Raw genomic sequence first — 72,089 nt, forward strand, 5'->3', positions numbered from 1 at the left:
CCGAAGTTACCCCAGTCAAACATAGGCTAGTTAGACCAAAATTTAGTATTAAGTTTTTTGAGTGGGAACAGTTTAGAAAGTCTTCAGCAAGTGGTCCACCGTTGATACACAAGAAGGCTATATGCCTCACCACTGAATTGAAAACTTATCCTTAGGAAGCTTGCTTGATTAACCCAAAGTTAAATTTGAATCTAACATGGGTTTAATAACCTTTTTCAAATTTAACTAAAAACTTAATTAAAAAAACTCTAATAAATTTAATTCAAATATTAAACCTAATTATAATAACCTAATAAAATTTAAATGTAAAATTAAAAACACCTAAAATTCATTAAAATCCAAAATTAATTACAACTTTAAATTAATCAAAATTTAATTCAAACATCATTAACACTTGAATTAAATTAATAAAAAATAAAATTAAAATAAGCTTAATTTAAAGTAAACTTAAACTTGAATTAACTCAAGTGTATTTTAAAAAGCAAACCAAAACAACTTTAAAATTAAACTAAATTAATTAATCAATAACTATTTACCTTAATAGACATAATTAATCTTTAATGATTTCAATAAATAAATTAATCAATAACTTTAACTTAATTAATCATTAACTTAACTTAATACACTTAATTAATTCTTAATGAATTTCAACTTGTAATCTTAACATTATCATCAAATAAAGTACTTTAATCTTAAACAAAATTAATTAAAACTAATTCTAAAATTTTACCTAATTAATTCCTAAGAAACTAATTAATAATTCATAATCAATTAATCCATAACTATTAATTATGAAACTTATAATCAACCTTAATAGAAATGAGCAATAATCAATCTAACAATTATAAATCAAAATTTTAATCCTTAATTAAACTCAATTGAAACTAACTTTGAATTATTACAAATTAAATTTAACTGGATCATTAATCTAGAAATACTATAACCATAATGATTACAATTAATTTTTAATCTAATTAATAATCATTAAATTATAAATCAACTTAATTGACCCTAAATTAAATCTTTTATTAATTAGCTAATTATCTATAACAAATAACTTTACAATTTCTTAACTAAAATTAATTTATAAATTCAATGTTATCATCAAATTAATTAAACAATCTATTTTAACCCAAAATTAATTTAACATAATTGATGTTCAAATAAAACTCAATTTTACCTTAATTAAAATGAAAGTCACAATCAATAAGGTCATCTCACACAATTATAGGATTACCATACTTGAAAATTTAGAATGGGTGAGATGCTAAAAAAATTAAAATTTAAAATATTTTTTAAAATGTTTTGAAAACTTATAAATCTATTTTCTTAAGAAATATTTTCAAATTTTGATTGATAATTGATTGGGTGTATTACATATATATATATATATATATATATATATATATATATATATATATAAATTATTGTAATTCACCACCTAAGTTTTTAGATCTTTAAGTGAACCATGATCCTTAGACACATCTAGGAATATCTTCCTTGTGGGTAACAAGGATATCTAAAAAGAGTGTATGGTTAAGGGGAAGCGGCTTTGTAAAATGTTTCAAAACACTCTTTGAAAAATGCTTGTTAAAACTTCTTTACAAATCTTTTGAAAAATTATCTTAAAATCTCTTAATCAAATATTTTTAAAAAAAAAATTACTTCTACAAAATTATTCTTCAAGCATTATCTTTTCAAAATCATATTTTTCAAACTCATACTTTTTGAAAAATCATAGTTTTAAAAAAAAAACTTTGAAAATTCCTTTAAAACTTTATGTTTCATACTTTGAAAAATTCTTTGCAAATCTTTTTGAAAATTATTTTTATGACATTCTTATTCCTTGATAAATATTTTTAAAAGCATCGTATCTTGGTTGGTATAAAACTTTGCAAATATATATATATATATATATATATATATATATATATATATATATATATATATATATATATATATATATATATATATATATATATATATTAAGCCTTGGAATATCTTAGTAAAATTCTTGAAAATATTTTTCAAATTAGCCTTGAAATATTTTTTCTTTATTTTAAAAACTTCTTCAAAAGAATTTTTGATACTAAGAATCAATATTTTTTAAAATATAATTGATGCATGTTCAATTTTAAAACCTATTATACATCTTATTATTGTCTTCCGAAAGAGTGAAGGAATACCTTAAGGACTATCCTGAGAATGTTGAAGGTACTACATCATTGTTGGTGCAAAACTTAGGAAATATCATAGACATAAAATATATTTATGAAGGGTTTTTTTTGTTGTATGACAAAAGGGGGAGAAGAAGGGTTTAAGTTAGAAATATAAATATTTTGAATTGACCTAACTTAAACATATTTGTCAAACATCAAAAAGGGGGAGATTGTTGGTGCAATCGACCTCCAAGGTTTTAATGTCAGACAAATATATTTAAGTATGTTTAAGTATGGAGCTTAATCTAGGGAAGTCCTAGTTGTAGGCTAGGCAAGGAAAATCTTGGTATATCGTGAAAGCCAGGTGGATAGGTCTGGAGGACCTGATCTCTGGGTAGTCGAATACTGAGGCAAGGGAAATCTTGGTATATCATGGAAGCCAGGTGGATAGGTTTGGAGGACCTGATCCCTGGGTAGCCGAATACTGAGTTTGGTGAGTGAAACCAGGTGGGGAAAATCCTAGGGGTGGTAACCTTAGGTAACGAGAAGTCTTGGAAGAGTGAACTCCAAGCAAGGTTGATCGGATGGTTTCTGTCGACCGGACCAGCGAATCTCGGTAAATCTAGGAGTAGGTTTACCATTATATTCTATATTACTAGTATTGCTGCTGCTAATATAGTATTGCAGGAAATGTCTTAGTGGATCAGGTGATCAGACACTGAGCAGGCAAAGTGCAAACATGTCTAGAAGACCATGTTTGGTAGGTAAGTTGAGGTAAGCAACTGGAGGAGCGACAGTGAGATCAGGTTCCTGAAAGGAACAACCTTAGGTTGCTGATCTAACTGAAGAAACCAGGAATGTTTCAAAGTTGAGATCAAGACAGTTCTACTATCTTTTATATTACTCATGCATTATAATATTATTGTGCTAACATTTGTTTTGCAGGATGTTTTGCTTAACACTGTTTTGCAGGTTCGGCCCAATCGATCGACCGAGTAGGAGGATCGGTCAACCTAACCAGGTCAACTCAAAGCAATTATTAGTTCGGAACAGATCAGATCAGAGTCCGGTCAAAACTTGATCAGTCAATCTAACCGGACTATCGGTCGACCGAACCATGATAACTCAGCACAGAACAGATCATCGGTGGCAATCAGAAGGAAAAGGAAACTTGGGCTGATCGGTCGATCGAACCCGTGGATCGGTCGACCGATCCAATCAACATTAAAGGAGCATTAAATAAAGATCTCGTTAGATTTCGACGAACAGGGAAAGAGCTTATTCGGTAGATCGAAAAGATGGATCAGTCGACCGAACCATTAAAGACTAGTTAATGCAGAATATTGAGCCAGCGTCAGACTCTAGCCAGGAAGGAGGGGAGCGTGTTCAGTCGACCGAACAGGTGGATCGGTCGACCGAACGTCCAGTATACCTATAAAAGGAGGCTCAAAGTCTGAGGCTTTGTGACACTTTCTGATCAACTCAAGTTCTCTTCTGCAAGCTACTCGTACTAGAAACCTTCATCAACTCTGCAAGTCATTTCGTCCGTGCCGATCGAGCTTCGACTTTCAAATCCTACTATTGATATATTTATTTTGTACTGCACTTAATTTCATATAAGATAGTAGGAGTGTTACTATCTTACATCCTTGTATCTGTACGATCCACTTCTTTCCGAGGATTTCGGAAAGAAGAGTTATAGTGCTTTGCCCTTCGAGTAGGAGTCGAGCTAGACTCTGAACGAAGTAAACAAATGTGTCTATTCTTTTACTTTCCACTGTGCATGACTCTGCTTTCAAAGTTAAAAAAAAAGTTTTTAAAGCACGATATTCACCCCCCCTCTATCGCTCTTATTCGATCTATCACATGCATACATACATGCATTTGTATTTAAAAAGTTAGCAAGTTCTTATTTTTGCATCGATGTTTAATTTGCTTGATTTAAGTTCAATATCATATTTCTCATATTGTCACTAGGGGGTACCATCCAATTTGCTGAACAAGTATACCCTTGGGGCGTGACAGTATGATTCTGAGTGAAACCATAAAAGCTGCCTCATGGCTGGAAGGACTTCGAGAACTACATAAAGATAAGCAGAAAGAGAGGAATGTGGAAGAACTCATTATTAGACTTTGAATTGAAGAAGACAACAAGAGTTCAAAAAAGAAAACTATTCTCACAGGCTATAATGAAAGCTAATGTCATCGAGCACGGTCAAAACTCAAAATGGAAGAACCACAAAACTTTCAAGATGGGACCCAGAGGAGGAATAAGCAAGAAATTATCTGGGAAGTGCTTCAATTATAGCTGAGTCAATTATAAATCTTCGGAGTGTAAAAAGTCAAAGAAGAAGTAGGAGGTCAACCTAAATGAGGGACTAGATATTGATGACCTCTGCGTTATGGTCTTCAAACTGAACCTAGCGAGTTCAATCCTACGGTAATGATTAATCGATATTGGAGCCACCAAACATATCAACTAGGAGTGCCCTACAACTTTTAAGAAATCAAAATGGAAAGAAACTGTTCATGGAAAACTATGCAATCTCAAACATCATAGGCCAAAGAAAAGTAATACTGAACCTGACCTCATGTAAAGAGTTAACTCTTAATAATGTGTTGTATGCTCCAGAGATCTAGAAGAATCTAGTGTCTGGATCATTTTTAAGCAAGTATGGATTCTACATTATTTTTGAGTCAAACAGAGTTATTCTATCCAAAAATGGAATCTTTTAAGGAAAGAGTTATATAATAGATAGGTTGTTTAAGCTCAGTTTAATGGTGATTACGCTTAAGGTTAATAAAACTATAAATGCTTCCGTTTATATGCTTGAGTCTTCATGTTTGTAGTATGGTAGACTAGGACATGTTAACTACGATGTGTTTCTTAGATTAATTAACATGCAAAGCATACTAACATTCCACCTTGACCTAAAACACAAGTATGAAATTTGTGTTGAAGCAAAAATGAGAAGGTCATCCTTTTAATATGGGAAAGGAGTAACGAACCACTTGACTTAATTCACACTGACGTGCATAACCTCAAATGTATGTTGACATATAGTGGAAATAAATACCTCATCACTTTTTAAATGATAATACAAAATATTGTTATGTGTATTTTCTCAAAAGTAAGGACGCAGTTATAGAGAAATTTGTTCTATATAAGAATGAGGTTGAAAACCAACTCAATAAAAAGATTAAGGTGGTTCGAAGTGATCGAGGTAGTGAATATGTTTCACCATTCGCTGAGTTGGGTGTTGAACATGGGATGAGACATGAAACAATAGCTCTTATGTTGGTGCAGTTAACACCAATGGTCAAACTCAGGTTTTGATGAATGAAAAATGATTTAAAGTTAATTATTATGTTTATTTGATACTTTTACTGATAGAGTTTATAAGATTTGACTGGTCTAGAAGATCTAACACCAGGCTGAAGCCCAGTTCGGTCCGAGGACTTGATAACTAGCAAAAAGTCTAGATAGGTCAAGGTGTGACTTGATATCTGGCAAGAAGTTTAGATAGGTTTGCTGGACCTAACAGTTGGCTGAAGTCTAGTTGGGTGTGCGGACCTAACAATTGGCAAGAAGACCTGGTGGGTAAAGAGGAAAGTCAAGTGACTACAAATGATAAGTGAAGGTAAGTCACTGGAGGAGAATGACCCAATGAGGACGAGTCCCGGTGGGACTATAGGCGCGGTCCAGCTTAGAGCCATTTCGGATGTCTAAGCTAAGACCATGACTAGATCCTGCCTCATCTTGGGAAGATAGAATCTAATTAATAATCATTTTATGTTAGTTTTGCTAACTCTATTTTATAGGTTATTTATTGTTATTTGCATTAATGTGTCTTATATGAGTTAGTTGACAAAAGTTCACTTCGGATGAATAATGCCCGAGGCACCTCAGAACTGTAGGGAGGTGCCTTGGAGCTTAATGGATGTGCCTTGGATATGACGGAGGCACCCTCGCACGGATAAACTTTGAGGAGAGAAGTTCACTCAGGGAAGGCACTTCAGAGGCTATTAGAGGCACCTCGGAGTGCATTGGAGGTGCCTCGGAGTGCTTAGAGGCACCCTCATGTGGATAAAAACCATAAGCTTTTGAGATGATTGAGGCTGAAGTTTACACGATCAGATTTGAGGTTGGAGACTCCTCAGATGAGGTTGGAGACACCCTATACACTTTTAAATATCCTTTTTGACTAGCAACTGAATTATAACTCACACACAAGCTCTTGAGACAATTTTGCTGTTGCGACTTCGCCCTGCTGTGCTACTACTCGACGATTTCCAACTGCTGATCGAAGACCAATACCAACACATGAGCACTTCAACTTCAATATCATACAAGTCATTTACTTTACTACTTTAAAAGGAAGTATAGGGTGTTACACTGTCCTATTATTATTCTTTGTACTCGATTACTCTACCAAGATATCGGTAGAGGATTTTAGTGGATTTTCCATTGATAGGTCTAAGTGGCCTGGGTCTTGGAGTAGGAGTCGCTGAACGCTTCAAACCAAGTAAAACGTTTGTGTCCTCTTTTCTTTCTAGGTCTTGTTTATTGTTTTTAATTTCACTGCACACTTGCTTTTATACAACCAACAAAGAAAGATTTTAATTACACGTGATTCACCACCCCTCTCCTCTCATGTGCTCATCGATCCTACATCTTATACTCCTCAGTAAAATGGAGTTACTGAGGGAAAGAATGACACTCTAAAGAAGATGATGAATGCTCTTCTATTGAGCTTTGACTGCCAAAGTTTATATAAGGGAAGCTGTGTTAACAGACAATTACCTTTTAAATAAGATATTCCGAAAAAAATAGATAAGAGCTCTTATTAGTTGTGGAATAGAAAACAACCACCCTATAAATATTTTGAAATGTGGGAATGTCTCGTCAAAGTTTTGGTGCCCAATGAAGGCACTGGAATTCTGTTCTATTTCAATTTTCCTATACAAAAAAATTGTACAAGAGCAGAACTTTTCCTAACAACCCGCATGTTGGATCAAACATGTGTTTGATCAATCAAGTAAGTTCATAAATGATCAAAGCACACCTTGATCAAAGTACAAGATCGCTGACCTCTTGTTTTGGTATTCCAAAAATGATACAAAGAAAACTAACTAATTATGTAGTGGAATTAAAGAACTAGTTGTACCTTTTCTTTGTAGCTAAAGACCTCTTGATTTTCTGCCGTATTCCTCTCCTCTTCTTGGATGTCGTGTGGGCGACGATCTACTAAGACAACACCACTCTTCCTCTCTTTAGATCCAAACCACCAGCCACAAAAGGAGGCTCTAGGATGGGGCACCTTCTAATCTTCTTCCTTCTCTTCCAATCCACCGGCCACCAAGTAGGAGGGAGCGTTGACCACCAAGGAGGAGGGGGTGCCGACCACCAAGGAGGAGGGGGGCCGACCACCAAGGATAAAGGGGGCACCGACCCTAATAAAGGAGAAGGCGAGGGGTGCCGTCCCTAGGTGAGGAGGAAAAGGAGGGGCGCTTGCCACAAGGAGGAGAAGAGAGAAAAATTAGGTTTTAGGGGCCACCATCTACTCCTTTTTATAGGCTTGTCGTCGGTTACAAAGAAAGAAAAATAACAGAATTATATTAAGAAAAAATCTCCCTTTCTATTAACTTTTTCGCCGACCCAAACCAAGTTAAGTTAAACCAAACCAAGTTACGTTAAATCAAACTAAGTTGTGGATGGGTGGATGCGAGGCTTTATATAGAGGCTACAACAGGGACCTAGAGGAGGAATTGGTTTAGGCCTTCTGGTGGTCTTTGGCTTCCTGTGTTCGGCCCGAACACCCAACCCAAGTCCATCAATAATAACTCATACCACTAAAGGATTATTATTGAACTACCGCACCAATCCTATATTACAATATGGGCTCCTTCTTATCATGAGTGCATTAATCTCCCCGTGTTTAAGATATCATATGTCCATTAATTAATTGAATTACTGGTAACCCAATTAATTAATATCTGATTCCAAGAGTAGTTCCACTTAACTTTATTATCATGTCGGACTAAGTCCACCTGCAGGATTTACATAATAATCCTTATGAGCTCCTCAAGGGGACATCATCAGCCTAAATAATTAAGACGCAATTTCTTTCTATAATCAACAACACACCATATAAATAATACTATCTCCCAACTCATTGGGTCTATTGATTTAACGAATAAATCTAACTCATTGATAAGTTAAAGAAATAAATACTAAGTATACGTGCTTGTTATTATATAGGGATTAAGAGGGCGCACAACCATAATAATAGAGGTTATGTTTTTTATGTAGTCTGTATAAATCGAACAACCTCAGATGGTCCTGCTCAATACATACATAGTGTACTAGTGTAATTTTATAGTCAAGACAGACTAATACCAAATTACACTACAATTATTCCAATGGTTTGCCCCTATTCATCTTGGTTGTGAGGTACTATTGATAATTTATAAGGAACCAATAATATGATCTTCTGTGTGACACCACACACCATGTTGTCTACAATATAAATTAAATGGGCAACTGCATCAACATATATATAAATATAAAATGCAAACATTTGACCGAAGTGATTCTTATTTCAAAATATTTCAAAACAGATGTTCATACAAAAGCTAGGCTTATAGTATACATCCCAACACCCAATTCAAAAAGGATTAAGATAGGACTAAAATACATTAATTACATATTTATTAGATATGCACATAATAGTAGTGTGTATCAATTTTATATGTATTAGTCACAAATACTGAATATACATAAGAACTCAATAATAGAATCGAGAAATATCTTATTTTTCCAGCATGTGTTTCCATATAAGACTCGAGAGGAAGATAAATTTTCAAAATGAGCATATGAAACACAAGAATATGAAGATGATGATGAACCAGTTGAGGTTAATCTTAGACAAAGTAAAAGAACTCGGGTGGAAAAATCCTATAGAAATCACTTTCATGTTGAAAAGTGAGCCCCATAGTTACTCAGAAGCAGTAAACTCTTCTGATGGACCTCATTGGAAAGGGATATTTGCATCTGAGATAGACTCTATCTTGCAAAATCACACCTAGGAACTTATGGATCATCCTCGAGGAAGCAAACCACTAGGTTTTAAGTGGATTTTCAAGAAAAAATGAAATTAGATGACAGATTGATAAGTGCAAGGCCAAATTGGTAATCAAAGGATATCGACAATGAAAAAACCTTAATTATTTGATACATATTCTTTGATGTTAAAAATAACTTTCATTAGAGTGTTGTTAACTATTACTTTTCTACAGAATCTGGAAATATATCAGATAGATGTAAAGACATCTTTTCTAAATGGAGATTTAAAAGAGAAAATATACATGGAACAACCTCAAGAGTTTTCTGTGAGAGGACAAAAAAAATTAGGTTTGTAGATTTGTGAAGTTATTATATGGGTTGAAATAAGTATCAAAGCAGTGACATGAGAAATTTGACAATGCCATGAAGGAATGTGGATTCAATGAATGTGATAAATGTGTTTACATAAAAGGCATAGAGAATGACTTTATCATCTTGTGCATATATGTAGATGACATACTTATCATTGGGAGTAATGGTAAGATAATCAAATACACTAAAGATATGTTGAACTCAAGATTTGACATGAAAGACATAGGTCTAGCTGATGTAATTCTGGGAATCAAAATTCTTAGAATAGCAAAATGATTTGTTCTTAATCAGTCATATTACATAGATAATATTCTTAAGAAATTTGCCAAGGGATATACTGCATTGGCACAAACACCGATAGATATGAATCAACATCTATCAAAGAATCGAGGGGAGAGTATCTCTCAGATAGAGTACTCTCAAGTGATAAGAAGTTTGATATATCTGATAAATTATATACGACTAGACTTAGCCTACGCAGTAAGTAAACTGAATAGATACACGAGTAGTCCTAGTGTTGACCATTGGAAAGGGATAATAAAAGTACTGAGGTACTTAAAGTATACTCATGAATATGGACTATATTATACAAGATATCCTGTTGTGATCAATGAATAAAATGATGAAAATTGGATATCTGACATAAAATACTCTAAGTCTACGAGTGGATATGTATTCACTCTGGGAGGTGTAACCATTTCTTGGAAATCTTCTAAGCAAATCATAATAACTAGATCCACAATAGAATCTGAGTTTGTAGCTCTTAATAAATGTGGTACAGAGGCTGAATGACTATGATAATTCTTAGAAGATGTTCCTAGATAGCTGAAACTAATATCGACAATTTATATATATTGTGATAGTCAATCAACAATTAGCAAGGCATAGAATCATCTGCATAATGGTAAGTCTAGATATATATTCCATAGACATAATACCATTAGATAACTACTCTCAATGGAAGCTATCACTATTGACTATGCAAAGTCAAAGAATAACCTAGCAGATCTATTAACCAAAGGGTTAAATAAAGAGTTATTTGTAAGTTTATCATGAGGGATGGGCTTGATGCCGATGAGAAATGTTGGTGTAAAGGAAATCCAACCTATGCAAACTATAGATCCCAAGAACTAGATTCAAAGGGATAATCTAAATGCACCGACCAAGTTACTCATTATGGGGGAATGACCCAATAGATAAATGAAGAATGGAAGTTAGGCACACGACTTTTAATGATTTGATAGAGTAATGTGGAATACTCTTAAGAGATTACCTATGTGGGAAAGAAGTGGGACCGCTTCAAAGAGAATTGTAGACATAATTCTTAGAGTTTTTCACAGAACCAGATGTGTTCATAGCTAATGATCCCTGTCTAAAACCAGTGGAGATGGCATGCTGGTTAGGTAGTTGTATTGTTAACCGGAAGAAGACATTCAATCATAAAAAGAAGCTATGAATTGGAGCAAAAATCCTCTCTACAAACACTCAAGAGAGCAAACAATGTTAGCATCAAAAACTAGGAGGGGGGGGGGGGTCCTTCGCGAATGCTCTTTGACGCTCAAGTTAATATAGTAGCTGAGCAGAAAAATGAAGCGATGAATAGTAAGGCTCACACATAAATAAAGCTGCTGTAAAAGCGTACCTTGCCAACGGAGAGGTCCCCCCTTTATATATCACTTCTTATAATCTCTGTAATCATGAGGTGGTAAAGAATGTCGAGTGTCAAAAACTATTGAGAAAGGAAATACATACAACCTAGGAGGTGTATAGTCACCGTCCGAGGAATCTTCCGTTACCCGTGTGCACCCTTTTTCGTAACTTACACCATTAATGCGGCGATTGAAGGAATATGCTGTCACAATATGTCAGCTGATAGAAAGTGTAGAGTCACCTTCTAGGAAGGTTCCATTGAATGCTCATATAACAACAAAAGAATATTCTTTAATAAATGATTGTTATTCTCTGACAAACTGTTGTGATTTTCTGACCATATAGTCCTCGAAGATGTCCCGACCGGATATTTAGCCGATCGGATGTATATATAAAAGTAGAGTACCGAGTTTGGTAGGGTGTTAGGCCCCTAGGACAATTCAGATATATGTCGTGTGATGTTGGAGATCTGATTATAAAGTAATAGAGAACTAAGTCCCCTAGGTTCGGATGGCTTTATGACCGATAGACCATATGTAGGGATACTCGCTTTTGAAGAATGGGGAACTGAACCTCGAGAGGCCCAATCAGTACTTTTAGTTAATCGTTCTTGTACTTATAGGCTTGTCCCTGAAGTGAGAGCTTGAGTTTTAGAAATCTGGTCGAGTTTCTTCTGAGGTTTGCCTTGTATGTTGACTCTTCAGAGATAAAGCTACTGAGCACAGGAGTAAAATGCTAGGTCCTTCAGATCCGGCCAGAGCTAGGGTCGGTTGTCAGTCATCCTTGGATTGGGACCTTAGCGTTGGGTGAGGAGCAAAAGAGGTATATGCTAGCTACCACCTCTCCTTGACTTTGATTGTTATGTCACCTTGACTTTGACCTCCACATCACCCCGAGGGTCCACGTTTAATGTCCTGTATCACTAGCCTTCTCTTAAAGTCTAGTCGAAGGAGACTCATAGTCGACTGACTAGACCCAAGTCCTGTATCTGCTCAACCGACTCGCTTATTGGTTCGATCTAGTGAATTTGCTTTCACTCACCCATTATTGCTACACTTTTGTACTTTTTTAAAGAATGCATGTTAGAGGATCAATATGCCTAGTGGTATACCACTGATATGTGAGAAGATATTTTTTGGTATGATGATTCTGCTATCTTATTCATCATAAATACCCATTTATGGGTGAATGCCATGTGTCTCACTAACACATTTTTTGAAATGACAACTAACGCATGCCATTTCGTACGAACTAACAACACTCCCATCCTTGTAAATCAATGGTCATTAATGGGCATGTTATTTTAATTAGACGATTGTGTGGGGCCTTGTCTTGTGGCATGTGTTTAAAAACCCTAAGTTGTGCAAAAATGAACCATTTTGCTCTTCGTCTTCTTCGACCTTCTATCCAGTGATTTCTGTTGACAAACTTTTATTTCTTGTGACTTGTGCTAGTAAGTCTTTCCGTTGACCTTCCTATGCGTTTTCTTCCTCTATCCATGGCCCAAGAATTGTTTTCTCCCTGGTACACTTTCATCTGCTCAGATTTTGATATCACTAATTGAAAAACAATTTGTTTGCAATATGAAATCCCCAAAAATTACTGTATCCGCCTTCCTCTCCCCCAAGATCATCCTTATCACCCGCCTGAGGGCCATGTTACATTTATTAAGGACTAAATGGTAGCTGGTTGGTGTTTCCCAATCCCCTCTTTCCTCTCTAAAATAAGTCACTATTGTCAGCGCTACTCGGAATTCCGTTCTGTTTCCCCTGTACAAAAATTTCTACAAGCACAGAACTTTTCCTAGCAACCCATGTGCTTTTTAGAAGTTAAACTTAGATTGAAAACGAAACTTAACATTATTAATCCAAGTTCAACCCATGTGTTCATTAGAAGTTAAATCATATTACAGAAGTTGATTAAATATCTATTTCAAGGATTGGCTTCCAGGTCATTGGCGAGGCACTCGACCTTCTTGGGTATAGGATCATCCACCACTTCCTAGTCAAAGCCTTTCAAAGAAATTGAATATTTAAACTCCTTACAGTAAACCCTAGGTTAAACTACATAGACCTCAATCAAAGCATAAGATTGCTGGCCTTTCGTGTTGGTACTTCAGGATCCATACAAAGGAAAAATAAACAAGTACACAGCGGAAACAATTAACTAGTTATACCTTTCTTTGTAGCTTAAAGACCTCTTGATCTTCTACTGTATTCCTCTCTTCCTCTTAGACGTCATGTGGGCAATGATCTACCAAGACACAAAAACCACCCAAGACCTTTCTTACAAGAATTTTGGCCACCAAGGGATCAAAGCTAGGAACACCACCTCTTGTTCTTCTTTCTTCCTTGAAACCCGCCGACCACAAGATGGTTGAAGCCTATTGATGTCGTCGACCTTAGGTGAGAAAGCAAAGGGGAATAAGAATATGAAGGGGGTCGACTACAAGGAGAATAGAAGAGGAATAGAAATAGTGTAGATGATTATTATTTCTAAGGCACCATCTATCCTCTTTTATAATCCTTGGTAATGGCTAAAAAGGAAAGCTTTTAACAATAATTAAAATCTCTCTTTTAAATTTCCTATTGTGGATGGCTACAAAAGGAAAGTTTTAAAATTAAAAATCCCTCTTTTAAACATTGTAGATGGCTACAAAAACAAAGATTTTTAAAATTAAAACCTCTCTTTTAAATCATGGTTACAAAAAAGGAAAGTTTTAACAAAAATAAAATCTATCTTTTAAACCATTGTAGATGGCTATAAAAGGAAAGATTTTTTAAATTTAAAACTCTCTTTTAAAACCATGTGGATGACTTCAAAAAAAGAAAGTTTTTAAAATTAAAAATCTCTCTTTTAAAACATTGTAGATGGCTACAAAAAGAAAGATTTAAAAAATTAAAAACTCACTTTTAAACCCATCTTGGTCGGCCCCTTGCTTGGGCACCAAGTAAGGGGTGGCCGACCCCTTGCTTGGGCACCAAGCAAGGATGTGGCCGGCCATAAGGATGACTTGGGTGGATGCGAGACTTTATACATAGAGCTATAACAGGGATCTAGAGGAGGAATTGGTTTTGGCCTCCTGATGAGCTTGAGCTTCCTGTGTTCGACCCGAACACCCAACTCAAGTTCATCAATAATAACTCATACCACTAAAGAGTTATTATTGAACTACCGCACTAAACTCATATTACATTATGAGCTCATTCTTATCATGAGTGCGTTAATCTCCCTGTATTTAAGATATCGAATGCCCATTAATTAAATGAGTTACTGACAACTTACTTAATTAACATCTAGCTCTAAGAGTAGTACCACTCAATTTCATTGTCATGTCGGAACTAAGTCCACCTGCAGGGTTTACATGACAATCCTTATGAGCTCCTCAAGGGGACATCACCATCCTAATAAATATGACACAATTTTCTTCTATAATCAACAACACATCATATAAATAATATTATTTTCCAACTTATCGGGCCTATTGATTTAACGAATAAATCTCACCCTTTGATAAATTAAAGAAATAAATACTAAGTGCATGTGCTTGTTATTATATCGGGATTAAGAGTACGTGCATCCATAATAACAGAGGTTCTGTTCTTTTATGCAATCAGTATAAAAGGAACAACCTCAAATGGTCTTGCTCTATACACACATAGTGTACTAGTATAATTTTATAGTCAAGATAAATTAGTACCAAATTACACTATAATCATTCCAATGGTTTGTCCCAATCCATCTTGGTTGTGAGCTTCTATTTATAATTTATAAGGAACTGATAACATGATCTTTTGTGTGACACCACACACCATGTTATCTACAATATAAATTAAATGGATAACTACATTTAACTAAATGCAGATATTTGACTAATGTAATTCTCATTTCAAAATAAATGTTTATACAAAAGCTAGGCTTTTAGTATACATTCTAACAATCTCCCACTTATACTAAAAGACTATGCTGCCATATATGCTGCCATATATCTGATCTCCATACCCTCAACATGTCCATCAAAAGCTCTCTCCGGAAGGGCCTTAGTGAAAGGATCTGCCAGGTTATCTTCTGATGCAATCTTGGTGACAACAACTTCTCCTCGCTTTACGATGTCTCGTATCAGGTGGTACTTGCGCTCAATGTGTTTACTTGCCTTATGGGCTCGTGGTTCATTCGAGTTTGCTACTGCACCACTATTATCACAATAAATTGTGATAATTTTGGGCAAACCAAGAATCACATCTAAGTCCATCAAGAAGTTTCTAAGACATACAGCTTCTTTGGCTTCCTTAGAGGCTGCCACATACTCAGTTTCCATGGTAGAGTCCGAAACGTATTTATCTTAACACTCCTCCATGCTATGGCTCCACCTCCCAAAGTAAACACATATCCTGAGGTCGACTTACTATTGTCCCTATCTGCTTGGAAGTCCGAATTCGTGTAACCCACAGGGAGCAAATCATCTGTCTAGTAAACTAGCTTCTAATCTCTAGTCCTTTTCAGGTACTTCAATATATGCTTTATGGCAGTCCAATGTCCTTGTCCTGGGTTACTTTGATATCTGCTAACCATGCCTACGGTAAAACAGATATTCGGTCTCGTACATAGCATCGCATACATTAGGCTTCCTACAGCCAGAGCATAAGGAACTGCCTTCACGTCCTCTATTTCCTTTGATGTTTTAGGAGACATCTCTTTAGATAAAGGTACTCTATGCCGAAAAAGTAGAAAACCTTTCTTGGAGTTTTGCATGCTAAAATGAGCTAGAATAGTATCGATGTATGAAGCTTAGGATAAGCACAACATTCTTTTCTTGCGATCTCTTATTACTTTGATCCCAAGAATATGTCCACATTCTTCCAAATCCTTCATATCAAACTGCTTGGATAACCATACCCTTACGTCTGACAACATTTTGACATTGTTGCCAATGAGCAAAATATCATCTACGTATAGTACAAGAAATACCACCACGTTTTTGTCAGTCTTCCTGTATACACAAGACTCATCCGGACACTGAATAAATCCATAAGACTTGATCACTTCATTAAACCTGATGTTCCAAGATCTCGAAGCTTGCTTTAGTCCATAGATAGACTGATTGATCTTACATACAAGATGTTCTTTCCCCTTCGTAATGAATCCCTTTGGTTGCTTCATATGGATATTTTCTTCAAGACTTCCATTAAGGAAAGCTGTCTTGACATCCATTTACCAAATCTCATAATCCATATGAGCAGCAATAGATAAAAGAATCCGGATAGACTTAAACATGGCTACCTGCAAAAAGGTTTTCTTATAATCGATTAACTCTTTTTGAGTATACCCTTTTGCAACAAGCCTTGCTTTGAAGGTTTCCACCTTCCCATATGCCCCTCTTTTTTTTTGTAGACATATCCAATGGCTTTTACATCATTTGGTGATTCTACAAGCTCTCATACCTGATTAGAATACATAAATTCTATTTCAGAGTTCATTGCACTTTGCCAAGATGCTGCATCTTTATCTTGGAGTGCTTTATCATATGTCCAGGGTTCAGGTTCATGTTCACCAAGGATCAAGTCCGAAGATTCTCCCAAAAACATGAATCTATTAGGTTTCTTAACAACCCTCCTACTACGATGATACACTACTTGTAATTGTGCATCATTTGTGATACGTGTTGCAGTTTCTTGTGGTATCTCATCTTGTACCATTTGTACTAAAGTAGACGTGTCTTCTCTTATTTCCTCAAGAATAATTTTACTCACGGGCTTATGGTTCATTACATAGTCCTCTTCTAAAAATCGGGCATTGGTGCTAATAATGACCTTCTGATCTTTAGGACTATAAAATAAACCACCTTTCGTTTCTTTAGGATAACCCACAAACAAGCGAACTTCTGTACGTGATTTCAACTTATCAGCGTCTCCCTTCAGCACATGTGTTGGACTACCCCAAATCCCAATATGTTTTAGACTAGGCTTACGACCATTCCACAATTCTGCGGGAGTAGAGGTTACTGACTTAGAAGATACCAAGTTCAGAATGTACACTGCCGTTTCCAGGGCATATCCCTAAAACGAATTTGGTAATTCTGAATAACTCATCATTGATCTAGCCATTTCCATAAGAGTCCTATTCCTTCGTTCTGCCACACCATTCTGTTGGGGTGTACCAGGTGCAGACAGTTGAGATTGAATCCCAACCTCTGATAAGTAACTCCTAAACTCTCCTAAGAGGTACTCACCACCACGATCAGATCATAGTGTCTTGATACCTTTACCATGACATTTCTCCACATCAGCCTTGTATTCTTTGAATTTATCAAAGCACTTAGACTTGCGGCGCATCAAATAAATGCACCTGTATCTCGAATAGTCATCTATAAAAGAGATAAAATATTCGAAACCACCTCTTGCCTGGATAGTCATAGGTACACACAAATCAGAATGAACCAATTCCAACACATCTTTGGCTCTATACCCCTTGACCTTAAAAGGTCTCTTGGTCATTTTTCCTTCCAACAAGATTCGCAGGTTGGGAAATTTTCCACCACTAATGAACCCAAAGGTCCATCGGCTATTAGCCTATGAATCCTACTCAAGTTAATATGACCAAGCCTTAGATGCCAAAGATATGTTTGATTTATTTCCGAAGGTTGCTTTCTTTTATTAGAATTATAGATGTGTTATTAATTTCCATTTGTTGTATCGTGGGAGTTATTGGATTTAGAGTATACAAATTACCAACCAACGTACTAGAACAGATAACTACCCTATTTTTCTTGACAACTACTTTGTCATCAAAAGAAACAGAATATCCATCCATAAATAGTTTAGAAACTGAAATCAAGTTATTTCTAAAACATGGTACATAAAGATAATTTCTCAAAATCAATGTTTTATTTCTATCAAAAGATAAATAAACATCTCCCTCTGCAACAGCCACTACTTTTGTAGCATTGCCCATATAGACGGTAATCTCCCCTACATGTAGTCGTCGAGTTTCCTAGAAACCCTGCAATGAATTGCAGACATAATCAGTGACTCCAGTATCTACACATCAGGTACCGGTAGATAACGCCATTAAGCATGTTTCAACAACTAGAGAATAAGATATACCTTTATTGTTCTCCTTTCTACGAGGACAGTCCACTTTCCAATGTCCAGACTGCTTGCATGTGAAGCATTTGCCTATCGGCTTCTTCACACTTGCATGCGGCCCAATCCCTAGAGATCGATTCACTTTCTTTGCTGAACCAACTTGTTTCTTTTTCTTCTTTTTGCCTTTCGGCTTAGAAGCAGAAATATTTTCAGCAATGTGAATTTGAGAACTTTGATGAAATAGCCCTTCTGCTGCTTGAAGTTCTATCAGAAGTTCCGCCAATGAATAAATCCTTTTGTTCATGTTGTAGTTCGGAACTGCTCAAAACTTTTAGGCGGCGTTTGGAGAATGATATCGACCTGGGTTTCCCCATCATTTTTTGCTCCAAGGACTTCCATCTCATTCAAAAGAGCCATCATTTTGAGGATATGATCCCTTACGGGTGTCCCCTCAGTCATGGTGGTCGTCATCAAGTTTCTCATAGCCTTCTGTCTAACAGTCCGATTCTAGTGACTAAAGAGTTCCTTGAGATTGCGCATCATGTCATAAGCGGTAGGCATGGCCTGATGTTGATGTTGCAGCACATTTGACATAGAAGCCAAAATGTAACACCGCGCAATCTCATCTGCCCTGACCCATTTCTTATGATACTCAATCTCCTCTTCACTATAATCGCTATTAGGCAGGCTTAGACAGATCTAAAAAAGTATGAACTTGTAACCTTCAGCAGTTAAGACAATGTCCAAGTTTCATTTCCAATCAATGTAATTATGATCAGTAAGTTTGTTTTCTTTCAATATAACAGTAAGAGGATTGAAAGCCATTTGAAATCCTAAGAATCACAAAATATTTTATCAAAACTTTAGAATTTAAAATAATATTGATTCCTCAAACAATATCATTTAAATTCACCAATACCTCAAAATACCATGAATTTTGTATGCCACGATAGTGTGGACGTATACAAATTCAAACATTTGTAAGAGGGGGTTTTACCCATTAATTTTATTATCGTGTCAACCTAACTTTATGATAAATAAAATTAATAGTTGATTTTTCTTTGGTCACACAAATAATAGCAGTGACTCCGATGGGGAGGATACTATTAAATGCGCCTAAGTGTATACCATTACTTGATACTTAGTCCATTAAATAGGATTGTTCCCCTTCAGATGAAGAAGATCACACAAACCTAAATAATTTCCTATAATCATCCATAAAGGGAGTTTGATCTAGTGATTCGCAAACAAACTCATCTGATGTGGAGGAAGACACTCAAAGCCAAGCACAAGTTTGAATGTATTACTTACAAATCAGTAATGGAGACCGTGGAATTTAAATAATTCATCTCCCACTTAGTTATTTAAAATGAGGAATTTTAACATGCACACATACACAACACATATAAACAGCATAAAAGGCAATAAATATGAAAAATAATTTTCCAACTATTATGGCCTCATCCATAGTTGTCCTCCGTGTGCTACTAACCCTAACCGCTGCCAAGGGGTCATGCCATCACATTTATCTTGCTTACTTTTCTACTGCGCCTCTGGTCCTCAAATAGCACCACACCTCGCAATGATACGATCCGCGAAAAATAAAATTTTACATTTATCGATCCTATATTCCACAAGGAAATGTACATGTAATCTAGATCGAACAGAATGTAAAATCCTAAAACTAATACATCTCCTGCTGTATTTAATAATTATAATCATGCACACACATAAAATGCCCTCGACATGCCCGAGGGTCCAAATCACACACAAACACAATAGGGTTATAATAGTTGGAACTAGGATGCCTGCAACCACAGAGTTAATCTATTTGCACATCCTATTATTATCTTGCCTAAATTTATGTATGAAAAGTGCATAATTTAACTGAAAACCAAATACACAGAGGTAGAAAATTAGCTATGATACCAATTGTTGATGCTACTCGAAATTCCGTTCTGTTTCCTTTGTATAAAAATTTGTACAAGCACAGAACTTTTCCTAGCAACCCATGTGCTTTTCAGAAGTTAAACTTGGATTGCAAACAAAACTTAACATTATTAATCCAAGTTCAACCCATGTGTTCATTAGAAGTTAAACCATATTACAGAAGTTGATTAAATAACTATTTCAAGGATTGACTTCCAGGTCATTGGCGAGGCACTTGACCTTCTTGGGTATGAGATCATCTACCACTTCCTAGTCAAAGCCTTTCAAATAAATTGAATATTTAAACTCCTTATAGTAAATCTTAGGTTAAACTACAGAGATCTCAATCAAAACACAAGATCGCTGGCCTCTTGTGTTGGTACTTCAGGATCCATACATAGGAAAAATAAACTAGTACACAGCGGAAACAATTAACTAGTTATACCTTTCTTTGTAGCTTAAAGACCTCTTGATCTTCTGCTGTATTCCTCTCCTCCTCTTGGACATCGTGTGGGTGATGATCTACCAAGACGTAAAAACCACCCAAGTCCTTCTTTCTTCCAAGACTTTCGGTCACCAAGGGATCAAAGCTAGGAACACCACCTCTTGTTGTTCTTTCTTCCTTGCAACCCTCCGGCCATAAGATGGTTGAAGCCTCTTGATGTCGCCGATCTTAGGTGAGAAAGCAAAGGGAGAATAAGAATATGAGGGGGCCGACCACAAGGAGAATAGAAGAGAAATAGAAATAGTGTAGATGATTATTATTTCTAGGGCACCATCTATCCTCTTTTATAATCCTTGGTAATGGCTAAAAAGGAAAGATTTTAACAACAATTAAATCTCTCTTTTAAATTTTCTATTGTGGATGGCTACAAAAGGAAAGTTTTAAAATTAAAAATACCTCTTTTAAACATTGTAGATGACTACAAAAAAGAAAGATTTTTAAAATTAAAACCTCTCTTTTAAATCATAATTACAAAAAAGGAAAGTTTTAACAAAAATAAAATCTCTCTTTTAAACTATTGTAGATGGTTATAAAAGGAAATATTTTTTAAATTTAAAACTCTCCTTTAAAACTATGTGGATGACTTCAAAAAAGGAAAGTTTTTAAAATTTAAAATCTTTCTTTTAAAATATTATAGATGGCTACAAAAATAAAAATTTGAAAAATTAAAACTCATTTTTAAACCCATCTTGGTCGACCCCTTGCTTGGGCACCAAGCAAGGGGTGGTCGGCCCCTTGCTTGGGCACCAAGCAAGGATGTGGTCGGCCATAAGGATGACTTGGGTGGATGTGAGACTTTATACATAAAGGCTACAACAGGGACCTAGAGGGGAAATTGGTTTTGGCCTCCTGATGAGCTTGAGCTTCCTGTGTTCGACCCGAACACCCAACTCAAGTTCATCAATAATAACTCATACCACTAAAGAGTTATTATTGAACTACTGCACCAATCCCATATTACATTATGAGCTCCTTCTTATCATGAGTGCGTTAATTTCCCTGTGTTTAAGATATCGAATGCCCATTAATTAAATGTGTTACTGACAACTCACTTAATTAACATCTAGCTTCAAGAGTAGTACCACTCAACTTCATTGTCATGTCGGAACTAAGTTCACCTGCAGGATTTACATGACAATTTTTATGAGCTCCTCAAGGGGACATCATTATCCTAATAAATAGGACACAATTTTCTTCTATAATCAACAACACACCATATAAATAATATTATTTCCCAATTTGTCAGGTCTATTGATTTAAAGAATAAATCTCACCCTTTGATAAATTAAAAAAATAAATACTAAGTGCATGTGCTTGTTATTATATCGGGATTAAGAGTACACACATCCATAATAATAGAGGTTCTGTTCTTTTATGCTGTCATTATAAAAGGAACAACCTCGAATAGTTCTGCTCTATACACATATAGTGTATTAGTGTAATTTTATAATCAAGATAAATTAGTACCAAATTACACTACAACCATTCCAATGGTTTGTCACAATCCATCTTGGTTGTGAGCTTCTATTTATAATTTATAAGGAATTGATATAACGCCCTGGCCCGGGCGGGCCCCACCCAGACCGAACTAGGAACGCCATTAGAATTACCCATCAGGTTGACGACTAGCTCCACAAACCACCGGAGATCCTTTCAGCGTGCTTTGTTCTCACTCGCACGTACCCTGGAAAACTTCCCAGGAAGTCACCCATCCTCAGATTTCTCCAAGCCAAGTACGCTTAACTTTGGAGTTCTTAAGTTTGGGCTTCCGAAAAGGAAGGTGCACCTTGGTGATATGGATAGTACCATCTAACCTTTTAAGCCATACTTAACCAGAATCTCAGAACCGGGGTATTACAATCACCCCCACTTAAAGACACAACGTCCTCGTTGTGTAATCATGAATCACACCACAAACAAATCCCAAAATTTCCCTCGCTAGGTGGTGCCCTAGGTGCTCCTGCCACAGGCGCACTCACGGTCACAAGGTTGCTCTGATACCATCTATAACGCCCCGGCCTGGGCGGGCCCCACCCGGACCGAACCGGGAACGCCACTAGAATTGTTCATCGGGTTGACGAATAGGTCCACAGACCACCAGAGATCCTTTCAGCGTGCTTTGTCCTCACTCGCACGCACCCTGGAAAACTTCCCAGGAGGTCACCCATCCTTAGATTTCTCCAAGCCAAACACGCTTAACTTTGAAGTTCTTAAGTTTGGGCTTTCGAAAAGAAGGTGCACCTTGGTGATATGGATAGTACCATCTAACCTTTTAAGTCATACTTAACCAGAATCTCAGAACCGAGGTATTACAAATGTCACGCCCTGAGAGTAAGGTTGTCCGACAAAAAATCGGACAGCACCTCCCTTGTAGCAGTGACAAATGAACCAGTATACATAGCTAACAGATATACATATATAAAATACAACCAACTCGGTTAGAACTAAACACATCCATGCAGATAATAAGCAGCCCACTCAGCTGGTAAATCAAACATAGCGGAAAACAAAATAACAAGAACAAAATAGCAAAACTACTCACCGCGGGCCGGCCCAGCTTGACTCCTCAACAAAACAAAACCAAATACAAGTTAACACAAAGTCAACAATTGATTATTACAATACCATGTTCACAAGTTCAAATCATAACAAAACGATAAACCAAAACCAGAAATCCATCCTCGGAAGCAACGTGGGGCCAGCATTCAGGATTCTCCTCCAAGTGTACTGGCATCACTATCGGCTACCTGGTGAAATTATCGGTTTACCGGGTTGTGAGTATAAAGACTCAACGGGTAAATAATAGATAGTGCATGAGTAATATAAAGAGTCAGGAGTACAACAGGATACAGTCTGGAGAAGATAAATAGCAGATACTACTGTGTAAACAAAATATATATCCATACCTGATACCATATCCTAGGCTAGTAATATAATGTCTGAGATAACATAAACTGCTACAGTACTACTCATAACTACCAAGATCATAGGTAAAGTATACTGTTACAGTAATCAGTTTCCAAGCATATATAACAGGTATAAGATAACAGAACTGAATAAGTAAGCATATAACAGCATAATCAAAGATAACAGAAAAATAACGTATGCTCGGATGGTCACTCCCACCCACCCCTCTAGTGCCATGACCCCAATATGGTCGAGAGGCTGGGACAATGACAGACTGTGCACCACTCCAGTTACCACTACTTTCGAGTGGTCAAGGGGACAGTTGCATAGTAGCTGAATAGCTACGTTTGTGACGGGGGTCCTTGCTGCCCGCGACTCTAGCTGTCACTACCCATGAGTGCGCGAGTGGGGGGCATGACAGGACATGCGGCACACTCCAGCTACCACAACCCATGAGTGGTTGAGCATGTGGCCCAGGCCAACGACCGTCTCAACCACAAGGGAGCCAAGGTCATCGGCGATGCATGCAATGACATGATGCGAACAATGCAACAGTCATCATATGTGTGTGTGTGTGTGTCTATATATATATAACAGAAATCAGGTATGCTATATGAAGTCGCATGCTCAATAAGAAGCATAAATAAACAGTAGTCCAAACAGATAACATGGTGACTAGTATCTGCTAATTATTAGGGATAACAACGAGAGATTGTATAGATACGAATTTGAGCATCTCGAAGATTGAGTGGATAAAGTATCAAGCACAAGAAATAATACGAGTGGAGTCAAGATATATTCTACATTATCTGGTCTACTCATGCACTAAGAACAATAACTAAAGAAACAAGTCAAGAAGTACCCGCCTCGAAATGTAGGCTGAAACCGATGCCACTTCATCACGACACCCGCCTTGATCAATGTCCTGCATCAACGTATCAATTTTAACCACATACTTAATTAACTGAATAACTAAGCTAACACACAAGACAGGTAAATAAATCCGAGCTCGTTCATTACCCTCAACTAATCCCCATTACCGATCTACCCAATCACAAGTAACATCCCTAATTCACACTACACAATTAGGGGTACTAAATCACGAGTTAATCCCCTAAATTCAACATGACTTAAGTACTGATACAATCCACACTAAGAGTTCTTAATTCAACACTTTACTTCTACCATAACCTCACCTCGGGTTGATCCACAGTCCGGAGATGTTATTTCTGACACAAGCACAGTGCTCCTTACTGCCACAGATTCACGAAACAAAGCTCCTACAAAGCTACAAATAAACACAATCCCCCAATCAACACATGATCCATACAGGAATCCAATAACTTGAACTGCAGCTCTACATCTGAAGCTGAAGATGACTTACCCAATGACTCACGGCTAGAAATCGTCTGCTGGGGAGGTCTATCGGTGTTAATTTGCTGCTAGAGATCCTGCCCGAGCTCCTCTCAGTGTGTCACTTCCAAGCAACAACCCTCAGGTGCCCTAATCCTCCCCTTCTGACATCAAGTCACATATCCATAGATCCAAGGTAATCGAACCCTACTGGAATCAATCCACATCTCACTTACCTCGGTGACAGTCTCCTCTCAAGCGGCGAAGAGCATCCGACTATGGTAGCTTGGCGTTAGGGCTAGGGAACGACGTGACCACCGTTTGGAAATGCACCCTCAGCTGTGATCGAGTTTAGGGTCCGGCGATTCACTCCCTAGTGTCGCCGGAACTCCGATCTGTTCCTCTTGGCCGTAGACTTCTCGCGCGATGCTGCCCTCCGGAGAAAAGTTCACCGTCGCGACCTCTGTTAAGGTGTATAGAAGATAGGAGACTAGATCTGTGACAAAGCGCCGGTGCGATCGGGCATTGAACGTCCGTCGAGCTCTCAGCGGTGATCAACAAGGTTGAGGGAGGATGCCGGCGTTTCTAGGGCACTGTAGCCCCTTTTTGCGAGGTATTTATAAGCGTCGGGTTTTGTTTAACCTTAGGTCCTCTCTTAACCTCCTCAAATGATGATTTCCTCTACCACCTTATGCCTAAGGATTTATCCCCTTAAATTCTACCATACAATCTCCAAATGACTCCAGAAAAATGTCTAAAAATTTCTATAAATTATTGTAGGTTATTCTCCTATAACCCGTGGTTATTTATTTTTGTTATACCTCACATTCTCCCCCTCTAACAAAAATTTGATTCCCAAATTTACGACATAACTGCATTAAACAACATATGGCATGTGTAATTATTACCACTAATAAAATAACTTACATACCTTCATTAAACAAATGTGGGTACTGCGCTCGGATCTCATCCTCCAGCTCCCAGGTCACCTCATCATCTGAATGATGCTCCCATCCAACCTTGACCAATCGGCTGGTCTTATTCCACAACTGGCGTTCCTTGCGATCCAATATCCGTACTGGAACCTCCTCATATGTTACATCTGGCTGAAGGGTGATCGATACATCTGTCAAAATATGCGTAGGGTGTGGCACGTACTTCCTCAACATAGATACGTTAAATACATCATGCACCCCGGCAAGTGATGGTGGCAGCGCTAATTGATAAGCTACCTCACCAATCCTCTCAAGTATCTGAAAGGGTTCGATGTAACAAGGAGCTAACTTCCCTTTCAACCCAAACCTCCTAACCCCCTTGGTAGGAGACACTCGCAGGAAAACATGATCGCCCACAGAAAACTCTAAAGGTCTCCGTCTCTGATCTGCATAACTTTTCTATCGGTTCTGGGCTTCTGACATTATGCGTCTAATGGTGCCAACCAACTCTGCATCTCTCTGAATATGCTGTGAGCCCAAGATTGACGATTCTCCGACTTTGTCCCACAAAGTAGGAGATCTACATGCTCTGCCATACAATGCCTCGAATGGTGCCATCTGAATCGTTGAGTGGTAACCGTTGTTATATGCAAACTCCACCAAGTGCAAATGATCCTCCCAGCTACCACCGAAGTCCATAACACAAGATCTCAATAGATCCTCCAATGTCTGGATAGTGCACTCCGACTGCCCATCTGTTTGAGGGTGAAATGCAGTACTAAAACGGAGTTCCGTACCCATAGCCTGCTGGAGACTCCGCCAAAATCGAGAAGTAAATCGTGGATATCTATCTGATATGATACTCAGAGGTATACCATGTAGTCTGTTGATCTTTTTGCAGTATAACTCTGCCAATCGATCCAATGAATCTATCCTGCGGATCGATAAAAAGTGTGCAGATTTAGTTAATCGATCAACGATTACCTAAATCGCATCATGTCCCTTCCGGGTCCGGGGTAGCCCTACCACAAAGTCCATCGTGATATGCTCCCATTTCCATTTCGGTATTTCTATTTTCTGCAATAACCCAGCTGGCCTCTGATGCTCCGCCTTTATCTGCTGACAAACCAAACATTGTGCCACAAATGTCGCAATGCCCTTCTTCATGCCATTCCACTAGTAAGATCGTTTCAGATCCCTGTGCATACGAGTACCTCTTGGATGAATCGCAAATCTAGATCGATGTGCTTCCTGTAACAAATCCTCCAGAACAGGGTGCGACTCGGGAACACATAACCTTCCATGGAAATATAGAATTCCACTATCGTCACAGGTAAACTCTGGCTGTTGTCCTGAGATAACCCTGCTACGTAAAAACTGTGTATGCTGATCTGTAGCCTGAGCCTCTTTGATACGCTCCACTATAGGTGACTGAGCAACCATGGTGACTAGCAAGCCTCGCTCAGTCTGTGCTTGCTCCATCAACCCCAACTCAGAGAAGCTCTATATCAATTCTGTAACCATCACTCGATGGCAAGCCAACACTCCTCGAGATTTCCTGCTCAAAGCATCGGCTACTACGTTGGCTTTTCTCGGGTGATAATTAATTGTGTAGTCATAATCTTTCAAGAACTCCATCCATCTTCTCTGTCATAGGTTCAGTTCCTTCTGGGTAAGCAAATACTTGAGGCTCTTATGATCTGTATAAATCTCAATGGTGATCCCATATAAATGATGTCGCCAAATTTTCAGTGCAAAGATGATAGCTGCCAACTCCAAATCATGGACTGAATAGTTCCTCTCATGATCTTTCAACTGACATGAGGCATACGACACCACACAGTCATGCTGCATAAGTACAACACCCAATCCATGGTATGACGCATCTGTGAAAAGTACAAATCCATCCATGCCAGAGGGAAGTACTAACACTAGTGCTGTGCTGAGCCTCGGCTTGAGCTCCTGGAAGCTCTGCTCACATGATTCTGTCCAGCTAAACTTCTCTCCCTTTCGTGTTAATCGTGTCAAAGGCAAGGCTATACTAGAAAAACCTTCGATGATAAACCTCCGATAATACCCAGCTGATCCCAAGAAGCTACATATCTCTTGTACTGTTCTTGGTTGTTCCTAGTTAGTGATGGCCTCAATCTTCTGTGGATCGACTGATATACCTCTGCTGGAAATAATGTGTCCAAGAAAACCCACCGAAGGTAACCAGAATGCGCATTTGCTAAACTTGCATAGAGATGTTCTCACCATAGCATCTCCAAAACTATACGAAGATGTTGCTTGTGTTCCTCCTCAGATCGGGAATATATCAGAATATCGTCAATGAACACGATGACGAACTGGTCTAGATACTCAAGGAACACTCTGTTCATTAAATCAATGAACACGACCAGAGCATTGGTAAGTCCAAATGGCATTACTAAGAACTTATAGTGACCATAACGAGTGCGAAATACTATCTTCAGAATATCTGCATCTCTAACCCTGAGCTGATGATAGCCTGAGCGCAAATCAATCTTAGAATATACACAGGTATCCTTCAGCTGATCAAATAAATCCTCTATACGTGGCAATGGATATTTGTTCTTAATAGTCATCACGTTCAGCTGTTGGTAATCAATACATAATCTCAGTGATCCATCCTTCTTCTTAACGAAGAGTACTGGGGCTCCCCATGGAGAAACACTGGGACAGATGAAACCTCTGTCCAACAGCTCCTACAACTGAACCTTCAACTCCTCTAATTCTTTTGGTGCCATGCAATAGGGGGTCTTGGATACTGGTGCGGTTCCCAGAATCAACTCAATCGTAAACTCGACTTGCCTTTTATGAGGCAAACCAGGAAGTTCATCAGGGAACACATCTGGAAATTCTCGAACAATAGAAACGTCCGAGAGCCGTGGTAATGCATCTGAACCAGCCTTAACCATGGACAGCAAATATCCCTGACAACCCTGTGACAATAATCTCCTCACTTGCATTGCCGATATGACTGATATCCCATCACCCTCGCTTCCAACGAATACCCATGATGGAAGACCAGGAGGTCGGAATGTGACTAACCTCGCTCTGCAGTCGACTGTGGCGTGGTTCATGGCCAGCCAATCCATGCCCAATATAATGTCAAATTCTACCATTTCTAATACTTGCAGATCCACCATAAGTGTCTGACCATTGAAGTCTAAAGGACATCCCTTACCTTCCAGACTAATACTTAGTAACTCACCCGATGGTAGAGATACTGTCAATCCATGAGTCCGACGTATAGGTAGTCTCCCGATTTTACCCAGAAACACCCAAGATATGAATGAATGGGAACTACCAGTATCTATCAATAATTCTGCAGTAAATGCATAAACTGAAATAGTACCTCAGAAAACCGATCCTTCAGCCCGCTGTGCCTCCTCCCGTGTGATAGCATAAACGCGACCCACCTCTGAGCTCGGCTATGGCATGCATGGAATGGTCTGTGCTGGGATCGGAGGTGCGGAAACTGGCTGCTGATACTGAGACTGAGGCTGCTACTGATATGCCGAATAAAGCTGAGGTGGATGAGAATCCTACTGTACTGGAAATGCCTAATGAGAAGATGCTGCGACAGAATACTATGTAGTCGCTAGTTCCTGACCCTAAATATGATATATCTATCCCTAAGAAGGTGGCGGTCGCTCCTGACATGGGGCACTCTGAGTCTTCTGAGATCTTCTTTATGGTCATGACTGTGAGGGTTGTTCCCCCTGAGATGTACCTTTAAGAGCCTCCAACTGTTCTTTCAGAGTATAATTCTGACTCTCATGCCCTGGGAGTTTACAGTAGAAGCATATAGAATGATCCAACAGATAGTTGTTCAAGATGTGACTCTTTGAAACACACTGAAAACATATGGTTCCATGAAAGTCCTTCTTCCGGTCATGATGAGGGGGACGAGAACCTCCATCTGATGTTCGCCTCGTCTTCAGAGGCCGAGAAGATCCTCCGGAAGGAGCCCAAGAACCCTGGCTCCTACTTCCTCTCTTCTGAGACAACTGTTTTGTTGGTTAGTCCTAGGAAAATCATACCGGTTTCATTGTACAAAAATTTTGTACAAGTGTCGAACCTTTCCTTAAATAACCTATTGTGTTCTTTAGAAGTTAAATTAGGAATCGCAGACGGAACTTAACATCATTGATTCCAAATTTAACTTATCTGTTCTTAATGGTTTAGATTTGGATCGCAAGCAGAACTTAAGACTATTGATTCAAATCCACCTATGTTATTAATTCCATTAAATATTAATTTCCAAAATTGGCTTCCAAGACTGCATGGCGAGACACATGGCCTTCTTGGATATGGGAGCAACCACCACTGCCCACACAAAGCCTTTTAAGGAAAGCTAATATTTAATTTCCTTAAATAACTCTAGGTTAACCAAAAAGAACAATCGAATCACAAATTCGAAAAAAGAAGAAAACACAAACTTGAAAAACCAATTCGAAAAACTAGATCTAATGTCTCTTGTGTTTGGAATTCTTACAAAAAGAAATAACTAGCATGATGCGGAAATAATTGCTAATTATACGTTCTCTTTGTATGCTAATGACCTCGAGATCTTCTATCGTATTCCTCGCCTTGCCTTGGACGTCGTGTGGGTGACAATCCTCCAAGATGAACACCACCCAAAAACTTTCTTCCTCTTCCTCTAAAATCCGACAACCACCAACACCAAGGAGAAGAGAGCAAAGGGAAAGGGAGAAGAGAGAGGGCCGATCTCACCAAGGAAATCTCCAAACAAGAGAATAAGAGTTATGTCTCATGAGGCCTCCTCACCCCTTCTTTTATATTACTTGCCCAAGGCAAATAAGGGAAGAATTTTTACAAAAATTAAAATCTTCCTCTAGTTTTTCCTTTTTCCTTTTATTTTTTCTTTTCTTTCCTCTTGATTGAATCAATCACCAAATCAATGATTGGTCTTGATTTAATCTTGGCCGGCCCCTTGCTTGGGCACCAAGCATAGGTGGCCAGCCACTTATAGGAAGAAATTTTTTGTTTATATAAAATTTTACAAGAAGAAATCCTCCTATAAAATTTTATAAGCTCTCTTTCCTAAAGTAGATGGTAAAAAGGAAAGTTTTAAAAATTAAAACCATGTTTTAAAATTTAAAACTTCTCTTCAAAAGTTTCCTTTTTTAACATGAATAGAAAATTTTAAAATTTTAAAACTTCTCTTCATTTTTTTTCTAAAACTATGAGGATGGTTAAAAAAGGAAAGTTTTAAAACTTTTAAAACTCTATATTAAACCATGTGGCGTAATTCAAATAAGGAAAGTTTTTAAAATTAAAATCTCTCTTTTAAAACTTTTAATTTTCTACAAAGAGAATATTTTAAAAATTCAAAACAACCCTCCTTGTTTGATTAATGTGGTCGGCCCCTACTTGTTTGGTCACCAAACAATAGGGCCAACCCCCATAGAAGAGGATGTGGCCGACCATTGCTTGGTCACCAAGATGGGCTTATATTTGGATGGACTTGAGGCTTTAATGAGGCTACGACAGGGACCTAGAGAAGAAATTGGTTTTGGCCTTCCGATGAGCTTGAGTATCCCATGTTCGCCCCGAACACACAACTCAAGTTCATCGATAATAACTCATTCCACTAGAGAGTTATTATCGCACTAACGCACCAATCCCAAATTACATTATTGGCTCCTTCTTATCATGAATGTGTTAGTCTCCTTGTATTTAAGATAACGAATGCCCACTAATTAAGTAAGTTACTGACAACTCACTTAATTAATATCTAGCTCCAAGAGTAGTACCACTCAACTTTATTGTCATGTTGGATTAAGTCCACCTGTAGGGTTTAACATAACAATTCTTATGAGCTCTTCTTGGGGATATTCTCAACCTAGATAACTAGGACACAGATTCCTTCTATAATCAACAACACACACTATAAGTAATATCATTTCCCAACTTATCGGCCATATTGATTTATTGAGCTAAACCTTACCTTTTGATAAGTCAAAGAAATAAATATTAAATATATGTGCTTGTTATTATATTAGGATTAAGAGCACACACTTCCATAATAACTAAGGTCTAGTTCTTTTATTAAGTCAGTACAAAAAAAACTTACCTAAAATGATCCTACTCAATACACTTAGAGTGTATCAGTGTAATTTATTAATCACGATAAACTAATAATTAATTACACTACTACTATTTTGATGGTTTGTTTCTTTCCATCTTAGTCGTGAGCAACTATTTATAATTTATAAAGAACCGACAACATGATCTTCTATGTGTGACACCACACACCATGTTATCTACTATATAAATTAATTGAATAATTACATTTAATAAATATATGTAGATATTGACCAATGTGACTTTTTTATTTCAAAAATAAATGTTTACAAAAACTAGGATTTTAGTATACACTCTAACAATCTCCCACTTATACTAAAAGACTAAGTTGCCATATCTGTTGCCATACATCTGATTCCCATCCCCTCCTCATGCCGATCAAAAGCTTTCGCCGGAAGGGCCTTAGTGAAAGGATCTGACAGGTTATCTGTTGATGCAATCTTGGGGACGACAACTTCTCTTTGCTTGACGATGTCTCGTATCAGGTGGTACTTGCGCTCTATATGTTTACTCGCCTTATGGGCTCATGGTTCCTTCGAGTTTACAACTGCACCGCTATTATCACAATAAATTGTGATGATTTTGGGCAAACCAGGAATCACATCTAAGTCCATTAGAAAGTTATTGAGCCATACAGCTTCTTTGGCTGCCTCAGAGGCTGCCACATACTCAGCTTCTATAGTTGAGTCTGAAATGCATTTCTGCCTAAAATCTATATTAAATGTCACAAATAGGCTTATCAAATTAACGATGCATTATATTCACTGAACCCCTTAATTTCACAATAATGTTGTAGTAACGAGCCCAGGATCGATCCGAGGAACCAACAGTATGATGTAATTTAGGATTGTATTTTTATTCCTATTTTTGGGGTTTTCGATATAAAAATGGAGTTGGGGGTTTAAAAGCTTTAAATCTAAATCTAACAGAGGAAAACACAACAATTAAAAAATTAATCTAAAGCAAGAGTGAAACATAACTATGTGCCAATGAACAAATCATTACGCATTGTCACACTACGTTGTGATAAATCCATCAACACACATCAAACTAAGGATGAAATAACAAGACAGAAATAAAATCTAATCTAAGCAGAATTTAAACCCTAACTTAGAACTTAAACACTAAACAATTAACTAAGCATCAAACAAGAATTAAACTAAATTGTATCAATGAAATTACAACTACCAAACATGAATTAAACTTCAACAAAACAAAGAAATGCTAAATTGCAATGATAAGAACTTAACAAACATAAAAGGAATCTGTTCTAAGCTGTAAAAACACTAATAAAACGAAATAAATCCTAACCAATCCAACTCACAACCAATCTACTCAAGATCCACACTCTTGCCGTCACACAAGAGTGCCAAAGTTGAGACCACCCAACTTTGGACCTCAGCGAAGAATATCAGTGGCGTATCAGCTCCAAGTATGCTCAGCAACGCCGACGGACCACCCCCGACGAGTTAGAACAACCCGGAACCCCATGAATGGCCGGAAATCTAGATTACTGCTACCCGGAGCTCTCTGGATCTGGGATGATGTTGCGGACTGCGGATGGGCATCGGATAAAGCTCAATAACGCCGGCGGACCACCTCCAAGTGTCACTGATGGGAATCGGAGCGCAGATTTGGAAGACCACCTCCAAATCTGGCGAAAACAGAGAAGTTGCCGTGAGCAGATTTTCCGCCGGAGAGAACACTCGCCGGTGCTCCAGATGATCGGGATGAGCTGCTAAAAAGTCTTCCACCAAGGTAGAAGCTCGGGAAATTGATCGGAGAAGGAAAGGGGTCGGAATCCGGAGAAACGCCGTGGGACGAAGAAGCTCAGCGCTGTGGAGGATTCGACACTGGAAAACACTGTAGCTTCTGTGTTTTGAATCTGTTCCAGATCTGAACCGACGGCTGGGATCAATTTGGAGCTAAATCAACGGTGAAAGTTTGCCCAAAATCCGATCTGAAGGTACTTATGTTGATCTAGGGTCTGGATCTACCCTCCCGTAGGTCGGATCGATTAGATCATCACTGGATGGCCCAGATCGGCCCAGTCTTCATTGAACGGCCCAGATTAATTCGGCTTGATGAATGGCTAGATGAACTCAGATCTGGATAAAAACTTCTAGATCTTCATAAATGGCTCAGATCTGCTCCCCATTAGGTTGGATCGGCCAGATCTTCAACGGATGGTTCAGATCTCTCCTATTCTTGATAAACGGCCCAAATCGACCCAAAGCTTGATCTTGTCTTTTGAACTCCTATTCGAGCCCAATTCCGGTCCAAATAGATCCAAATCTAAGATCCTTTGATGCCTACAAAATAAGAATCAAATATTAGCATCAAATAACACCAAAAATAATATAATTTGTAATTAAGTCCAAAATCTATGCAATGCACAAAAATGTGATGTAACCATGATTTAAACTATGAAATCAACATCAAACCATGCATATATGAATCAAAATAATGCAGTAAAATCATGGTTATCAAATCCCCCACACTTAGTCTTGAACGTCCCGTGCAAGTAAAGAAAACTAAAAATCATCTCCATAGAAAATTCCCTAGCAATATCTAAAAGATAGTAAAAAGAATTTAACTAAGACCATCTAAAGATCACAAACAATCATGAATACAATCCAAATAATAATCATTAGATGTGGTAGTTTCAATCCAATTGAAAAAATTAAGCAAGTTGCATCTCACAAGGAATTTGCCTATTCTATCTCTCACACTCAAACATGTGTATAAGTGGAGCTCTCTCAATGCAACTCACAACATTTCACTACCATAAGCTTGCTTATTTCCTACTTCTCCACCACTATAAACATAGCATACATGAATCAAAAGGATTTTATCATCAAGAATTGAAATGGAAGCAAAAAGAATAATGAAAATGGATGAAATAGGCAAAAGAAGATAATTTAATGGAGAAAATGAGAAGATAAGAGTATTGGAGGAATATACTTGATGAGTTGACCAATTTGATGTAAAAAGAGATGAATACCATTTGTCGTTACCAATTCAAAACATCAAGCTAAACTCTCCTTCAATTTGATGGCTATCCAAAAATCTTGATACTCTTTCTCCACATTTGATACTCTCTTGATTTGCCACTTTTTTCTTTTTTCTGTTTTCACTAGTTTTCCACTTCAATTCCGGCATTTGGAAGCTAAAACAACTTCACATCAATTTATGATGAAGAACTCCCTCCCCCACACTTAAATCAATGTCCGTCTCGGACAATTCAACAAAACATGTACTTGCTTGATACACTACCGGCCACTCTTTACTTATCTACATTCTGCAGCTTTTATGGATATACTGTCAACAGTAATTAAGAAGACCTTAGTTGAACTAAGCAGCAATAAGAATCAGCAAAAAAAAAAAGGTTCCAACATCAAATTTCCATAAATCCAGAATACAACATATTCCACATTTCATTGATAAATTTCTGCACCTTATGCATGCTTCTCAAATCCTGCATCACAACTGCATCACATATCATTGATAAACTGTCGGCTGATCAATTGAAGGAACAAGTAATCCACAAATTGGAAATCAACAGAATATCCATTTCAAAATTCATTTCGAACTTCACTTATGCAACAACAGATTCAACTTAACAGCAGATTCAACTTATCCATCATGTTATTCATCATAAACAGAGGAAATATGTTGGAGTGGTTACTGCAACATAAGAGAAGTCGACATTCCTTGAAGTTTGATAAAAATAGGAAACAATCCAAGAAGTTCATAAGAGAAATTGACACAAAATAGAGATGAGATACCAAGTTCAGTTTCAGAACTCATTGGATTTACATGCTTTTGTGCAGATCAGATTCATTAGAGTTACCTTCCCTGCAGTTTCAACAGCTGGACTAAAATTAAGTTAAGCAAGTCACAGTTTCAACATTCTATTTTTTTTCTGCTCTGTGTAACTCTCCATCAAACTCAATTTCTTTATACTCCTGCATTAGTGTTTGAACTTCTTTAACATGAAATCCAGCAACAGCAGATGTCATTCACATTCTGCATTTCAGAATTCAAAATCAATGAATTTCAGAATTAAGACTTAAGTTTAAGCATTGGTACTGCAATGTCCCAATTCTATATTAGTGAAAAACTAATTCAAATTCATGCTAACCAACAATAGCAATTCAAAGATACACTTCTCAATTTTGCTTCACAGTTTGTATTAAAAATTCAAAATTCTGCTTGTTGTATTTCTGAGTTACGGAATTTTTGAGCTGAAATTCTGCTGTAATCTGAAAATGGGTTCTGATTTCAGCTCGATGAACCACCAATTCAGAAATATAACCAGATTCAAGAATTGCTAATAACCTATAGAGAAGCTCTACAAACAACTAGCTTTGAGTGAACTAATGGCTAGAAACTCCAATTAGCACAATTAGGTACAGATTTCTAAATATCTTCACTTGGTCTTTTCACTTAACAGAAACTTGCCACCAAAGCTTGGCATAAACAGGGCTGATCTCTTGAACATTCCAACTTTTGACTTCAAGAATTTAATTCCGTTCTCAGCAAGTAAATTTTTCTTGAATTTATCATTTTCCAGAGAGTTATGCAAGAAATCTGGCACGCAATAAATACATCAGAGATTCAACTAACAACTTCCAACTCTTCTTATTCATTCTTTACACTGCAATGAGATTGGACAAGCTGGATTTTCATTTTCAGGCAGTTTCGCTATCAATGCAGTATGTAAAGGTATGGAAAACAATGAAACATCATTTATCACTTTGAATAAAAGAGCTTCTTTGTTTTTCATTACTGTTTTGAGAGCTGGTCATAAAAAGTTGATACATCACTAAAGCTGAATCTTGTTTTCCAGCTGCTGCCCTTCTTTGTTTCAGAATGGCTTCAGGCTTGGCACACACAAATCAGCAAGTTGCAGGAAACCCATATCTGCAGATTTCACAAAACTGCAGCCATTTCAGCAATTTACAGCTTATTGCAAAACCAGAATCAGTTCAAAACCCAAACTGTAGAATTGGTTTCCGGTTTCAGTTCCCAGCTAATTCCTTCACTGGACAGCTCTCATCTTTTACAAATCTGCACAGTTTCTGCATTTCCTCTGATAAACCTGCACATTTCAGCCAAAATTTTCTAGCTAGTAAGCCTTAAAAGATAGCTCATTTGACACTGCATCAAAATGGCTTAACTTCCATTCATACTTAACCTCTTATCTTTCAATAACACATAATTTCAGCTCGAATTTAAATTTTCACCTACTGAAATAGCATCCCAAAATCCAAGCTGCAAAACTGTTTCAGGTTCTAGATTCCAGCTGTATGTATTTGTTTCCATCCAATTTTCAGTGTTAGAATTAAAGCAATATGAGTTCCAAAAATCAAAACCCTTTTCTTCTCTTGCTCTTATAACTAGCACTCAATACCAACCATCTAGAAAAATTCTCTTTCAGGTTCATAGCTCCACACCAACTGATAATTATGTGGCATTGCATTACTACACTTTTTTTTTCTCTGCAAATTCTGCAAAGTTCAAACACTTTCCACACTTTGTTAATCATTCAATTTAACTCATCACTTCCACATAAAAATAACACCATTCAATTTGGCTAGTCATATAGCTCCTGAAATCACAGCTTCTGAAACAGAATCAAAATTGATTCTGAAATTGCAGTAACACTGAGTTCTGTTTCCAGCTTCACCTCACTGTTTTGAGTATCAATTGTTGCTCTTTTCTTCAACTTTCTAGTGTAAATGATACTCCATTCAAGTGATTCGTTAATGAAATAATAACCACCAATTGAATTCCGAATTTTGATCCATTTAAATCACATTCCAGTGGCTGTACAAAAGCTCACTGTTCTGGCATTATTTTGTGTCCAGAATGAGTTTCTGAAGTCATCCTTCCTTATCTTGCACATGCCATGAAAGGTGAGCATACCATTTATTTCAGACATACTCTTAAATTTCAATTAAGCTTCCACTCATTTGGATATTACTTCCAAATCTTGATACAAACCTGATACAGATTTTTCAACTCTGACTGCAATTCTGTAGATTTCCACAGCCTTTCCTTTTGATTTTCATTTGTTCTTCTTTGAATTGAGTTCCACTTCCCAACTAGAAAGCTATCACTGACTTCAAATTCCAATACTGGTCCTGCAAATCAGCTTCAATTTCCACTTCCTGAACTCTTCAATGTCTACAATTCCTGCATCAAAGTTGCTGCTAACTTCCTTCTAAACTCAAGCTTCGTTTCAGTTCTTCCATGATTTCTTTCATTCAAGCTTGCACATGATCAGTTACAATTCTAAAGTTCAGTTTAGAGTTTTTCAGAGTGCATATTTTCAGATGTGCAGTTAAGCATTAAATTCAGCTCAGCATTTTCAGAATTTAGCTTCCATTGAATGCTGCAATTACAGAGGTTATAATCTACTGAAATGCAACTTAATTTCCACTTCAGAGCTTCTTGAAATACAGCATTTAGCAGGGAAATAACCAAATTCAATAGCTTCAATTTTGATACATATTTCTCATGCCACTGCTCTTACTTCTCTAAATTATAGAAAAACTGCTAGGATTCTCAGCAGCAGTCTACTTTAAACAATTCCAGAAATCAGGTTCACAGAAAAATCTCTGGTTTTGACCTGATAAATGTTGATACAGTCTGACCTGGATGTTGTTTTGCTGTTGACACTGATTTAAGTTTGTATCAGATATTTAACTCAGATTGATTACTAATCTAGGTTGACTTGGTTGACCTGATTGAGAAAGTCCTAACTGGGATGTTAGGCAGTTGGAAAGTCCTGGTGATTGAAGCCAGGCAGATTGGAAATCTTGGTGAGTGAAGCCAGGTGAAAACCCTAGTGAGTGAAGCTAGGTGCAAGTCCTGGTGAGTGAAGCCAGATAAGGGAAAATCCAGATGGATCAAGGGTGATCGGACATCTGGTGTTGAAAAGTCCAAGAAGGAAACTTGGCATGCGAAGTCAGAGAGGGCTCGGTAGCTCATTCTCTAGGACCAGATGAAGTCGGAGACGGCTAGGGAGCTCATTTCTCCGGACTAGGTCAGAGAGGGCTCGACCCAGACTGAGTCAAGAAGCTGGATCGGTCGGCAGACCGATCCAGTGAAACCTTGGACACCTGATCGGTCTGGCAACCGATCAGGAATCGATCAGTGGCTACTGATCGATTACTGATCGGTCTGCAGACCGATCAGAAATCGATCAGTAGGCTACTGTGATTTTACTGATCGGTCTGGAGACCGATCAGGAGGCTGTAAGCGCTTGGGAAGAGCGACATCTGATCGGTCTCGGGACCGATCAGATTAGTGCCTGATCGGTCCGCAGACCGATCAGAAGCTGTGCGCGTTTGGAAAGAGCGACATCTGATCGGTCTGGGGACCGATCAGATTAGTTCCTGATCGGTCTACAGACCGACCCACAGTATTGTTTGTTTTGCATGTACTTTTTCTGATTGCCGTATTTGTTTTCACCCATCTGTTTTTAACCATCTGCTGTGAGTCTTTTTAGCTTGCAGGTTGCAGGTCACACTCTCATGGTTGAATTCAAATTAAGCTTCATTAAGAGAAGAAGACAAGTGCTCTTTACACTGTGATTTGCTGCAACAGATGCATTTGAGGCATCAACGTTCACTGACGAATCTGATTGCGATTGGGCTGCGCTCAGTTTGACCTCTACTTATTAGTTCGTATCCAGAGACGCCAGTGATTTCCATTGGCATAGGTTCAGAGAACCAGATGAGGAGGAGAGGTGATTGGCTACGCCTTGTTGGCAGCAACGATTCTGCAGGCGGCAGTGATTCGAGCCAGTAAAGCAGAGAGACATAAGAAGGAAGAAGAGAGGTTCAGAAAGAAAGGAACTGGATTCTCTGTTTTCCAATCGATCAATCCTTTGAGAAAGCAAGTTGGTGAAGCTGTGAGCTCCTTGCTAAGAAGGTTGTTGTGTGCTCTCTGCTCGTTTTCTTCTCCGCGTGGCTGTAAGCTCATCTGATTATTCTTCTCAGCCACTGTAAGTCTTGTGCTTAATTCTATAATCAACTGAGACTCTGTTGAGAGGTTGCTCCACCGAGAAGGAGACATCTTTAGCCAGATTTTGTCCGGGGTGTGATCTACCGAAAGATCAAGGAGTCATCCTCCTTACGGACACGCCAAGGAGTAGGGGCAAGTTATCCCCGAACCTTGTATATCTGTGTGTCTACTGTGTGTGTCTTTCTTCCTCCGTTTTAGTTTTCTACTTCCACTGTGCTAACAAGTTTTTCTTTAAGAAAGATTGTGTTTAAGTTTTCAAAGAAGCTATTCACCCCCCCTCTAGCCATCTAAGATCCCAACAAGTGGTATCAGAGCAAGGGGCTCTTTGATTCGGATTAACACCCAAAAGAGCAAACAAGGATGGCTATAAAGGAAGGCTTTAGCACAAATCGACCACCTTACTTCGAAGGAGCAGATTTTCAATATTGGAAGGGCCGCATGGAGTATTACCTCAAGACCGACATTGCCATGTGGTTCTCAGTCAAGGAAGGTTTCACACCACCAAAGGATGAAGAAGGTAAGGAACTCGATTCGTCAAGGTGGTCTACCGAACAACTCCATGCACAAGCCGATGCCAAGGCTATGGTCACCTTGCAATGTGGAATCGCCAAGGACCAACTCGTCAAGGTAGGTCCGTTCTCGAGTGCAAGAGACCTATGGAACAAACTCATCGAGCTCCAAGAAGGAACTCGAGATTCTCGGATTGCCAAGAGGGACCTATTCTTGAATCAGCTCCAAAATCTAACCATGAAGGACAATGAAACGGTAAGTGAACTTCATGGGAGATTCAAGGAGATCATCAACGGTCTACACTCTGTGGACGAACGAGTGGAGAATCGCGATCTAGTAAGGTACGCTCTTAAATCTTTTCCGAGGAATGCCTTGTGGTCATCTATGGTAGATGCCTACAAGGTATCCAAGGATCTTTCCATTGTTAAACTAGATGAATTTTTCTGTGAGATGGAACTTCATGAGCTTGCTAACAAAGGTCAAAAAGAGAAGGGTATTGCTTTATTTGCAGGACCAAAGAGCAAGGATGGAAGAAGGAAGAAGGAAAAGAAGAAGGAAAAGGAGATTTCCTCATCCACCTCTTCCTCCGAATCCGATGATGAAAGTGGATCATCATCAAGTGAGATGGCGAACTTCGTAAGAAGGATTATGAGAAGAAGCCGAAGATACAAAGGAAAAGGTAAAACTAATGATCAAAATTTTGATAAATCTAATGTTATATGTTATGAGTGTAGCAAGAAAGGACACATTCGGAGCGAGTGTCCGAAATTAAAGAGGGAGGAGGAACGAGCCAAAAAGAAGGAGGAAAGAGTCAAGAAGAAGAAGGCTCTTAACGCCACTTGGGATGAGTCCTCATCAAGCTCATCGGAGGAAGAAGATGTTAGGACCAAAAGTAGCTAGAGGGGGGGGGGGTGAATAGCTCGGCACGTTCTCTCGGTGCTTGGCGTTGCTTGACGTTGCTTGTTTCTTCAAGAATATGCAGCGGAAATACAAAGAAACAATCACACAACGCTAACACGGTTGGTTTACTTGGTATCCACCTCACAAGAGGTTGTTGATACAGTCTGACCTGGATGTTGTTTTGATGTTGACACTGATTTAAGTTTCAATCAGATATTGAATTAACTCAGACAAATCAGGGTTGACTTGGTTGACCTGATTAATCTGATTGGGAAAAGTCCGAGCAAGGAGCTTGGCACGGGAGAAGTCCTGGTGAGTGAAGCCAGGCAATTGGAAAGTCCTGGTGAGTGAAGCCAGGCAATTGGAAAGTCCTGGTGAGTGAAGCCAGGCAATTGGAAAGTCCTGGTGAGTGAAGCCAGGCAAGGGAAAATCCAGATGGATCAAGGGTGATCGGACATCTGGTATTGGGAAGTCCAAGTATGGAAACTTGGCATGTATAGTCGGAGAAGAGCTCGGTAGCTCGGTCTCTGGACTGTCAGGATTAAGGGTAGCAAGCTTGGAAGCTTGCCTCTTAAATCACAGCCTTGGATCGGTCTGATGACCGATCCAATGATACGGAACCGGTGATCGGTCGACCGATCCAAAGGTTCGATAGTGCGATCGGTCTACGGACCGATCGAAACACCCAAGATAGCATCTTGTGTTGTTCGATCGGTCCGCCGACCGATCGGTGAGAACTCGAGCATCTGCGAATACCGGTATGCTCTCGATATCGACCGGTCTCGGGACCGGTCGATTGATGCCCGATCGGTCCGGAGACCGATCGGCTTATCTTGTGCGACACCGATCGGTCCGAGGACCGATCAAAGGTTCTGATCGGTCCGCGACCGATCGAACGATCGAAAAGAGATTTGAGCGTATGGATCGGTCTGCACCGATCCATACTATAGTCTGTTTTGCATGCACTTTCTCTGATTCTTTCTGATTCAAAGTTGCTTTTGCCTAAATATTTCTAACCATCTGCTGCAAGATTTTGAGGTGCAGGTTACTGGTAATTTGCAATTGGTTGATTTCAAATTGAGCTTCATTAGTAGAGGATACCAGAGAGACTTTTGCTATGTTCCACTGTAAACCTGTTAAAGCAGCAAAGTCGTGGCTGCGATCTGGCGGTGATCTGGCATCGATCAGCTCAACTCATGGTGATTGGGTGGAGCTCAGAGACACCAGTGAAGACCAGAATTCCATTGGTGTGAGCTCAGATGATCAGATGAGAAAGAAGCGTGATTGGCGATGCTATGGCTGGATGCAGAGATTTGCTGCAGTTTGGCAGGGATCCGTTGCGGGCGAAAGGCAGAGATGGCAGAGACATAAAAGGCTGGTTGAAGAGAGGGTTAAGTAGAAGTTTTTCTCAGAAAAAAAAAACACTCTCTGTCGATCGGTGCAAAAGCTTTGACGCTCGGGGCTGAGAAGCGGCTGTCTCGACTTGCTCTCTCTTTCACTGACCTTCGCGTGACTGTAAGCTTAATTTTGATTCTCCTAAGTCACCAAGCTCAGTAAGTCTTGTGCTATATTCTACATACCTGTTGAGTTTTTGTTGAGAGGTCACTCCACCGAGAAGGAGAAAGTTCATAGCCGGGTGTTCACCGGGGTTGATCTACCGAAGATCGGCTTGTCCACCTTACGGACACCGAGGAGTAGGGGCAAGTTATCCCCGAACCTCGTAAACACTTGAGTCACTGTGGTTTGCTTTGTTTCTTCCCTTATTCTTATTCTGTTTATTTTCCACTGCGCTAACCACTCGTGTGAGTTTTATCTTTAAGTTTTAGCTTTTGAAGAGGCTATTCACCCCCTCTAGCCATCCAAGATCCTAACAAGTGGTATCAGAGCTTGGAGCTCTTCATCCGGCTTAACAACCTAAGAGCAAAGAGATGGCCATGAGGGAAGGTTTTAGCACAAATCGACCACCTTACTTTGAAGGGGCAGATTTCCAGTACTGGAAGGGACGCATGGAGTATTACCTAAAGACGGACATTGCCATGTGGTTCTCAGTCAAGGAAGGCTACACACCACCAAGAGATGAGGAAGGTAAGGAGCTCGAATCGTCAAGGTGGTCTACCGAACAACTCCGCAAAGCACAAGCCGATGCCAAGGCCATGGTCACCTTGCAATGTGGAATCGCCAAGGACCAACTAGTCAAGGTAGGTCCTTTTACTAGTGCAAGAGATCTATGGAACAAGCTCATTGAGCTTCAAGAAGGAACTCGGGACTCTCGAATTGCCAAGAGAGACTTGTTCCTCAACCAACTCCAGAACCTCACCATGAAGGAAAATGAGAATGTAAGTGAACTTCATGGTAGGTTTAAAGAGATCATTAACGGTCTCCATTCCATAGATGAACATGTAGAAAACCGCGATCTTGTAAGGTATGTACTTAAAGCTTTTCCTAGGAATGCCTTGTGGTCATCTATGGTAGATGCCTACAAGGTATCCAAGGATCTTTCAATTGTCAAGTTAGATGAATTTTTCTGTGAAATGGAATTACATGAACTTGCTAACAAAGGCCAAAAGGAGAAAGGTATTGCTCTTGTTGCAGGAGACAGGAGCAAGGATGGGAGAAGGAAGAAGGAAAAGAAGAAAGAAAAGGAGATCTCCTCATCCACCTCTTCCTCCGAGTCCGATGACGAAGGCGAATCATCGTCATCAAGCGAAATGGCGAATTTCGTGAGGAGGATCATGAGAAGAAGCCGAAGATACAAAGGTAAACCTAATGATCCGAACATTGATAAATCTAACGTTACGTGCTATGAATGTAGTAAGAAAGGGCACTACCGAAGTGAGTGTCCTAAGCTCAAGAAGGAAGAACGAGCCAAGAAGAAGGAAGAACGAGCCAAGAAGAAAGAAGAAAGAAGCAAAAAGAAGAAGGCCCTTAAGGCCACTTGGGATGAGTCATCTTCAAGCTCATCCGAGGAAGAAGAGAAGAAGGAGAAGAGCACTCGCCATTTAGCACTCATGGCAAGGGAGGACTCCGGAAGCGATGGCAACTCAAGTGATGCTTCAAACGCGGCCTCATCATCCTCGGATGATGAAGAGGTAACCTCTTCTCATGTAGAAAAATGTTATAAGACTATTACTCATTTATCTACATTGCTTAAAAAGTCGAAAACAGAAAATAAATTGTTAAAAGAAGAAGTAGAAATGCTAAAGGCTCTTAGGGAAGATGAGGTTGATGACCTTCATCTAGAGCTTCTTGAAGATGAGAACAAGGCTTTGAAGAGTGAGGTTGAGAAGCTCAAGAAAATGCTTGAGAAATTCTCAACTAGCTCTAAGACATTAGACATGATCTTAAATGCCCAAAGGGCAGTCTACAACAAAGCCGGGATAGGTTATCAACCCAAAGAATCGAGTTTTATCTCATTAGTGTCTAGGACCCAATACCATAGATCAAATGATTCTAGGGTTCATGGAACTAGGAAGGGTATGACCAAAGCATGGGTTCCTAGGTCACTTCTTGTAGATGCATTAGGTCCCAAGATTTGGGTACCTAAAACATCTATCTTTCGTATCTTGTAGGCATTGATCGAGGGGGAGCACCTATCAACTTGGTTTGTTGATAGTGGATGCTCCAAGCACATGACCGGGGACAAATCTCTATTTGCTTCTCTTCAAAACAAAAGTAGAGGTAATGTGTCTTTTGGTAACAATGGTAGTCTTAAGGTAATAGGAGTTGGAGACATTCATATATCCGAATGTCTTCATATCAAGAATGTCCTTCTAGTCAAGGGAATGACTTTTAATCTCCTAAGTGTCAGTCAATTGTGTGATACGGGTTACACAATTGAATTTCATTCAAGTCAATGTTTGGTTAAAAACATTGACACACTTGACACGATACTAGTAGGCACAAGGGTAGACAATATTTATCAAGTATCATTTAAAAGTGCTACTAATGCTTTGATTAAGTGTTTCATGTCAAAAGAAGAAGAGTCTTGGCTATGGCATAGAAGGTTGGCACATGTAAACATGAAGAACATCCGGAAGCTAGCAAACAAAGGATTAGTGCGAGGCTTACCAAGCATCAAATATCAAAAGAACAAACTATGTGATGCATGTCAAAAGGGTAAGCAAACAAAAGCGGTTCATAAAGGTAAAAGCATTGTAAGTACTTCTACTCCGTTAGACTTATTGCACATGGACCTATTTGATTGCAGTAGTGTAATATCTTTGAATGGAAGTAGATATTGTCTTGTGATTATTGATGATTTCACTAGATATACTTGGACCTTCTTTTTGAAACATAAGGACCAAACCATAGATATTTTCATTTCTTTTTGTAGAAGAACGGAAAATGAAAAATCAACCACAATTAAAACCATTAGGAGTGATCATGGTGGTGAATTCCAAAACCATAGGTTTTTAGAGTTTTGTCAAGAGAAGGGTTATAGACATGAGTTCTCTACTCCAAGGACCCCACAGCAAAATGGGGTTGTGGAGAGAAAGAACCGAGTCCTACAGAAGTTGCATGAAGCATGCTCAATGAGTACTCTTTGCCGAGCTACTTATGGGCTGAGTACAACTTGCTATGTGCAAAATCGAGTCCTAATACACAGATTTTTAGGAAAGACCCCTCATGAACTTTGGTTTGGGAAACCACCTACAATTAAACATCTTAGGGTGTTTGGTTGTAAGGTGTTTATCTTGAACACAAAGGATCATCTTGGGAAGTTCACGGCTAAGGCTGATGAAGGGATACTGGTCGGGTATTCACTCACCAGCAAAGCCTATCGAGTCTACAACAGTAGGACTAAATTGATTGAAGAGTCCTCTGATGTAGCTTTTGAAGAAATCCCTAATTTAAATGATCAATCAAGGGATGTAGAACAAATTCAATTCGAACTTAGAAGGCTAAGTTTGAATGACCAAAACATCGAAAGAGTCGAAATTGACTCTGATAATGATGAGCAAGGACAACAAAGAACTCAGGTGGATCCATTGCCTGATATTGAGTCCTTGTCTGTGCCAAGTGAGACCACTCATGAGGCACCATCAGCACCAAGGCAGTCTAGGTTAGACACTAGTCACCCCCAAGACCAGATTGTGGGAGACATCCATCAAGGGGTTAGGACTAGGTCATTCTTTAGAAATGAGTCCAATGAGGTCGCTTTGATCTCAGAAATTGAACCTAGATTAATTGATGAGGCATTGCATGATCCTGAGTGGATCATAGCTATGCAAGACGAATTAGGTCAATTTGAAAGGAGCCAAGTATGGGACTTGGTTCCCAGACCTAAGAAGACCACCATTATTGGAACCAAATGGGTCTTCAAGAACAAATTGAACCAAAAGGGAGAGGTAGTTAGAAACAAGGCAAGACTTGTAGCCAAGGGCTATAGTCAAGTTGAAGGCCTTGATTATGATGAGACATATGCTCCAGTGGCCCGATTGGAGTCCATTCGCTTAATGCTAGCTTTTGCTGCACATAGAGGTTTCAAGCTCTATCAAATGGATGTAAAATCGGCCTTCTTAAATGGTCTCATTAAGGAAGAAGTTTATGTTGAACAACCACCGGGATTTGTGAATACCGAATCTCCAAATCACGTGTACAAGCTCAAGAAAGCACTTTATGGGCTTAAACAAGCACCACGAGCTTGGTACGAAAGGTTGTCAACATATCTACTAGAGAAGGGCTTTGTTAGAGGACAAATAGACCCAACACTATTTCTACGTAGAGATGGTGAAAATATTTTTGTAGCCCAAGTATATGTCGATGACATAATTTGTGGCTCAAACAACAAGGGCTATTTAAATGAGTTCATCACTCACATGGAGAGTGAGTTTGAGATGAGTCTAGTGGGAGAATTGACTTTCTTCCTTGGACTCGAAATCAAACAAACTAGAGATGGTATTTATGTCCATCAAGCAAAATACACTCAAGAGATGCTCAGAAAATTCAATATGAGTGACTCTAAGGAAGTGTCCACTCCAATGGCGACAAACACTCGCCTTGACAATGATGAGAGTGGAAAACCAGTTGATCTAACGCAATATAGAAGCATGATCGGTAGTCTTCTATATCTCACGGCCAGAGACCCGATATACTTTTTGTTGTGGGCATGTGCGCTAGATCAAGTCTGTGCAAAGGAATCTCATTTAATTGCAGTTAAAAGAATTTTGAGATATCTTAAGGGCACAATAAGAGTAGGTCTTTGGTATCCTCGTATGAGTCTTTTGACTTGATAGGTTATACCGATTCCGATTATGTTGGGTGCAAATTGGATCGGAAAAGCATGAGTGGGGTTGCCAATTTTAGGGTCATCTTTAGTTAGTTGGTCAAGTCGGAAGCAACATTGTGTTGCTCTCTCCACGACCGAGGCTGAATATATTGCCATGGGAGAGAGTGTATCGCAATTGTTGTGGATGATACACACCTTAGAGGATTATGGATTTTCTTACAAGGGTGTACAAGTGCTATGTGATAACATTAGCACGATTAACCTAACTAAAAATCCAGTCCATCATTCAAGGACAAAACACATTGAAGTGCGTCATCACTTCATTAGAGATCATGTAGCTAGGGGAGACATTGCACTCACATATGTTGAGTCAAAGTCAAACCTAGCTGATATTTTCACCAAACCCCTTCCGGAAAATGAATTTAGTCATTTAAGGAGGGAGTTGGGAATGTGTTTGGCTCCTTAGGTCATTAGAGTTTCACCATGATCAATAAGGACTATTAAAATGACAAGAGTAATTGGGACAAAAATTTGGGCAACTTGGGAACATCTCACATACACTATAAGGTTTAACAAAATGTTTTTGTTTGCTAGAAATGGGGTGAGATGCTAGGATCAACCAAATTATTCAAAATGTATCATGCATCCCTTGAATAATTAGGTTGAAGAGACATTAATTGAGTTTGGGGAACACCATTACACAATTCATGTGTATTTGGTTCCTAGATCTTACTCATACATTCCAACCAAGGAATCTTGGTTGGACTTTTGTCTAGAAATTGTCTAACATAGTTAATGTGTGTGGTTGATACTTTTTGCTTGATACATTTCATGACTTTGATTGATGTTAGGACAAGTTGATAAAGAAGTATTAGGAACTAAGACTTATTTTGACAAACTTGAAACTAATCATAGAAAGGACGAATTTTGGAATAGGTTATAGGTAGCCTATGTCAGTTTTGGGACTTTGCTTCACTACAGATTGTAGTTTCAGCAATTTCCTAAGTTTGTGGAGATTCACTGATTTTGAAGCTAAGAATCGAGAAGGTTTAAATTTTGAATTTCTAAGCCTTGAATGAGTTCAATTCTTGAGAGCAAATCATTAGGAATTATCCATCTGATATCACTAACTATAATCTATGGGCTTCTAGGATCCTAGGAAGTTGTTGGAACAAAATTTAGGACTTTTGATACGAGTTTCAGATATCAGAAGTCTGAAGTATCAGACACTGATCGGTCGCTGGACCGGTCAGGAGACTCCCTGATCGGTCCACAGTCCGGTCAGGGGCTCTCTTGCGACAATCATATCTGAACGGTCTGCAGACCGTTCAGATATCGAACAGAGAGGTTGCGGACCGATCAGGAGGTTTCCTGATCGGTCTGCCGACCGATCAGGAAATTTCGATAGGTTCTGTTCGCGTTTTGAACGGTCCGGAGACCGATCTGAAGGATGCCTGATCGGTCCAGGGACCGATCCGCTATCTCCGATCCAAGGATCTGATCGTTCAATCCTTCTCCTGATCGGACGGCCGTCCGATCGGGTTGGTCACCTACCCTCTTAAAACCTCCCATTCTTTGGCGTCTCACGCGAACCCTACCTCTCCGCTTCTCTCGTTTCTTCTTCCCAGCGCCGGCCGACCCTCGTTTCTTTCTCCGACGAACGAAGTAATGCCTCCAAGGTAACTTCCTCTTCCCATTCTATTCATCCTTAGCATTTTTTTTAATTTAGTTCTCACTGCATTTGCGTTTTTGGGTCGGTACTCATCTGTTGTGGCATTGTGCTCCCATGTGTACCCCGGTCATGTCCCATTTCCCATCCTTAGGAAGAAATCTGCAGGGGAGGGTACCTCTAAATCGGATAAGTCCAAATCTAAGGTTCCTACCTCTTCCCGACCTCAACCATCCAGTTCGGGGAGATTCCCGAACCAACAGTTTGAGAAAAACTTTAAGGACAGGATTTTCAAGTTGCTCCCGTGTAGGTCGGTTGATAAGAAGTACATGAACGAATTTTGTCCGTCCATAACCGAAACTATCGCCTACTACAAACTTGACGCCTTGGTATATTTGGAGAGAGACATCAACCTTGACTTAGTCTCGGAATTCTATAATAATCTTCATCAGACCTTGGATGGTAATTATAGAACCCGAGTGGCTAAGCAAAACGTTGATTTCAATATGATTGACTTCTTGGGTTATTTGGCTTGTCGTGTAAGTACGGGGTTGCTCTCTTTCTACCCTGATTTGCCAGACCCCGTGCCTCCTCCTCTCGATGCCTCACCTGACTCAATCTATGAGTATTTCTTTGGACACCCCAGACAGGATGGATTAAATGAGTTGGATGACGACTTTCCCACATTTCCAGCCCTTAGTCTTTCTCCTCCTGACTATATCCTTTTTAAAGTGGTCACACAATGTCTTCTACCGATCACCACTAAATCGTTGGCAGAGATTCGCCCGTATCACTGTCTGATGCTTTACGGGTTACGTCGGCGTCTAGATTTTGATATCATGTCCAATATCTATGCATCCATCGTATTCCATAGCACGCCAAGCGGCGACAATGTCTATATGCCTTATGGGCATGTCATTACTGATTGGCTCGAGACTTTGGGTATAGATGTCTCTAAGGGGAGGTTGGTGAAGATGGTTCGCCAGGATTGTCGACTTGGGAAGCGTGCGTTTTCCAAATCTGGCATCCTCAGTCAGGATGGGACCATTAGGTGGATGGATGGGAGGGCACTGGGTGAGTTACCACTCCCACGACAGGGTGCTCGTGCTCCTGCTCCAGCTGCACTTGTCGAGGCGGATCCAGATCTGCGCTGGCAGATCGCGGAGTTGGAGGACCGATTTGATCGCCACGAGGAGATGGTGGCTGCTGAGTTCGTTGGTCTACGTCTCCACATTGACCGACGCTTTGAGACCCTACAGAGACATCAGCTGGCTACTCATCAGGCGTTTATGGGATGGATGGCCAGCCACCCACCACCTCAGCCTTCTACAGACGATCCATCTTCAGGCAGCGGCGTGCCCCCTCAGGGATTCTCTTATCCTGTTGCTGATGACACTGCTCCTCATGATGAGGATGCGAGTTGATTTTGATTATGTGATTGATTGTTGATTGTGCTACTTTATTCTAGATACGATGTTGATTGCCTGTCCTGGATGGTTGCTATTTTAGACATTATGTTTATTTTCATGCGTTTTGTACTCCTATGATATCTTTTTCATGCTATGTATATGACATTGCTTGAGTTCTATCATATCTTACTTCTTTTTGTGGATTATGATATGGGTTTAAGGGGGAGGTGTTTGTCAGTCCTCACATTTTTTTTTTATATATACCTTTTCGGTGTTTGACAAAGGGGGAGAGAGTATTTGAAGTTTAGAGACGAATTGTAAACTCAATATGAAAAAGGGGGAGAAGATATTTGAGATATATCCGTCTTAGGGGGAGGATCCCGATTTCCCTAAAATTATGGATATGAAAGCATTTCTGATCTAAACTTAAATCGTGTTGTCAAACAACAAAAAGGGGGAGATTGTTGATACAGTCTGACCTGGATGTTGTTTTGATGTTGACACTGATTTAAGTTTCAATCAGATATTGAATTAACTCAGACAAATCAGGGTTGACTTGGTTGACCTGATTAATCTGATTGGGAAAAGTCCGAGCAAGGAGCTTGGCACGGGAGAAGTCCTGGTGAGTGAAGCCAGGCAATTGGAAAGTCCTGGTGAGTGAAGCCAGGCAATTGGAAAGTCCTGGTGAGTGAAGCCAGGCAATTGGAAAGTCCTGGTGAGTGAAGCCAGGCAAGGGAAAATCCAGATGGATCAAGGGTGATCGGACATCTGGTATTGGGAAGTCCAAGTATGGAAACTTGGCATGTATAGTCGGAGAAGAGCTCGGTAGCTCGGTCTCTGGACTGTCAGGATTAAGGGTAGCAAGCTTGGAAGCTTGCCTCTTAAATCACAACCTTGGATCGGTCTGATGACCGATCCAGTGGCACAAGTGGCACGGGTGATCGGTCGGCAGACCGATCCGGACACTAAGTGTGCTGATCGGTCTACGGACGATCGGTAAACACCGAGCATCTTGTGTTACCGATCGGTCCGCCGACCGATCGGTGAGAACTCGATGGCATCTGCGAATACTCGATGCTATCAGATCTTGACGGTCTGGGACCGGTCGATTGATCTGATCGGTCGGAGACCGATCGCTTATCTTGTGCGACACCGATCGGCGAGGACCGATCGAGTTGAATTCTGATCGGTCATGACCGATCGAACGATCGAAAAGAGATTTGAGCGTATGGATCGGTCGCACCGATCCATACTATAATCTGTTTGCATGCACTTTCTCGATTCTTTCGATTCAAAGTTGCTTTTGCCTAAATATTTCTAACCATCTGCTGCAAGATTTTGAGGTGCAGGTTACTGGTAATTTGCAATTGGTTGATTTCAAATTGAGCTTCATTAGTAGAGGATACCAGAGAGACTTTTGCTATGTTCCACTGTAAACCTGTTAAAGCAGCAAAGTCGTGGCTGCGATCTGGCGGTGATCTGGCATCGATCAGCTCAACTCATGGTGATTGGGTGGAGCTCAGAGACACCAGTGAAGACCAGAATTCCATTGGTGTGAGCTCAGATGATCAGATGAGAAAGAAGCGTGATTGGCGATGCTATGGCTGGATGCAGAGATTTGCTGCAGTTTGGCAGGGATCCGTTGCGGGCGAAAGGCAGAGATGGCAGAGACATAAAAGGCTGGTTGAAGAGAGGGTTAAGTAGAAGTTTTTCTCAGAAAAAAAAAAATACTCTCTGTCGATCGGTGCAAAAGCTTTGACGCTCGGGGCTGAGAAGCGGCTGTCTCGACTTGCTCTCTCTTTCACTGACCTTCGCGTGACTGTAAGCTTAATTTTGATTCTCCTAAGTCACCAAGCTCAGTAAGTCTTGTGCTATATTCTACATACCTGTTGAGTTTTTGTTGAGAGGTCACTCCACCGAGAAGGAGAAAGTTCATAGCCGGGTGTTCACCGGGGTTGATCTACCGAAGATCGGCTTGTCCACCTTACGGACACCGAGGAGTAGGGGCAAGTTATCCCCGAACCTCGTAAACACTTGAGTCACTGTGGTTTGCTTTGTTTCTTCCCTTATTCTTATTCTGTTCTTAACTGGTTTTCCGCTGCGCTAACCACTCGTGTGAGTTTTATCTTTAAGTTTTAGCTTTTGAAGAGGCTATTCACCCCCCTCTAGCCATCCAAGATCCTAACAGAGGTGACTAATCCAAGGATCCACACCAACACACACACCCTCCACTAAATAAAACTCTCCTTTATGGTAACTACCAAGGGCGGAGAAGCCCTACAAGACTCAATACAAGAAGAGAGGGAAAGGATACAAGAGATACAAGCTTACAAGCTTACAATGAGTATAAACCCTAACCCTAGCTTCTCTTCTTGGCTTTGATCCGCCTCTTGACTTGGAAAACTTCCAAGATCCTTCAAGAACTGGCGATCTGAGCTTTGTGAGTGCTGTGGAGGAGCTGGTGAGAAATCTGGAGTGAATCGGAGAAGCGATACCGCAGCCAACGCACGCCTGCAGCTCAAATACGACGCAACGGTCGGATCCCGATCGATTCGAATATTCCCGATCGATCGGGGAGGCTTTGGATCGATCCACGGATCGATCCAGAGCGCCTCTGTGCTCTGGAGAAACGCCTGGATCGATCCACGGATCGATCCAGCGCTTATCGCGCAAAGCAACCGCGTCCCAATCGATCCACTGATTGATTGGAACATCTGGATCGATCCACGGATCGATCCAGAGGCTCTCTGTTCGCTTAGGAGAAGCCTGGATCGATCCACTGATCGATCCAGCTCCTGGATCGATTCACTGATTGATCCAACACTTGGTTTTTGCCCAAAACCAAGTTCCAAGCCTCTCAAACCAACATCCGGTCAACCTTGACCTGTTGGTACATCATGCCTAGCCTCTGGTCACTCCCTTGACCTGCCAGGACTTCCCACCAAGTGTCCGGTCAATCCCTTTGACCCACTTGGACTTTTCTCGTTGTGCCAAGTATCCGGTCACTTCCTTGACCTACTTGGACTTCCACCAGATGTCTGGTCAATCCCTGATCCATCTGGATTTTCCCTTGCCTGGTTTCACTCACCAGGGCTTCCACCTAGCTTCATTCACTAGGACTTTCACCTGGCTTCACTCACCAGGATTTTACTTCTGCCTGGCTTCACTCACCAGGACTTTCACCGAGCTTCACTCACTAGAGTTTTCCATCTGCCTGGCTTCACTCACCAGGACTTTCATACTGCCTAGCTTCACTCACTAGGACTTTCACCTGGCTTCACTCACCAGGATTTTCCTTCTGCCTGGCTTCACTCACCAGGACTTTCCTTCTGCCTTGCTTCACTCACTAGGACTTCCTTCTGCCTAACATCCCAGTTAGGACTTCCCAGTCAAGTATCCGGTCAACCTTGACCTACTTGGCTCTTCTTTAATTAACATCTTATTGTCAAACATCTAAACCCAAACCAAGACTCAGCTTGGTCAAACAGGTCAACCTTGACCTGAGGGATGTTGCACCAACAATCTCCCCCTTTTTGATGTTTGACAATACCAACACTATCACTTACAATACCACATGTAAGTTAGGCTAATCCCATAGCCTAAACCTTCTTCATGCCACTAGGTAATGAGTACATAAGTTAAGCCTTTCATTTTCCCCCTAAGAGGGCAAACTCCCTCTAGGTAATGAAAGCCTAACTTACTCCCTTTCATTCTCCCCCTATTGGCACACATCAAACCATCTTTGAGCACACATCAACCCGTGCCTCAATTTTGGACACTCTTCAACAAAAGCCCCATTGTTGAAAACTCTCCCCCTGAAGAGTTGCGCATCGTTGTACACAACTTCACTCGTTGTGACCAACCCTATAATGAAGGTCCCATACCCTTCATTAACCTTTACCCTACATTCTCCCCCAATGTAGGCACATACCCAACCTTGAGCATTTTCTAACCACTTGAGTTCCCACTTGAAATAATGAGGATATCCACTCCCCATTTCAAGTTCAAAAGCTCATACATGGGCATTTTCTTTAAAGAAGGTTAACCACCTTCCAAGGTTCATGAAAAATAATTTTTCATGTCTTTAAAGAGTCCCTCCCCCTAAAGACATGGTGGTAACTTCTGTCATTGCACCAACAATGACTTGGAATCCCTAAACCTTTAGGAAACCCAAATTTTAGAAGTTTTGAGGTTTAAATGTTCAATATTTGAAACAACCTCAATCTAAACTTCTACTTAGTCTTCGTTAACCAATCCATCCTTGTTTTCAACATGAAAACACCCTTGTATTGTATACAAATGTATTATAGGGGTTTGGAATGGTTGCATAAACTAACCATGGTTCAAAGATGCTGAAATTAGGCCTTCCCAGCCAAAATCAGCAACCTGGATCGATTGGAGTTGGGTTCCAATCGATTGAACCTGGCTGAATCGATCCACTGATCGATTCAGACTCCCTGGATCGATCGGATGATCGATCCAGCGAGCTTCTGCTCGCGGAATTACCTTCTGAATCGATCCACGGATCGATTCAGGAACTCCAATCGATCCATGGATCGATCGGAGCTCTGATAGTTGCTGAAATTCCATTTCAGTCAACTTCAGAAACCCCTAGAAAATTCTACAAAAATCCAAAAATTATGAAATTTCGTGTAGACATTATTTAGGGCATTTACTATCACGGAAAAATAGTTTTCTATAAAAATACTTCATATTTTCAAAGATTGACACAAACTTGAAAACTTGTAAAAACTTTAGTGTTTTCTTCAAGTTTGTGTCTAACTATTCAATGGTGATTACTATCAAAAGATAGCCTTCACCAAGGTTTTCCAAAATCATTTTGAAAACATTTTTAAAACCAATATCCCATCATATTCCTTGGACATAATGCACATGACTTGTACATTAGCTTTCCCAATGATGGGGAAACACATAACTATGTGTTTTGATGAATTTAAAACTCAAAGGAATGCACTAAATCAACATCTTGAGTTTTGTTCATCATCCTAACATCTCACTTGTATCTAATGTGCACTAAACCACATACAAGTCACTTTATAGTCTTTGTGAGATGTAGATTTTGGTTTTTGCCCTAATCTAGGGATCATGCATATCTATCTAGGCATTTTAGAAATATTAGACATCCACCTAGAATGTCACTTGTTAATAAGGGTTGTTAAATGCCATTTGTCCTTAATTACAAGGGAATTAAACTAATGCATGATAATGTTATGGCATACATCAAAATAAAATAACTTTCAAAAGAAAGATTCCTATAATTACATGATGCATGAATGTCATGACATGGTATTTTTGGATTTTTCATAATAAAACATGAATGCAAAAATAGACATGATGTCATGGCATATGATGGGCAAACAATCATGGCAAGGTTTAGCATAAATAAAATATACCTAGATTAACTATCTAAGTATCCTTAAAATCTTAGCTAAACTTACGACTTAAACCTAGATTGCCCTAAAGTGCTTCAAGAAAATGCCAAAACCTAAATTGGCATTTCTAATTTCCTTGATTAATGTATGCCAATTGAAAATAAATATGTCCTCAAATGTTGGCATATTTCATTTTTCCACAAGAGTAGCACTTTTAAATTAAGGCTTAGTTTGCCTTTAATTTCCTAAGAACATACCAAAATCCCAACTTGGTAGTTCTTATGTTTTCTCAAATTTGTGCCACTTTAAAATAAAATCAATACTTCTCCACTTTGGCACATTTTACTCTTTCAAGGAGTAAATAATAATTCCATTTCATTTTCAAAGGTTAACAAAAACCTTGAAAATGCTCCTTGAGTGTCAATTTCCTCAAAGTTGGGTTAACTACCCTTCTAATCGGAGTTGACACTCTCTAACCCATCTAAGGGGTAGAGAAGATGCTCCTAGGAACCCAACACCTATTGGTGCTCCTTGGATGCTCTAGGTACTCACTAGGGATAACTTCCCTAAATACCTTCCTAGTGACCTTGTTGGGCTTCTTAGAAGCCTTGGCCATATTTTCTAGGTCAACTCTAGGGATAGCCTCCCTTGTAACCTTGTTCGTGACTTTCTTAGACTTCTTAGAAGTCTTAGTCACTTTGGTTGCAAAGATACTTCTAGGGATATCTTCCCTTGTATCCTTGACTTGACCTCTAGACTTAGGATTCGTTCCATAACTATATGGAACCCTATGATAACTAGGCACATCCTTCTTAGCTTTTGGTTTGTATCCCAAACCTTTATGGCCATTGGATGGCTTTGATTTTCCTAAACCTAAGTTATGCTCACTTTGCCCTAATAGGATATTTTCCATCATTTTTAGGGTCTTCTCCATTTTATCAAGTCTTGACCTCAAGACTTGATTTTCTCTCACTAAGTCCTTAGTATTTGATCCATGAGCATTTTTGTTTCTAGGCTTGTATCTTAAATCCTTAGAGTTATCGCCTAGGTTTTTACCTACATTCCTAGCCTTAGGGATAGTAGTTTTGGCATGTAGGGCCACATGCTTTTCCTTAAAGCCCTCATGCTTCCTATTCTTATGGTAAATCGCATTAAAATGATAAAAATTTGACCTAGCATGCTTTTTACCATTTTGCAAGGGAATAGGCTCAATGAAAGTTACCTTCCTTTTTACCTTGGAGGCTCCCCCTTGACTAGTGCCTCCTTGAGCCTTGACCATCTTCTTCCCCTTGGGGCATTGACTTCGGTAATGCCCTTTTTGTTGACACAAGAAGCACACAATGTGCTCCTTGCTCTTCTTTGTCCCGGGGGTGGTCTCCTTGAGCTTCTCCTTGCCCTTTTGCGTCACTTGACCCTTCTTCTTGGCCAAGTTGGGACACTTGCTCTTGTAGTGCCCACTTTCCCTACACTCAAAACATATTATATGATTTTTATTTTTAATTGAAACATTTATACCTTCTTGTGTAGGGATGGCACTTGCTCCTCCATTTGCTATTTCTTGAATTTCGGAGGTGGCACCATCTTCTTCTTCTTCACTTGACCCGGATGTAGAAGCTTCTCCTTCTTCTTGATCCGGCGTCACCAAGGATTGCTCCCCCTCAATCCTAGAGGTGGAGGCTTCATCATCTTGAACATGAAACAAGGAGTATGCTCCCTCCTTGTTCCCTTCGTTGCATTCCCTTGAGGATGAAGCTTCTTGGATTTCCTCTTCTTCGGAGGTTGAGCATCTCTCAACCTCGGAGTCCTCCTCTTGGTCTTGCTCCAAAGAGTCACCCTCTCTGGATTCTTCATGATCTTGTACAGTGGAGGGGATCTCTTCATGAATCTTAGCCAATTTGCTCCAAAGTTCCTTTGCATCTTCAAATTCTCCAATTTTGCAAAGAATGGTGCTTGGCAATAAATTGACCAAAAGCTTGGTCACTTTGTCATTTGCCTCGCACCTTTGGACTTGCTCCGGGCTCCATTTGCTTTTCTTTAGAACTTTGCCCTTTGAATTTCTTGGAGCTTTGAAGCCTTCCATTAGAGCAAACCATTGCTATATCTCCATCATAAGAAAATTTTCAATTCTTGATTTCCAAGAATCGAAGCTTGTGGATGTGTACGGTGGAGCCACCCTTGTGTCAAATCCAAGTCCATCTTGGAATTGCATCTTGAAGTTGAGCTTCTTGAAATCTTTGACTTTTGATGAATTTGCTTCAACTTCTTCACCCTCTAGCTTTGCTTGTTTTGTTTGCCCCTTCCGGCGATGATTCCGGTGAAGAGCGACCTCGCTCTGATACCACTTGTTAGGACCAAAAGTAGCTAGAGGGGGGGGGTGAATAGCTCAGCGCGTTCTCTCGGTGCTTGGCGTTGCTTGACGTTGCTTGTTTCTTCAAGAATATGCAGCGGAAATACAAAGAAACAATCACACAACGCTAACACGGTTGGTTTACTTGGTATCCACCTCACAAGAGGTGACTAATCCAAGGATCCACACCAACACACACACCCTCCACTAAATAAAACTCTCCTTTATGGTAACTACCAAGGGCGGAGAAGCCCTACAAGACTCAATACAAGAAGAGAGGGAAAGGATACAAGAGATACAAGCTTACAAGCTTACAATGAGTATAAACCCTAACCCTAGCTTCTGTTCTTGGCTTTGATCCGCCTCTTGACTTGGAAAACTTCCAAGATCCTTCAAGAACTGGCGATCTGAGCTTTGTGAGTGCTGTGGAGGAGCTGGCGAGAAATCTGGAGTGAATCGGAGAAGCGATACCGCAGCCAATGCACGCCTGCAGCTCAAATACGACGCAACGGTCGGATCCCGATCGATTCGAATATTCCCGATCGATCGGGGAGGCTTTGGATCGATCCACGGATCGATCCAGAGTGCCTCTGTGCTCTGGAGAAACGCCTGGATCGATCCACGGATCGATCCAGCGCTTATCGCGCAAAGCAACCGCGTCCCAAATCACCGATCGATTGGAAATCTGGATCGATCCACTGATCGATCCAGCTCCTGGATCGATCCACTGATCGATCCAGCTCCTGGATCGATTCACTGATCGATCCAACACTTGGTTTTTGCCCAAAACCAAGTTCCAAGCCTCTCAAACCAACATCCGGTCAACCTTGACCTGTTGGTACATCATGCCTAGCCTCTGGTCACTCCCTTGACCTGCCAGGACTTCCCACCAAGTGTCCGGTCAATCCCTTTGACCTACTTGGACTTTTCTCGTCGTGCCAAGTATCCGGTCACTTCCTTGACCTACTTGGACTTCCACCAGATGTCTGGTCAATCCCTGATCCATCTGGATTTTCCCTTGCCTGGCTTCACTCACCAGGGCTTCCACCTAGCTTCATTCACTAGGACTTTCACCTGGCTTCACTCACCAGGATTTTCCTTCTGCCTGGCTTCACTCACCAGGACTTTCACCTAGCTTCACTCACTAGAGTTTTCCATCTGCCTGGCTTCACTCACCAGGACTTTCATACTGCCTAGCTTCACTCACTAGGACTTTCACCTGGCTTCACTCACCAGGATTTTCCTTCTGCCTGGCTTCACTCACCAGGACTTTCCTTCTGCCTAGCTTCACTCACTAGGACTTCCTTCTGCCTAACATCCCAGTTAGGACTTCCCAGTCAAGTATCCGGTCAACCTTGACCTACTTGGCTCTTCTTTAATTAACATCTTATTGTCAAACATCTAAACCCAAACCAAGACTCAGCTTGGTCAAACAGGTCAACCTTGACCTGAGCGAGGTTGCTCTTCATCGGAATCACCGCCGGAAGGGGCAAACATATCAAGAAAAGCTAGAGGGTGAAGAAGTTGGAGCAATTTCTTCATGTTCAAGACTTTATCAAGCTCAACTTCAAGATGCAATTCCAAGATGGGCTTGGATTTGACACAAGGGTGGCTCCACCATACACTTCTACGAGTTTCGATTCTTAGAAATCAAGAATCGAAAATTTTCTTATGATGGAGATAGAGCAATGGTTTGCTCTAATGGAAGGCTTCAAGGCTCCAAGAAATTCAAAGGACAAAGTTCTAAAGAAAAGCAAATGGAGCCCGGAGCAAGTCCAAAGGTGCGAGGCAAATGACAAAGTGACCAAGCTCTTGGTCAATTTATTGCCAAGCACCATCCTTTGCAAAATTGGAGAATTTGAAGATGCAAAGGAACTATGGAGCAAATTGGCCAAGCTTCATGAAGAGATCCCCTCCACTGTACAAGAGCAAAAAGAATCCAGAGAGGGTGACTCTTTGGAGCAAGACCAAGAGGAGGACTCCGAGGTTGAGAGATGCTCAACCTCCGAAGAAGAGGAAATCCAAGAAGCTTCATCCTCAAGGGAATGCACCGGAGGGAACAAGGAGGGAGCATACTCCTTGTTTCATATTCAAGATGATGAAGCCTCCACCTCTAGGATTGAGGGGGAGCAATCCTTGGTGACGCCGGATCAAGAAGAAGGAGAAGCTTCTACATCCGGGTCGAGAGAAGAAGAGGAGGAAGAAGCAACTACCTCTACAAGTCAAGAAAAATCAAATGGAGGAGAATCAAGGTCCGATCAAGAGGAAGCTTTTACCTCCGGATCAAAAGGAGAAGATGCCACCCCTACAAGCAAAGGTATAAACATATCAATTAATAATAAAAATCATATCATATGCTTTGAATGTAGGGAACATGGGCATTACAAAAGTAAATGCCCTAAATTGGCCAAGAAGAAGGGCCAAGTGGCACAAAAGGGCAAGGAGAAGTCAAAGGAGACCATCCCCGGAACAAAGAAGAGCAAGGAGCACATTGTGTGCTTCTCTTGCAATCAAAAGGGGCATTACCGGAGTCAATGCCCGAAGGGGAAGAAGATGGTCAAGGCTCAAGGAGGCACTAGTCAAGGGGGAGCCTCCAAGGTAAAGAAGAAGGTAACATTTATTGAGTCTACCCCTTTACGTTATGGTAAAAAGCATGATAGTTCTAATTTTTATCATTTTAATGCAATTTACCATAAGAATAGAAAGCATGGGGGCATTAAGGAAAAGCATGTGGCCCTACATGCCAAGACTACCCAACCTAAGGTTAGGAAGGTAGATAGACATTTGGGCAAGAACACTAAGGATGATAGATACAAGCCCAAGAATAAAAATGCTCATGGATCAAATGAAAAATCAAATACTAAGGACTTAGTGAGGGAAAATCAAGTCTTGAGGTCAAGACTTGATAAATTAGAAAAGACCCTAAAAAGATTGGAAAATATCCTATTAGGGCAAAATGAGCATAACCTAGGTTTGGGATACAAAACCAAAGCAAAAAATGATGTGCCTAGTTATCATAGGGTTCCATATAGTTATGGAACAAATCCTAAGTCTAGAGGTCAAGTCAAGGATACAAGGGAAGATATCCCTAGAAGTATCTTTGCAACCAAAGTGACTAAGACTTCTAAGAAGTCTAAGAAAGTCACTAACAAGGTCACAAGGGAAGAAATCCCTAGAATTGACCTAGAAAAGGTGACCAAGGCTTCTAAGAAGCCAAACAAGGTCACTAGGAAGGTATCTAGGGAAGTTATCCCTAGTGAATACCTAGAGCATCCAAGGAGCACCAATAGGTGTTGGGTTCCTAGGAGCATTTTCTCTACCCCATAAATGGGTTAGAGAGTGTCAACTCTAAGTGAAAGGGTAGTTAACCCAATCATGAAGAAATTGACACTCAAGGAGCATTTTCAAGGTTGTGTTAACCTTTGAAAATGAAATGGAATTATTATTTACTCCTTGAAAGAGTAAAATGTGCCTAATGGTGGAAGAATTGATTTTAATCTTAAATGGCACATATTGGGAAATTCATAAGAACTATCAAGTTGGGATTTTGGTATGTTCTTAGGCAATTTAAGGCAATCCGAGCCTTAATTTAAAAGTGCTACTCTTGTGGAAAAATGGAATATGCCAACATTTGAGGAATATGCTTAATTTTAATTGGCATAAATTAATCAAGGGAATTAGAAATGCAAACTTAGGCTTTGGCATTTTCTTGAAGCACCTTAGGGCAATCTAGGTTTAAGTTGTAAGTTTATCTAAGGTTTTAAGGATACTTAGATAGTTAATCTAGGTATATTTTATTAATGCTAAATCTTGCCATGATTGTTTGCCCATCATATGCCATGACATCAAGTTTATTTGTGCATTCATGACTTATTATGAAAATACAAAAATACCATGTCATGTTATACATACATCATGTAATTATAGGAATCTTTCTTTTGAAAGTTATTTCATTTTGATGTATGCCATAGCATAATCATGCATTAAGTTTAATTCCTTGTAATTAAGGACAAATGGCATTTAACAACACTTATTAACAAGTGACATCCTGGGTGGATGTCTAATATCTCTAAAATGCCTAGATAGATATGCATGATCCCTAGAATAGGGCAAAACCAAATTTTACATCTCACAAAGACCTATAAGATGACTTGTATGTGTTTTGTCCACAATAGATACAAGTGAGATGTTAGGATGATGAACAAAACTCAACATGTTGATTTAGTGCATTCTTTTGAGTTTTAGGTTCATCAAAACACATAGTTATGTGTATTCCCATCATTGGGAAAGCTAATGTACAAGTCATGTGCATTAAGCCCAAGGAATGTGATGGGATATTGGTTTTGAAAATTGTTTTAAAAGACTTTTGGAAAACCTTGGTGAAGGCTATCTTTTGATAGTAATCACCATTGAATAGTTAGACACAAACATGAAGAAAACGCTAAAGTTTTAGCAAGTTTTCAAGCTTGTGTCAATCTTTGAAGATATGATATATTTTCATAGAAAACTATTTTTCCATGATAAATTATACCCTAAATAATGTCTACACAAATTTTTACGATTTTTGGAATTTTGTAGAATTTTCTAGGGGTTTCTGAAATTGGCTGAAATTGAATTTCAGCAATTTCAGGTCTCCAATCGATCAGTGGATCGATTGGAGTGCCTCAATCGATCAGCCGATCGATTGAGAAGGCATTTCTCGCGAGCAGAAGCTCGCTGGATCGATCAGCCGATCGATCCAAGAAGACTGAATCGATCAGTGGATCGATTCAGCAGGGTTCAATCGATTGGAACCCAACTCCAATCGATTGAAGATGCTGATTTTGGCTGGGAAAGCTTATTTTCAGCATTTTGATCCTATTTTAGTCTAGGTAACCATTCCAAACCCCTGAAAATACATTTGTATACATAAAAAGGGTGTTTTCGTGTGGAAAACAAGGATGGATTGGTTAAGGAAGGCTAAGTTGAAGTTTAGGTTGAGGTTTGTTTCAAATTTTGAATATTTGAACCTCAAAACTTCTAAAATTGGGTTTCCTAAAGTTTTGGGGATTCCAAGTCATTGTTGGTGCAATGACAGAAGTTACCACCATGTCTTTAAGGGGAGGGACTCTTTAAAGACATGAAAATTATTTTTCATGAACCTTGGAAGGTGGTCAACCTTCCGTTAAGAACATGCTCAAGGTTGAGCGTTTAAACTTTTAATGGGGAGTGGATATCCTCATTGTTCAAGTGATTTCAAGTGGATAATGCTCAAGGATGGGCATTTGCCTACATTGGGGGAGAATGTATGGTTAAGGTTAATGAAGGGTATGGGACCTTCATTATCGTGTTGGTCACAACGAGTGAAGTTGTGAACAACGATGAGCAACTCTTCAGGGGGAGAGTTTTCAACAATGGGGCATTTGTTGAAGAGTGCCCAAAATTGAGGCACGGGTTGATGTGTGCTCAAAGATGGTTTGATGTGTGCCAATAGGGGGAGAATGAAAGGGAGTAAGTTAGGCTTTCATTACCTAGAGGGAGTTTGCCTTCTTAGGGGGAGAATGAAGGGCTTAACTTATGTATTCATTACCTAGTGGCATGAAGAAGGTTTAGGCTATGGGATTAGCCTAACTTACATGTGGTATTGTAAGTGATAGTGTTGGTATTGTCAAACATCAAAAAGGGGGAGATTGTTGGTGCAACATCCCTCAGGTCAAGGTTGACCTAGTTGACCAAGCTTGAGTCTTGGTTTGGGTTTCGATGTTTGACAAGTAGGTCAAGGATGACCGGATACTTGACTGGGAAGTCCTAACTGGGATGTTAGGCAGGAGGAAAATCCTGGTGAGTGAAGCCAGGTGAAAGACCTAGTGAGTGAAACTAGGCAATTGGGAAGTCCTAGTGAGTGAAGCTAGGCAGGAGAAAAATCCTGGTGAGTGAAGCCAGGTGAAAGACCTAGTGAGTGAAGCTAGGCAATTGGGAAAGTCCTGGTGAGTGAAGCCAGGCAAGAGAAATCCAGAAGGGTCAAGGTTGACCAGACATCTGGTGAGAGTCCAAGTAGGTCAAAGGGATTGACCGGATACTTGGCACGAGAAAGAAAAGTCCAAGTAGGTCAGAGGGACTGACCGGATACTTGGCAAGAAGAGAAAAGTCCAAGTGGGTCAAAGGGATTGACCAGACACTTGGTGAGAGAGTCCTAGCCGGTCAAGGGTGACCGGATGCTAGGTCTTATGTACCAACAAGTCATGGTTGACTAGATGTTGGTTTAGGGAGCTTTGGACTTGGTTTTGGGCAAAAACCAAGGTTTGGATTAATCCGTGGATTGATCCAGCAGGTTTGGATTGATCCGTGGATTGATCCAGCAGGTTTGGATTGATTCGTGGATTGATCCAGCAGGTTTGGATCGATCCGTGGATCGATCCAGTAGATCTGGATCGATCAGTGGATCGATCCAGAAGATTTGGATCGATCCGCCGATCGATCCGGTGAGTCCCTGCGAACAGAACCCCTCTGGATCGATCCGTGGATCGATCCAGAGGTCCCAATCGATCGATGGATCGATTGGGGGCCCTCCGATAAGCGCTGGATCGATCCGTGGATCGATCGCATGTTTCGAGAAAGGGTCGGATCGATCCGTGGATCGATCCAAAGCCTCCCCGATCGATTGGGAGCAATCTAATCGATTGGGATTCGACCGTTGGCGTCGTTTATAGCTGTTGGCGTGCGATTCCTTCGGCAGAACTTCACCGTTTCATCTCAGATCTTCGCCAGCTCCTCCACAGCACTCTCAAAGCTCGTGATCGCCAGTTCTTGAAGGTTCTTCGAAGCTCTCCGAGTCAAGAGGCGGATCAAAGGCAAGAAGAGAAGCTAGGGTTAGGGTTTTCTGCATTCATTGTAAGCTTTGTGCTTGTATTTTGTTTCCCTTTCCTTCTTCTTGTACCGAGAGTCTTGTAGGGCTTCTCCGCCCTCGGTAGTTACCGAAAAGGAGTGTTTCATAGTGGAGGGTGCGTGCGTGGTGTGGATCCTTGGATTAGTCACCGCCTTTGGAGGTGGATACCAAGTAAAATCCTAGTGTTAGCGTGGTTGTATTTGTTTCTGTATTTTCCGCTGCATATTCTTGAAGAAACAAGCAACGCCGAGCAACGCCAAGCACCGAGCGAACGCGACGAGCTATTCACACCCTCTAGCTACTTTTGGTCCTAACAGAAGAGAAGATGGAAAAGAGCACACGATAATTAGCACTTATGGAAAGGGAGGTTTCGGACTCCGGAAGTGAGGGAGACTCGAGCGACGCTTCAACCGCGGCTTCATCATCGTCGGATGATGAAGAGGTAACCTCTTCTCATATAGAAAAGTGTTATAAGACTATCACTCACTTATCTACATTGCTTAAAAAGTCAAAAACAGAAAATAAATTGTTAAAAGAAGAAGTAAAAACCTTAAGGACCCTTAGGGAAGATGAGGTCGATGACCTACATCTAGAAGTCCTTGAGGATGAGAACAAAACTTTAAAGGGTGAGGTTGAAAACTCAAGAAAATGCTTGAGAAGTTCTCAACTAGCTCTAAGACTCTAGACATGATTCTAAATGGCCAAAGGGCAGTCTACAACAAGGCCGGGCTAGGGTATCAACCCAAGGAGTCGAGTTTCATTTCTCTAATGTCTAGAACTCAAAATAGTAGATCACATGTTTCTAGGGCTCATGGAACTAGGAAAGGTATGACCAAGGCATGGATTCCTAGGTCTTTCGTTGTAGAAGCATTAGGTCCCAAGATTTGGGTACCTAAAACCTCTATCTTCCGTGTCTTGTAGGCATTGGTCGAGGGGGAGCATCTATCAACTTGGTTTGTTGATAGTGGATGCTCCAAGCACATGACCGGGGACAAATCACTGTTTACAACCATTCAAAACAAAAGTAGAGGTAATGTGTCTTTTGGTAATAATGGTAGCCTTAAGGTTGTAGGAGTTGGAGACATTCATATATCCGAATGTTTCCATATCAAGAATGTCCTTCTAGTCAAGGGGATGACTTTTAATCTCCTAAGTGTCAGTCAATTGTGTGATACGGGTTACACAATTGAATTTCATTCAAGTCAATGTTTGGTTAAACACATTGACACACTTGACACGATACTAGTAGGCACAAGGGTTGATAATATTTATCAAGTATCGTTTAAAAGTGCTACTAATGCTTTGATTAAGTGTTTCATGTCGAAAGAAGAAGAGTCTTGGCTATGACATAGAAGGTTGGCACATGTAAACATGAAGAACATCCGGAAGTTGGCCAACCAAGGATTAGTGCGAGACTTACCCAGCATCAAGTACCACAAGACCAAACTATGTGATGCATGTCAAAAGGGTAAGCAAACAAAAGTTGTTCATAAAGGTAAAAGCACTGTAAGTACATCTACTGCTTTAGATTTATTGCACATGGACCTATTTGATTGCAGTAGTGTAATATCATTGAATGGAAGTAGATATTGCTTGGTAATCGTTGATGATTTTACTAGATACACATGGACTTTCTTTTTGAAACATAAGGACCAAACTATAGATATTTTTATTTCCTTTTGTAGAAGAACTGAAAATGAAAAATCGACAACAATTAAAACCATTAGAAGTGATCATGGTGGGGAATTTCAAAATCATAGGTTTTTAGAGTTTTGTCAAGAAAAGGGATATAGGCATGAGTTCTCTACTCCAAGGACCCCACAACAAAATGGGGTTGTGGAGAGAAAGAACCGAGTCCTACAAGAGGCTGCACGAAGCATGCTCAATGAGTACTCACTACCGAGCTACTTATGGGTGAAGCTGTGAATACAACTTGCTATGTGCAAAATCGAGTTTTAATACATAGGTTTTTAGGAAAGACTCCCCATGAACTTTGGTTTGGGAAACCGCCTACAATTAAACATCTTAGGGTGTTTGGTTGTAAGGTGTTTATCTTGAACACCAAGGATCATCTTGTGAAGTTCACGGCTAAGGCTGATCAAGGGATACTGGTCGGGTACTCTCTTACCAGCAAAGCCTATCGAGTCTACAACAATAGGACTAAATTGATTGAAGAGTCCTCTGATGTAGCTTTTGAAGAAATCCCTAACTTAAATGATCAACCAAGGGATGTAGGAGAAATTCAATTTGAACTTAGAAATCTAAGTTTGAATGATCAAAATGAAGAACGAGTCAAAGTTGACTCTGATGTTGATGAGCAAAGGCAACAAAGAACTCAATCTGATCCTTTGCCTGATATTGAGTCCTTGCCTGTGCCGAGTGAGACCACTCATGAGGCACCGCCAACACCAAGGCAGTCTAGGTTAGCCACTAGTCATCCCCAAGACCAAATTGTGGGAGACATCCAACAAGGGGTTAGGACTAGGTCATTCTTTAGAAATGAGTCTAATGAAGTCGCATTGATTTCAGAGATTGAACCAAAAATAGTTGATGAGGCATTGCACGATCCTGATTGGATCTTAGCTATGCAAGATGAGTTAGGTCAATTTGAAAGGAGCCAAGTGTGGGACTTAGTTCCTAGACCTAAGAAGACCACCATTATTGGAACTAAATGGGTCTTCAAAAATAAGTTAAATCAAAAGGGAGAAGTTGTAAGAAACAAGGCAAGACTTGTAGCCAAGGGCTATAGTCAAGTCGAGGGTCTCGATTATGATGAGACTTATGCTCCCGTGGCCCGATTAGAGTCCATTCATTTGATGCTAGCTTTTGCTGCACATAGAGGTTTCAAGCTCTATCAAATGGACGTTAAATCAACCTTCTTAAACGGATTCATCAAAGAAGAGGTCTATGTTGAACAACCACCGGGGTTTGTGAATACCGAAGTTCCAAACCATGTGTACAAGCTCAAGAAAGCTCTTTATGGGCTTAAACAAGCACCTCGAGCATGGTACGAAAGGTTGTCAACTTACCTATTAGAAAAGGGCTTTGTAAGAGGCCAAATAGACCCAACACTATTTCTGCGTAGAGATGGTGAAAACATTTTTGTAGCCCAAGTGTATGTCGATGACATAATTTGTGGCTCAAATAACAAGGGCTATTTGAATGAATTCATTTCTCACATGGAAAGTGAGTTTGAGATGAGTCTAGTAGGAGAGTTGACATTCTTCCTCGGACTTGAAATCAAACAAACTCGAGATGGAATTTATGTCCATCAGACAAAATACACTCAAGAGATGCTTAGAAAATTCAATATGAGTGTCTCTAAGGAAGTGTCCACTCCAATGGCAACAAACACTCACCTTGACAATGATGAGAATGGAAAACCAATTGATCTAACGCAATATAGAAGCATGATTGGTAGTCTTCTATATCTCACAGCTAGTCGACCGGACATACTCTTTGCTGTGGGCATGTGCGCTAGGTATCAAGTCTGTGCCAAGGAATCTCACTTAATTACAGTTAAGAGAATATTGAGATACCTTAAGGGCACAATTCAAGTAGGTTTATGGTACCCTCGTATAGAGTCTTTTGACTTGATAGGCTATACCGATTCCGATTATGCTGGGTGCAAATTGGATCGGAAAAGCACTAGTGGGGGTTGCCAATTCTTAGGTTCATCATTAGTTAGTTGGTCAAGTCGGAAGCAACATTGTGTTGCTCTCTCCACGACCGAGGCTGAATACATTGCCATGGGAGAGAGTGTATCACAATTGTTGTGGATGATTCACACTCTAGAAGATTATGGACTTTCGTATAAGGGAGTGCAAGTGTTGTGTGACAACATTAGCACAATAAACCTAACAAAAAATCCAGTCCATCATTCAAGGACCAAACACATTGAAGTGCGTCATCACTTCATTAGAGATCACGTAGCTAGGGGAGACATTGCACTCACATATGTTGAGTCAAAGTCAAACTTAGCCGACATTTTCACAAAACCCCTTCCGGAAAATGAATTTAGTCATTTAAGGAGGGAATTGGGAATGTGTTTGGCTCAATAAGTCATGTTGACCACATCATGATCAATAAGGACCATTAAAATGACAAGAAAAATTGGGAAATTAATTTGGGCAACTTGAGGACATCTCACACAAACTATAAGGTTTAACAAATTGTTTTTGTTTGCTAAATATGGGGTGAGATGCTAGGATCAACCAAATTATTCAAAATGTATCATGCATCCCTTGAATAATTAGTTTGAAGAGACATTAATTGAGTATGGGGAAGGCCATTACATAATTCATGTGTATTTGGCTCCTAGATCTTACTCATATATTCCAACCAAGGAATCTTGGTTGGACTTTTGCCTAGAAATTATCTAATTAGGGTTGATGGTTGATGTGTTGATTGGTATTGTTGTTTGGTTCATTTCATGACTTTGATTGATAAAACGATAGGTTGTTAAAGGAAATAATAGCAACTTGGATATATTTTGACAAACTTGAAACTAAACATAACAAGGATAAAAAATTTCAGCTTTCATGCCTTGATTGAAAAATTAGGACAAGTTGTTTATATTTTGACAAATTTGAACCTGATCATAGAGATGAGTTTAGCAAAAATATGTTTTGAACTTCTAAGGACCAAGAAGATAGAACTCCATATGGTTGGAGTTAGTGTGAGGTTTTGTTTGATAAGAGTCTGAAACTTTTGGATTATGAACAAGTTCAGGCCATAAGAAATCATATTTCGAATATATTAGTGTTTGGTGATTCCTAAGTTCTAGGGTATGTCTTAGGGAAGTTATGAATTCTTGAGTTCCGGATTCTTCAGATTTCATGGCTCAGTATTTCAGTTACTGAAATTACTGAAATCGGGTTATCAGACACTGATCGGTCCACAGACCAATCAGGAAAGTCTGGATCGGTCTGTCGACCGATCCAGAACGAAGCCAAACTCTCTGTTTGGTATCTGATCGGTCCAGTGACCGATCAGCGCACGAAGAAAGCCCCCTGATCGGTCCGGGCACCGATCAGGGTGATCCCTGATCGGTCCACTGACCGATCAGGTGTCGCCGATTCACTCGGGTGAATCTGATCGTTCAGGATTTCTCCTGATCGAACAGTCGTTCGATCAGGGAATAGATCGATCCCTGGCTTTAACTCCTCCCGACTCCCTCTTTTCCCATTACCTACGAAGCCCTAGCCAACTCTCTTTTCCCCCGTTTCTTCTTCTCCTTGATCACCGAACCCTAGACGACTCCTCCTGCCTCAGCATTTCTTTCTTTCTCCGAAAACCAGAGAAATGGCTCCAAGGTAACTTCATCAGCTCTATTTCTCGTTAGTACTTCATTTGTTTCATTTCTCACTGATTCAGTGATTTGGGGTGGTGCTCAGGTTGTGCTCCTTTGCTTCATCTGTGTCATGTTCCTAACCCCTTAGGAAGAAACCAGTAGGTGAGGGTACTTCCAAGTCCAAAGATAAATCCAAATCCAAAGAAACCTCCCGACCTCAACCATCTAGTTCGAGAAGATTTCCCAACCAACAGTTTGAACAATCCTTTAAGGAAAGGACCTTCAAGTTGCTCCCATGTAGATCAGTCGATAAAAAATACATGAATGAGTTTTGTCCAGCGATTACGGAGACCATAGCCTACTATAAACTTGATTCCTTGGTATATTTAGAGAGGGATATCAACCTTGACCTAGTTTCTGAATTCTATAACAACCTTCATCAGACTATTGATGGTAGTTATAGATCAAGAGTGGCTAAGCAAACCGTTGATTTCAGCTTAATTGCCTTCTTTGATTATTTAGGCTGTCGTTTGTGTTCGGGGACGGTGTTCTCATTCTATCCTGCTTTGCCTGAACCCGTGCCTCATCCTCTTGATGTCTCATCTGACTCGATTTATGAGTACTTCTTTAGACATCCGAGACCGGATGGATTAGATGAGTTAGATGTCGACTTTCCTACATTTGCAGCCCTTGGCCTTTCTGCTCCTAATTACATTCTTTTCAAAATTGTCACAAACTGTCTACTACCTATTACTTCTAAACCATTGGCAGAGATTCGACCGTATCATTGTCTGATGCTTTATGGGTTGCGTAGGCGTCTTGACTTTGATATCATGTCGAGTGTCTATACTTCTATCATATCCCATAGCGAGCCAAGCGGTTACACCATCTATATGCCTTATGGGCATGTAATTACTGATTGGCTTGAGTCCCTGGGTGTTGACGTCTCTAGGGGGAGGATGGTAAAGATGGTTAGGCAGGATTGTCGACTTGGGAAACGTGCATTTTCCAAGTCTGGAATCTTAGGACAGGATGGGCCGATTAGGTGGAAGGATGGGAGGGCATTAGGTGAGTTACCTCGACGACAGGTTGCTCCTCCTGCTGCTGATGATGGAGAGGCCGATCCTGATCTGCGCTGGCAGATCGCCGAGCTGGAGAGTCGCTTTGATCGCCACGAGGAGATGATGGCTGCTGAGTTCGATGGACTACGCATACGGATTGACCAGCGCTACGACGATCTGCGCAGCCAGCAGTTGGTGACTCAGCAACTGCTTCGAGGGTGGATGGCCAGATACCCACCTCCGCAGCACCACCCGGACCATACACTTTCGAGCAGCAGCA

At 40.0% G+C, this 72,089-nt stretch overlaps 1 protein-coding gene across 1 annotated transcript; it reads right to left on the reverse strand.

Annotated features, from left to right (window-relative positions):
• Positions 1-25,361: 25,361 nt before the first annotated feature.
• LOC122050560 lies at positions 25,362-26,762 on the reverse strand. Its single transcript, XM_042611455.1, has 3 exons — positions 26,466-26,762; positions 25,958-26,279; positions 25,362-25,489 (listed from the first exon to the last, which is right to left on the reverse strand). The coding sequence occupies exons 1-3, from the start codon at positions 26,760-26,762 to the stop codon at positions 25,362-25,364; spliced, it is 747 nt and encodes a 248-aa protein (XP_042467389.1).
• Between the last annotated feature and the right edge of the window lie 45,327 nt (positions 26,763-72,089).

The sequence above is a fragment of the Zingiber officinale genome, chromosome 3A (genome assembly GCF_018446385.1).
Source record: "Zingiber officinale cultivar Zhangliang chromosome 3A, Zo_v1.1, whole genome shotgun sequence".
Taxonomy (NCBI): domain Eukaryota; kingdom Viridiplantae; phylum Streptophyta; class Magnoliopsida; order Zingiberales; family Zingiberaceae; genus Zingiber; species Zingiber officinale.

Coding starts and splice junctions, on each gene's coding strand:
- LOC122050560 (XM_042611455.1), bottom strand. CDS start 26,762: ATGGGTACGGAACTCCGTTTTAGTACTGCATTTCACCCTCAAACAGAT. Junction 26,280..26,465: donor TTCAGAGAGATGCAGAGTTG/GTTGGCACCATT, acceptor GAACCCTTTCAG/ATACTTGAGAGGATTGGTGA. Junction 25,490..25,957: donor CCCACATTTGTTTAATGAAG/GTATGTAAGTTA, acceptor ACACCTTAACAG/AGGTCGCGACGGTGAACTTT.